Here is a 60,948-nt window from a genome sequence, read left to right as displayed (position 1 = left end):
TGAATACTGAAAATCTTTCATATTTTTAGAGAAGCAGAGTAATACATTAGGGTATGTGTTCAGCTCTTGCAGAAAATCGGAACTGCATTTTCTCTCCTTTTTATCCAATATAAAAAATGAGTTATTTTTATTCTTATTAAGGTCTTCTGGCATTCTGGGTCTCAGGCAGCTCACACTCAGCTGCTTGTACCTTAAACCTGTGGAATTGGTTCTCCTTCTATAGAAGTGGAAAGCCATTCCCATCAATATTATTACTCCCAAGTTAGGCAGCAAAAGTGAACAGAAAATCAAAACCCTTGGCTTCAAACAAATCTAACATAAAATGTGTCCCAGTCAAAATAGTATATTCTTGTGGACAAACTGCACCTGATTACATGGATATTAATTGTAAATGTCCTTATTCCAATGGGCTGTAAACTTTCTTCACATAAGCTATACCTTAAAGGAAATATGTGGCAATGTATGTGCATAATAACATTCACTTAATAGCAATCTGATTGGCAGTATTTAGTCATAATAATTATTTTAAAGCATTATTAGTTTAATGCCCCCTTCACTTCAAATGTGAGGCAGTGCAAACTTGAAAACAGACTGCAAAAAGCTTTAATAGACTTTCTTAGTAATGTCTTGTTCCTCATCTCTCAGGTTAGTACAGTAGCTCCATCCAAATCCAGCCAGTCAGAACCGTGCTACAGTACATACAGTAACAAGCACAAATTATAGACAGGAGGAAAATAAGGGCTGGTATTTTCCACTCCTTCTGTTGACATGAAATACTTTAGAACCTATATTGTCCTAGAAATAGGGCTGGTTTTTTTTCATTCTTCATGAGTGGTATATGACATTTACAGGCTAGAACCTTGTATGTTACCACCACTTACTCCCCAATAGCATATTGTTGACTGTTTTAAGGAAAGTGCCATATCCCATGTAAGACATTTTTAAAAGCTCAAACCCAGTAGTCAAATCAAACTGCATAAATAATGGGATATTCTTCAGAAAGGTTGCTATGAAAGACCCTCTTTTCATGAGGTTCTCTTTGACATCCTCAGGGCAACTAGACATTTAGGAATGTTTGAAATCTTTTGCTTAAATTGACAAAGTGTGGATATAACTGCTCTTGAATTTGGTGTGTGTTTTTTTCTTGGTTTTTTTTTTTTGTGTGTGTCTAAAGCTCAGCAAAATTATGTAAATTTTGTACTTATATGTTTATTTTTGCCAATATACACATGAGGAATGTAATGAAGTGGCGTTGTGCTGCAAGTAGCTCAGCAGATGTTGAAATCAGTTCCAGTTCCTGAAAACAACTTCTTGACAACATAGTCTTAAGCATTCACAATAACCAAAACATATGGGATTCATCTACATCATTCTTACAAATATATTCTCTTTCCCCATCTCTTCCTCTCTCTGTCTTGTGAACCCTCAACCTTACTTGCTTCCTTGTACTTTATGATCATATGTGCCTGCATGCTTATAGCCAGATACATATCCTGAATCATCCACCAGATCTTCTCGGCCAGCTTTGCCTTTTCCTTTCCCACTGGGATCAAACCTCTCTTTGTGAGAACCAGTGAATTTTGATGTATCTGTAAGGCGTGATACAGTTGGAGATGAAATGGCTTTCTGTTGGAAGAAAGAAAAGAAACAAAAAAAATCTATCAGAAATCAGTCATTCTTAATACAGATATATTTACATGCTACTGACACTTCAATCATGGCTAATGCTGGAGACTATGTAAATAACTACTCACTTCCAGCAAAAAGTATACAAAAAGTGCTTGTTTATTGCCATTACATAAAATGACAACCATATAGGCAAGAACAAAACAGGGCAAATTATGTCAAAAAACTTCTGGAAAAGACTTTCAATATGAGATACTTCTGATTAAGAATCAAGTTCTAAGCACCAAAGATATGAAGAAGTCAAGGGGAACAGCCATATTCAATCCATTACATCACAATTAAAGCATAAAAGCTGCCTCCAGCAATGTAGAAAAGGCAAACCAATACAGCTAGTATTCATGGCTTCAAAAGAAAAATTTATTCTAAACTCTAGGATTCATTACAGTGATAGGAATGCTCTGGGAAACAAATTTTTCATCACAAAGTTCATTCCCATTCTACCCATTCTCAGCTCAAATAAATGCTCATTAGTGAGACACAGGCTTTCAAAGTAACACAGCTCTCTGTCACTGTTTATACCCAACTGGCAACTAAAGAAACACCAAGCTGCTCATTCATAGGATGGGGAGGAGAATCAAAACAATGTGAAAATCACAGGATGAGATAAGTACGGTTGAATAACTAAAGTACATTATAACAATATTATTAATTACTACTTAACTACTTAAAAACGTTAAGTGAAATATGAAGATGAGAGAATCTAAAACTAAAATGGGAAAGTAAAGAAACACAATAAATAGCAGTGATGCACAACTCAATTGCTCACCACCAACTGACCAATACCCAAACCAACCCAAGCAGTGATTAGTCTCTTCCGGGTAACTGCCCCCAGTTTATATACTGGTCATGATGTGCTGTGGTATGGAATACCCCTTTGGCTAGTTTGGGTCAGGTGTCCTGTTTCTGCTCCCTCCCAGCTTCTTCTGCCCCTCCTTACTGGCAAAGCATGAGAGACTGAAAAGGTCCTTGATCAGGGTAAGCACTACTTACCAACAACTAAAACGTCAGGGTGTTATCAGCATTGTTCTCAGATTAAAACCAAATCCATGCAGTAGAAAGAAAATTAACTCTATCCCAGTTGAAACCAAGACAATCATGCATACAATGGCTTTCAGCTATTGGTTTTTCACTTCTGTAAATTTAAATTATTCACATGCTAAATTAACTCATCAGTATTAACACTTTGATGGAGATTTGCAAATATTGGTGCTAGCTATTCAGGATACAACATTGCTGTTCAAAATACCCAGTAACTCAGTAACAGTACTCCTGTGTAGAAAAGCAGCTGTGAATGCTTGCACTGCCAAAAATGGTAGTGGATGCTCAGTAGGTAAGGTGCCAGTATTACTCCTTACCAGAAGGGTATACATTTTAGCCACAGTCTTCATGGTTACACTCTGTCAACTGTAATCATCTTTCCTCAATTCCTCACTGAAACTGAATGGCTTTTTGCATTTGCTCCTTCAACCATAAAACTTTAGTATCTAATAGCATTTCTTCCTAGAAAAGGTTGCCATAGAGATTTGCTTATGTAAGAAAATGTTCTGTGAGCCTTCAGAATCAGCACCAAAATTAGCCATCTTAGTAAGGTTTTTAATATTATTTTTCTATTGCTGGTAACATCCAGGACCTTTATAAAGAATGAAATCTTTAAACTGACTATGAAATGGGGAATGAAAAAAACATTCTTAAAGGGACAGTTTTTACTTTTCTGGGATTATACCAGGACTCCATACCAAAACGATTTTATTTATTAATTTATTTTATTATTAATGGGAATATATGCACATGCATTAAGAAAACCCGCAGAAAGTCAGGCAGAAAGATCAAGCTTCAATGAAAAAATTGGATTTCATTCACATTTTTTCATTTAAGCATGAAGAGATACACAGGCACAAAAGAAAGCAATAAGCAATCCCATTTCAATACAGCCAGAAAGTAGTAAGTAACACCATTTTAATTAATCAGGGCAATGACTTTCAAAGGAGTGGTTTCCAGTAACAACACTGCAAGTCCTAACATTAAATATAATGCCTAAAATGTTCACTAACTAGTAGTCTGGCTAGAGCCACACCAAAATACTTTAAGAGGTTGCCACTTTCAGGAACAAACTGAAATTAGTAAGTTAAACCTTCCTGTGCCAGATCTAACTCCTAGTCACCTGGTTGCTGCAGCCAAGGCTGCCTCAGCTCTTACATGTTAAACCAGTTCTTCTTTTTGATTGTGAATAATAAGCCCAGAGTATCTCCTTAAATCATTCATTATATACATAAATAATTTTTTTTCAATTCATTTTATAAATGTTAGGGATCACTTGCAGTTATTTTAACTTGAGTACCAAGGCCAGAGACTACAAGGCTTTCTTTCCAACTGCCTAAACAAGGCTTTATTGGTCTCTTCATGATGAGTAGGTTTGTATTAGAAGCCTTCTATATCATCATCTTTGCTGGTCTGTGCTCTGCCACATCCCCTGCCCCAAGGCAAAGCCAGATGCAATCAAGCTAAGCCTTTACATAGATCTCAATTTCACTTCCTCATTTTCCCCGCTGTATTTTCTGAAGAGCCTCTATCCATCCATTGCAGCAACTCCAGAAGAGTTGTCTCATCATACCTCCATAATCCTAGTGAAGTCATAGCTCTGCAACTAATTTATCCTGCTTGTTACCCCTGCTTTTGTGGACAGGCATTTGAGATGGGCCCCAAGTCCTGCTGCCTCCCTTGTCGAGCCTGTCATGTAGACACACCTACTCTACCCATGTGATATTCCTTCTTCAGGTTATGGTAACCTTCCATACCCAGTTTAACACTATCCTCAGCAGATTTGCAAGCCTAGTTGCAAAGACACTCTTACTCCCCTGCATTGGATTTATTCCATCCCTGGCTCAGTAGTGCTCATTCCTCTGGTCACAGAAGACAAAGCCCTTCTGCAACACAAGCCATACAGCCATGTGTAGCCCACTTCTACACAAGCTCTCTTCCTCTCTGTAAGGATTGGGAAGGCAAGACTTGAGCTCCATGCCCTTCACTCTCACTCCAGACTTCTGAAGTTTCTCTTGATATGCTCCAGGTTACCTTTGGAGCACTACTGCTGGTACCCATGAGGAAGACAAGGACCAGGTCAATCTTAGAAGGTTGGACAAATCTTTGCAGTCCATCTGCAACAATCCCAGATCTCGCACCTGACAAACAACAAATCCTGAGGCATATGATGGGAACAAAAGATATATGCCTGGATCATCCACAGGAGGAATCTCCAGTAACTATCTGTGACTGGTACCCATTGCTCCTGACACCTGCTACAGCGCTATGGCCAGGATGTGGTGACAGTGACAGGGAAGTGTAACAGCTCACGAGATATTCTGGATGACAAAAGTCATGATCTCTCAGTGATCAGGGACTGAGCCTGTGACTGTTCACTCAACTGTTGCTCAGATTTTGGCTAACACACAGCTCGTGCTAAGGACTAATGTATGCCGGGGGGAGTGTCATTAGGTCAGAGCAAGGGCAACATGTAGGCAGGACACAATGGACAGGAAGAGATAAAGATCATTATGCATGTGCAACTTGCTGACTCCTGCAGCCAAAATTCTTGCATATTGACTGCCTGGAAGCCTCTTCAGAATCCACTAAGTTACAGAAATTGTATAGTCCAATGCCCCAGCCTGATAGGTATAAATACATCATTTTATCCAAAAGGTTTTTGAAGCTGATCCAGCATAAGGTGATGGACTGCTGAGGTTTTCACACATCCCGGTATTAAACAGGGAATGCTCACATAATGATGGAAGAGGAAAGGGGAAGCACCCTCACCCTGGGCTAGAGTATTATGACACCACTTCCATAACCATTATTCTCATGAGATTCATGTACTGACTCGTGTACTTTTTAAAGTCACCATCCAGATTATTATTCTACTGCACACTGATTACTAAGAATTGTAGCCGGTCTGCAGAGGGTCCATATGACTGAAAAGTGCAGGTAACTGCAATTTTAGGTAATCGGAAAGCTATCCCAATTGCTAGAAATTCTGTGTAACCATAAGCTATGCTGATTACTAAAGCCTTCCTACAATAAGAAAGATCTCATGATAACATCATGCAACTACTGCTATGTCTCACTGGTGCACTCTGTGAGCACTCTGTGTGCACTCTGGCTCCCTTGCTCTTTCCCTAAAAGGTGCTTTTTTGTGAGAATACAGTACTGCTCACATCACTGTCATGCTGAGCACTCATCACCCAGCTTTCATAGCACTGTCTCTGCTGTACTGCCCTGCCACCCACAACACCCTTACAGCAAATTTGACTGAACTGGGCATTGCATAATCTGATCTAGCTTTGAAGTTAATCCTCCTGTGAGCAGAAGGTTGAATGAAATCACCCTGGTTTCATTTTAAGAGACAGCAATGACCAAAGCAAGTGTTTGCTCCACAGGAGTTGCAGAAATGCATTCAACATACTTACAGCACACAGCGTTTGGTACAGGAAAAGAAAGAACTTCAGTCTTGCTCTTGTAGCTTTTGTATAGGAGTGAGGGAAACTAAAAGGCCTTAGACTTCATTTACGTGTCTGATTGTAAACTGCTAAAGATATATCACCTGTACATTCTGTTACCAGTTGACTATCAAACAAGCTAACAAAGCTATGTCTCAACTAACACCTAACACTTGCCTGTTGATTTTTCTTCCTGTGTGACCAAGGCAACCATATACCTTCTGCTGCAGATTAGAAAGCAGCCCAAAATTTCACTTGGTTTCAATGTTTGGCTGCCGAGCCTTCTCAACCACATCAACTATAAGCAGGGATTTTTGTAATTCTACAACATTCTGAAGGAGAAGAAAAAAAAAACAAACAGAAAAGCAAAAAGTAAATCTTCTATCACAACATGCACTAAAATCCTCATTATGTGATGCGAAAGTAAACTGTCCAACCATTCTGTGGAAGCTCTGGTTTCCCCAGGCTGCCATTCAGTACAGATATATCACCCTGTTCCCCTTCTTCTCCTCCCCAAAAGAGAGAGAACAAAACATAAAATGACACAAAAATTTCCAAATGCCTCTAAGGTATACTTATCCACAAGCCTCATGTAATTGTGCTTTAACTCCTTCCTTAATATGTTTAGATTAATCTGTCAGTAGTCATACTGAAGTTTTCTGGCTGAAACCTGAACCAAATCTATATGGCCTACAACAGAGCTACATAGAGCAAGGCACAGACTACATGGCATGACTGAGCTATCCTAGAACATTTTAAGAAAAGCTTCATATAACTCTACCCAGTCCAACTTAAAATTTCCAGGGCAGACTTCCCCAAGTAAACAAGGTATTAGAATGCTTGCATACAGATTTCATATTTGCATTCCCTGGATGCTGGGGCAGGAGTGGCCTTGTATTTATTTATTTTAATGCCTTTGATATTCAACTGTTTGGGTCATTTTTATCACCTGGAAACTAAACTAGCATTATAAATCAAAGTTTTTGTTCTCCCCTCAGCCTGCAATCTCCTTCCATTTAAGCTCTGCCGCCTGCCCCTTTGCCAGCAAGCAGGAGAGAATATTGTGATTCCCGTGCTCTAGTGCTATTTCTTCACTTCTCCAACTCTTCCCAGGACTGGACATACAATAGGAGTACAGGCAAGCCTCACACTTCCAAGCTCATATTCCTCCTCCATTCCCTTCCCTCTATTGCTGGAATATTTATATACCTCTAAAGCACCTACTTATGCTATCCTGCATCTGCAAAGCTCTCTCATCACCCTGTCATACACGCATAAAGATGATGTCCCTTTATTAGCAGCCATTGATTATTTTCAAGATCTGACTGCTGAAATACCAAAAAATAGAATCAAGAGTGAGCCTCAGAAGATTGTGCGCAATTCACACAGGGAATTGTTTCATAGATAAACAAGTTATTCAAATTCACTATAATGAGTGAAAGACAAAAGGGAAGGCTCATTACTGTAGTCTCTGTCACTTATTTCAAAATAAGAGTACCAGAATAATAAAGTGTTGTAAAAATCTGACAAATTGTACAACTCAAGAAATCTCCCCATTTGAGATTTCTGCTGTTCATTTGTACAGAACCAGTTTCTGGAAAGATTATTTACAATTACATTTTTATTCACAGCTCTACTGCCAAAATTCGGGAGGATCACAGACTTTAAGCAGATGAACTAACTGACAGGACTATTCAAGTTGATGTCAAACACTCTAGCATTGTCTAAACTACAGGGTAAAAGCTTGCCTAAGTTTGGCATTTAAAAGGGCAACCAAATTTATGTACACTAGGCTTTATGGCTTCCTTTTCACATAGACAGTTCAGTGCCAATATTTAAAACAAGAAAAATAAAAACCATTCTATTTCTGACATACTTGGAACAAGCAAAAAAACACAGACATGGTAATCACGCACAGATTTCCAGTGTTCTGGGATTCACATGGTGTATTAAATCTGTCTTAGGATGTCTTCAGTCTTTTTGCCTTTTCACACATCTGTTTAATGTGGTTCTAAATTTAATTCTCTTCCACAATTTTTGATTTGGATACACTGCTCTTGATGAATATTTCTACGTTCTAACCACACACAAGAGCTCACCTTGAATTTTCCCAACCGTGCTGCTAAGTGGTACTACAACTCTTAGCAGAAGCAATGACAGTGCCACAGAAGAATACACAGTAGTGCAATACTTAGCTGTTGCATAATCTTTGCTCCCAGTCAGCTTAGCACAGTTGTTGCTTTCAGGCCCATGGAGGCATGCTGCTTGGATTTGTGGATTGTAAATGCAAGCGGGTGAATTCAACAGTGCAGTAGAACAAAGGATGGCTAGAACAATGAATCCATTAGATCAGTAACATACCGTTACTCCAGATATAATTGGGGCTTTTCCTTCAATTAGTTTATATATTTCTTGAACTGCTTCCTCATCACTCTTGTCCTTAAAACGCTTCTTTGAGAGTTCTTGAAGAGCTTCCTTGAACTGCTCAAAAGTGATAGTTCTGGAAGATTTTCCCCTACAGAAACACACAGAAATTAAAACAAATTACAAGAGAGCATAACAAGCATTCCAAGAATAGCAGGATACCACAATGAATGACATAAACTGCAATGCAGTTGGAACACAGGAAGATCTATGCAGCCCGTTTATGGTGTCACATAAAACATATCCCAAGAACATCACTTTCTTCATGTACATCAGTAGAATAGTGCTTCATAAATTTCCCTTGATCAGTGTTCAGAAATAAAGATGAAATAATGGGACCTGGCCTGTGTCAGAATGCCTGCAGCTCATCAAATCAAACTTATGGTTGGATGAAGCCTTGGGTGATATGGTTTAGTGTGAGGTGTCCCTGCCCATGGCAGGGGGGTTGGAACTAGATGATCTTGATGTCCTTTCCAATCCTAACTATTCTATGATTCTATGATTTGGTTAATTGCTTGTACAGCCTCGATTCATAAAAGACAAACTGAAGCATCTTGGGTGAGTTTAGTTGTTTTTTTTTTTTTAATTCCTCTTTGAATAACTGGTAATGTCATATTATTCACTTTTCATGCATTCCCAAGTAAATTAAGACAAATGCTGTTGCGTATAGCAAACTATTGAAAAGCATCTACAAAACCTGAAATTCCTCCATTAAAGAATGAGGATTTTTAAAGTGATGCATTTAAATTCAGTTATCCATTTTCCTTTAAATGATCAACTTCATAAAACATTCACAGATTCATGGAAAACACAATATAGCAGTCCAATACACTCACATACCCTCCCCCTGCCCCCCCTGAAATTCAGAGCTGAAGACTTGCTGTTATTTTCACTAATAGCCCATATTTCCACACTAATAAATTAATTGTGTAGGTTAACTTTAGTGGAGAGGATTTTGCTATAGCTATTTTCAGTGGAAAATCTGACAAAAGAGTGGGAAATTCACATTTACAAACATGCAGTTATACAGTCACTCCTGCATATCTTTAACATCCATCAGGTCAAAGGTTTCAGTTGATAAGAAACTCAGCATTAACTACAGAGAGGTGTTTAACCAGAAGGAGAATAATGCAGGTCTGTTTTCTATAATTTTGAAAGATTCAGTTTAGGCAGGAGATAATGCAGTGGAGTACACAGTTATTTTCCCTAATATAAAACTATTTCTAGCGCTCCTCTTTTTAAAATTCAGGTACGAGGCCACAGCATCAGTGAGATTATTCATGATTTTAAAAGAAAAATTTTTATTTCTATATCACACACAAAACACACCTTTTCCTGTATTATTAAATTGAAGATTTTCTGATCTTTAGAACAAGACTTTATGCACCAAAATTTAGCCATATTTAACAAATCAAATAGAAAAAAATTCAAAAAATATTCTGATACTTATGCTGATGTAATCTTAAATAATGTACCCCCCTCCAAATAAATAAATGAACAAACCCAAACAAAACCAAACCACACAAAACCCAAACCAATCCTTACAACAGTGACAGCTGTTTCTAAAGAAATAAATGACAGATGCAAGGATAGGGAAAAGGTGCACTGGAAACAGAAATCTCAGGCTAGAAAAGTTACCCATAGAAATCTAATTTTTATTCAAGCATCACAGACAGCCATTTATCTATCACTGATTTATCTCTGACCTTTTCTCAGACATGTTAAGAGGTCTAATTCCCCTCAACTGGAGGGTAATTCCACTAATAAAAGGAGGAAGTGAGATTTCTCGGTTTTAAACAGCTATAGTTAGGAAGTTACTCCTATTTCAATTAAAGAGAAAATGAGATTTTACCCCAGGCTTTCAAAACAAGGAGAAAATGGTTATTTACAATAAAATTAATCACTAACACAACCCTTTACATACCATTCATTCCTAGTATCCCCTATTTCCTCCAACACAGCACAACATATAGCAAATCCCTACATCCGTTACACTCCCTATTTTAGCCAGAAATAAACTTTATCTGTGGTTTTCTTTTGGTTTTTCTTTTTGACCAAACCTTACTCTTTGCAACTACTTTCTGCTTTAGATGATGCATATGCTGAAGTATCCCATGGAATTAGCTAGTAAAAGAACATTGTGGAAATGAAGAATATAATCCAGTATTTCATTAATCAAAAAGACACATGGAATAAAACACAATTAACTACCTGGAATTTGTCCAGGATTCTCATTAATGAGATTAACATCCTTCTTCTGATGAAATGTATCCAAGAATTTTTAACTAGCTCAAAAGGTCAGGACTTCATTTTGTTTTGTCTCTCATTTAGAAAAAGATGGCATTAGCAATCACTGCAAAGCTTCAGCATGACACAGCACTAAGGCCCTTTTTCACTAGAGACTCACAGCCAAGTCTAAGATACAAATCTTTCAGATGCAGTTTTCTGTAGCACATTTGTTACCTGGAAGTCTCCAATCAGGATTGCTGCAGTTTATTAGTCAGGATCATCACAATGGAAAAGGAAATGACCACTTTTGGCAAAATCTGCTGAAGTTCATGTTGACTCCTTTTATATTTACAAACACGTGGAAAGTATTTTGGTTTTGAGTGTTCTTTGTTTTGTTCCTCTCCCCCGCCCGCATTAAAAGGAAAAAAAAAAAAAGCATGTATAAGGGTGCCAAAAGGAAAAAAGAACATCTCTTTTTGGTCTAAGACACAGTCATTGCTAACTCTCACATTTGGTCTTTTCCCTGTCACACTAATAAAGAAAAGCAAATGAGTGTTTTCCCCAGCATACCACAAATTGGATACACATACCATCCATGTAGGATTGCTGCTGGACCAAAAAGAAAAAGAAACATGCGTCATGGCAGATCTTTACCAGCAAAAGAAATTAATTGGACTGACATTTACAAAGGAATTTTTGGAACTATAATGCAGGTTTCCTGAATAAAGCAGCTTTAATTTTTCTATACTCCAGAAACATCCCCTTCTCCCTCAAACTATTACAATATTACCAAACCCATTTGAAAAGTATAATAATTCACTCAAAAATTCTGCAGTTGCAAAGTATGCCAAGCCTTATGGAACCCCCCCAAGAAACTGATTAAACTGATTAACTTACACATGTTCTGGTACTTTTCGTATGCCATATACAGTACATGTATGCTATGTATCATAGCATCTAAATTACTTAAGTAGCAATGTTACAGCTCATCCTGTCTCTAGAGAAAGGCTCGAAAGACCTCTGAGCAGGTGCTATCATCACTGTTACTCAGCAAGATAGCATGCTTCTACCCTTTCTTCTATCTGTAGTGTCTTGGTTTGAATGCAGAGCAGAAAACAGACTGAATACATAGAAAAGACAGAAACAAAGTCTCTACTAACTTACATAGCTTGAGTTCCACACTCAGCCATAGACTGGCCACCTCCAAGTCCACAAAAACACACTGTGAAGGATGACTTGGGGTACTGGTGGAATAAAAATTGGACATAGCCAGCAGCATGCACTTGCAGCCCAGAAAGCCAATTGTATTCCGGGCTGAAACAAGCGCAATGTGGCCAGCAAGTCTAAAGAAGCAATTCTACCCCTCTACTCTGCTCTGGTGAGATCTCACCTGGAATACTGCATCCTGCTCTGGAGTCCTCAGCACAGGAAAGACATGGACCTGTTAGAGTGGGTTCAGAAGAGGGCCACAAAAATGATCAGAGTGATGGAACACCTATGAGGAAAGGCTGACAGCTGGGCTTGTTCAGCCTTCAGAAGAGAGGGCTCTGCGGACATCTTACTGTGGCCTTTCAGTGCTCAAAAGGGCCTTACAAGAAAGATGGTGACAGACCTTTTAATACAGACTGTAGCAATAGGCCAAGTGGTAATGGTTTTAAACTCAAAGAGAATAGATTCAGACTAGATATAAGGAAGAATTTTTTTATGATAAGGGTGGTAAAACACTGGAACGGGTTACCCAGAGAGGTGGTAGAAGCCCCATCCCTGGTAGTGTTCAGGGTCAGGTTGGATGGGGCTCTGAGCAACCTGACCTAGTTGAAAGATGTTGTGTGTTGGGTGTTGGGTATGTGTGTGCGTCAACTAGATGACCTTAAAGTTCCTTCCAGCCCAAACTATGAAAAATGATAGTACTAAGAATGCTGCATGACACACAAGGCAGTTGTACCCTCAGTTTACTTCCATAATTTTTAATTCTCTGTTCCCATTCAGAAACCCCCTTCCTGACACCAGCTTTTCAGAGGTCATGAGCTAAAGAAATAAAAATAATAATAAAAAAGAGCAACACAAAACCTCCAAGCAAACCAGTTTCTTTCCATTAAGCAATTGCTACAAAGAATCAGCTTCCTTGTGTATATCTGTAACTTGTTTTTAGGAGCTCATTATAACTATCTTGTTTCCATGGGAATAACAAAACAAATATATTAACTTTCATTTTCCAAGTGTTACAAGTTCAAACAACTTGTCTACAATTAACTATGCCAAGGGTGATCTCTCAGCTATGAACAGTCTCCTCTTAGGTCTAGCACTCCAGAGAGTTAACAGAGACCTAGAAAGAAGAAAAAATATTGTACAAAGAAAAGGGGGGAGGGGAAGGAAAAAAGAAAAAAAACATTAATTAAGAGCTACAGAAATATGACACAATTGGATACCAGAAATGCAAATTAAAACTATCTGACCAGAAAATGAGACAAAATGGAAGAGAGCAACAATAATGTGACGTTGGGGGAGAAGACTTTTACAAAAACAGAAGTCACATGATTAGCCACTCCCATGAAAAGAATACATAAGCAGGACATTAATAGTGTAAATTAAAGCCCTGTACTTTATTATCACACAAATAAACCTTTGTGTTTAGGAAGGACACATTCTTACATGCTATTCTATTTTAAAATCTGCTTCTTGCAACAAACAGAATTACTCTAATGTGCCATAGTTAAGTGGAGGACACAATGTACTCATGATACACCCACGAAAGTTGCTTGTATCTATGCATACTATTTGAGCAGACTGAACACACTCAGAAGAATTTAGGAAGCTTTGCTTCCCATCAAGGGAGCTTCCTTGATGGGTCTCTCCACATGCAACCTCTATGAACAGGAAGATTCTGAACTAACGCTTGAATTCCTCGGTTTGCTCTTGAGAACTCAAGTTCACATATGTAAAAGCCTCATTTCTGAGCCTGGACACTAGCATAGTGACCAGAGTATAAAAGATCAAACACAGGCAAAACAGACTGCAATAGCAAGCAACGCAGTTTTATTTTGCAAATATTACTATTAACAATGTCCTGTGTTCACAAGATCAGAACAATGCAGTGTGAAAATGTACTGCTGCAAATTAATACTACTATGTTATTTGGACTTGAATACTATTTGTATTAAGTTGTCTACTGTTCTGGCTGAGATGAAAAGCAAAGCTGTACACTCCACATACCCAGTTCACAAATTCCTTGACCAATATTAGAAATCTTGATCTCCATAGCACTCTTACAGTTCAATGTTAATACAGCAAGGCCTCCAAAATAGTTTTCTGTCTTAATCTCCAAGCTACCAAAAGTCATCCCATACTCCCATCCCAAAAGGTCACCTTTTCTTTAAATTTTCTTAGATTGAAGAGGGAAAGAAAATGTGAAAATACTCAGAGAAACTTGTGTTCTGGGTAGTGTACCAGAGAGAATTACAGCAGGATACACTAACCAGTACTCTTTTGCTGTGGAAATGATCATCTATCCAGAAAGGTATAAGGAGTATAGACAGTCTGACAAGGGTCTGAAGATAGCATAAGTAGAGGAGGGAGCCCAACAAATGTTTTTGCATAAACCATTGTACAAAGATTTTTGTTTGTAGAGTTTTAGTCTAAATTCACCATGGACTTGGGTGCCTCAGTCACCTGAGCAGTTAAGTAAAATTCAAACACGTCATATCTTGGAAATCAGAACAAACAGGATTTGGGGTACTCCCTATATTTATTCCCTTCCCAAGGCAGTTTGATTCATTCAGGAGACAGCATGAAGGATTGCACTGGCAACATTATGCCTGTGTGGCTTATTTGTCACAGTTTCTGACTTACTGGCACAATAAGCTTAAGTGTCAGAAGAACATTGAGAACAGTCTGTAAGTCAGACATTTTACACCTATCAAAATCATATTTCCTAATGGTATTCAGACCAGATTTTGAACTTTAGCTTTTTCTACATTATCTTAACAGACAAAAGAAATGAAATGGGAAGTGTTTCTTCTAAGTCATGTTTCCTCTTTTTTTTTTTAATCTTTAACTTCAGAGAAATAATAGATAAATCCTGCTTAACTGGTCCAAAATTTTTTATTTTTTTTCCAAGAGCAATCTACCATATTAAAAGTTCAGTACAGCTGAAATGTCCTGATTTTCTTACAATAGATTTTCTAATTTACCACTTTAGAGCAGGAACATTTGGAATATTACTGTGGTATTTCCCAAAGCATTCACTGCTGTTCATCCAGTAGAACTGAAAACTATTCTTTTCTTGTTACTTGTGATAACACCCCAGATCTTCTTCATGAAGTCTACAGACGCAAAGTACATTAATAGCAATGGTCAGTGGTATTTGTACTTGTCATGGTTTAAACCAAGTCCCCCAACTCCCGGAGAGTTAGGAAGGAAAATCCAAGGAATGTAGCCCCCATGGATTGAGATAAGAACGGTTTAATAGCTAAGGCATAACACAATAATAATGATACAGCCAATAACAAGCGAAAAGAATACAACACCCCACCAGCCACCGACCCATAACTCACTCCACCCTGCCCGGCCGAGCACCGCGTGCTCCCTCCTCCATTTCCCTCCAGAGCTCCACCCCTCCAGCTCTCTCTCCCAGTTGCATCCTGGACATCACGTGCTATGGTATGGAATACCTCATTGGCTAGCCTGGGTCAGGTGTCCTGTCTCTCCTTCCTCCCGGCCTCCCCTCCTCCGCGGCAGAACACATGCCTTGAACAAAAGGCACTTGAACAAAAACAAAGGCCTTGAACAAAAACACCCTCAAAACATGCTCACCACCAAGCAACTATTCCCAGCCCAGAACTCAAAACACAGCACTGCACCAGCTACAAGAAGGAGAAAAATGACTGCCACGGTTGAACCCATGACAGTACTGTATGCATTAACAATGAAAGGGCATCACAAACAAATTCCTTGAAGGAAAAAAAAGGATTGTACTGGTCTCTGCAAAATACGCCACTCATCTAACAAACATACTCTTTTTTTCCAAGAAGAAAATGGTGCTGCAATGCTACCAGCACAAAGTTCAAGTCTGATCTGTTTAACCAAGAAGCAAATTATGCCACAGGGCTGCTAGTTTACTTTTTTCCCTTGTGTTTTATAGTCTTCACTTTCTGCTTCGTTTCTTTTCTGCTCAGCATTTTTACATTTTTACTGGCCACCATCTCCACAATCCATAGCCAAAAACCAGTATCAAATTAAAGCTAAGTCCCTAGGTAGGGTAAGCAGGCTGCTAGAACCTTGAAAGCTATTTGAAGTATTTAACATAGAATCATAGAATGGTTAGGGTTGGAAAGATCATCTAGTTCCAACCCCCCTGCCATGGGCAGGGACACTTCACACTAAACCATGTCACCCAAGGCTCTGTCCAAACTGGCCTTGAACACTGCCAGGGATGGAGCATTCACAACCTCCCTGGGCAACCCATTCCTCATCATCCTCACAGCACGGAACTTCTTCCTTATTTCTTATCTAAACTACTGTTTAAGTTTGAACTCATTACCTCTTGTCCTGTCACTACAGTCCCTAATGAAGAGTCCCTCCCCAGCATCCCTATCGGCCCCCTTCAGATACTGGAAGGCTGCTATGAGGTCTCCATGCAGCCTTCTCTTCTCCAGGCTGAACAGCCCCAACTTTCTCAGCCTGTCTTCATATGGGAGGTGCTCCAGTCCCCTGATCATCCTCGTGGCCCTCCTCTGAGCTTGTTCCAACAGTTCCATGTCCTTTTTATGTTGAGGACACCAGAACTGCACACAATACTCCAGGTGAGGTCTCACAAGAGCAGAGTAGAGGGGCAGGATCACCTCCTTTGACCTGCTTGTCACGCTCCTTTTGATGCAGCCCAGGATACAATTGGCTTTCTGGGCTGTAAGCGCACCCTGAAACCGGCTCATGTTAATTTTCTCAACAACCAACACTCCCAAGTCCTTCTCTGCAGGGCTGTTCTGAATGCCTTCTCTGCCCAACCTGTATCTGTGCCTGGGATTGCTTGAAATTATATCCTATAAAGATCTGTTTCTTCCTATATTATCAGTCAAGATTGAAACAACAAAATTTAATATACAATGCAAAAAACTAACAAACGAAAAAGAGAACAGTTTCTTGGATAAAATTGAACAATATATGACTAGCCCAAAGCAGAGGCTTTTGTAAAAATCTGACAAATATAGCTGAAGAGGGGTGGGGAGATACTGTAATACAATTCTATCAGGTTCTTTGTGCTTCACTAACAGCTCTAAAAAAGGTGGTTTTAAAAGAACCAATTAAGAAAACAAAGCTTGAGGTATCACCTTGCATCAGAGACTTCTGCCCTGTTAATGGGTAGAACTGGGATACTGAAATTAGATATCTGGATGTTCATGCAAGCAAGAGTAAATTGGAAATTGTTAGATATCCTTCCAGAAGATATCCTGAGAAAAATGATCCTAGGAAGAAGCAACAGAATTCTTCAGCTGAAATAGCTGCCAATTCTGGAACGCAAGCACCTTTGAGTGCATGGCCATTTACCAGAACTGTACTTCCTTGAAAGAAAGATTAGGACTGACAAATGAGACATAAAAGTGACCTTCTTAACTACTCCATAACTTCTAGTACCTTTGCCAAATCAGACAGAAGGAGGTGAACTAAGTGGCTTTATATACCCTCTTGACCACAAGGCAATGCCATCATCAGTTTTCTCATCATTCCAGGAGAGCAAAGCAACAAGAGAGAAGCAACGCAAATTGCAGTGCAAAATGCTCTCTGCATATTACAGCAATAGCCATGACTTGCAGAAATCTTTCTGGAGTCAAGGAGTAGGCAGCAAGGGCAGAAGAACACACTTCATTCACTCAGGAACTGAACCTAAAAGTGCCAGCTTCCCTCCAGATGCTTTATTTTTTCATTACTGAGCAAGGGTAAAACAGTGCGCATAGTTAATTCTAAGTATCTGAAACTGTGACAGCTTCCAAACTGCCGTGCTCTGAAAATCTGAACCAAGAGGACATCAGGCTTTATTTTAACCTAAATATTTAGGAATCTTTCGTGAAAACTCTCTTCTATATTTGAAGTTAACCTTTTTCTCCTCTTGACTTCATTTCTGCAGTATTTCCTTCCTATATGCTTCACCCAGAGTGAAAATTCCCTTCCATTAAAATAAAATCTGAAGTTAAAAACAACAACAATAAAAAAAAGGGCAAATGCAAAAGTTATGAGCCTATCAGATAAAACAGTATTGGGAAGGAAATAAAGAGGGGGACTGGAGAAGGAAAATGACTTGGCAAAAACATGTATTGGATAAAAGCTTCCAAAGGAGAGCAAACCCCAGAATGAGTTAAAGGTGCTGAAGAGATTAATGGTACTTAAGGATGAAAAGGGAAAGGAAAAATCCAAGCAGAAAGTAGGCCTCATGATTATATAGGACTTACAGAAAGAGATGAAATTAGCTTGTAAGAGTAGCAGAATCCACTTGTTTGGGGGTTGGTTAGTAATTTTATCACAAGTGTATTATTTTTACCCTTAGAATGGTGTCTACTTCTGTGGAAGAACCCAGTAAGGGACATGACATTTTCAGAGCATGTTTTTCAGTAACATAGAAATCTATTTTTTGGGTGCATGCACAACTGGCACTATTTGTCAGCACAACTGGTGTGGAAGTTGTGGTGTGGCAGGGTGCATGACAGCAGTAGGGAAGTTAGAGTACAGACAGATGTAAGTAATAGACAGCAAAAAAAAAGAGCCTGCAGACAGGTCTTAGACCCAACTGGCAGGGGATAAACTAGTGCTAAAGCAAGAGGATTGTGCCTCAAAATCAGGCATCTGCAGATATGCTGGTTATTTCTCCAGAGGGCTCAATTTATTTGCTGTTCTCTTTGGTTCTTGTCATCTTAAGGATATGCACTAGGCTGGGCACAAACACGTATCATAGGGGAAGGAAGCAGAAACTGTTAACCACAGTCTAACAATGTAATACAGTTCACAGCTGCCAGAGACACTGCTGAGCACATCCAAAACATGAAAATCCAAGAGGATGATGTCATAGTGCTCATTAAGTTAGCCTTACACCAATAAATGAAAGCAGTTAAGGATAGCTGAAGATCTACTAATGATTTTCAATAGCTAATAATTTCATCTGTCAGTCTTCTGTAGCCTGTGATGGGCTTACTACACAAGCTAGTGGTAAGAAGCTATTTGCTCAATTTCAAAAGCTCTTTCTGCTGTTGAAGTGCAGAGGCATATGGCAAAAGCATTACAGCAAAGAATTGGCATCACCTGTACTTTCTCTGTCAGTTAAAGCAGTGTGCATGAACCCATTGCTTGATAACCCAATGAAAGAAAAGTAGGAAACACAGATAAAGCATCCTTCCAGAGCTCACCAGCAATCCCGTATGAGCTGGCACATCCCATTCATGTCCTAGAAAAAAAAAAAACCAAAACCAAAACCCAGCAGCTAGGTTTATTTTGAGTCACTTTTCCCAGCAGTATTACAAAGACTGACTAAAAAGGAGACCAGTCTACATACAATGAAACAATTTCCAACACAAACACTATTGAAAGGAAGCTTAAGTAGAGTCACAAGCTGCCACTGTGGGTAAGGCGAATGCTTCACAGCTAAATGTCTTCTAAGCAAAAGTGATCCCAAGCAGTAAATCCATAGACACTCACAAAACTGCTCGCAAGTATGAGAAGAAAAAGATCCTGAAGGACAGCTTTCAAACTATTATTAGCTAAATTAGCTCTTAGCTAAATACAGGACGCTCAGAAATGGAGATGTAACTCAATGAACTTTCTTGCTAGCACCCAGTTCCCTCAGGCTTTTAATAGCCAGTACTTTCCTTAGAGCTTTCTCTCCACATGCAGTATCTATGTTTTGACTGTGCTAACATTCAGGGAAGACAAGTTACCTCTTTTCATGAGACCAGTTAAGAACAAGATGTGGAAAGAAAAATGAAATCTCCACAGCAGAAATCAAACAGTTACATAAGACAGTGCTGTTTTTACTAATGAGACTCAGAACAGAAAAGCTCAATACCTCACAGAGGACTAATACTGTGTGATTATCTGATAGGACAACTTACTTGATTGAGACAAAATTAAAACACAACTACAAGAGGTCAAAGAGCAATGGTATTATTAAATAGGGCTTGACATGGTAAGATCTCAAGATATTAGAGCTTAAATTATGCTTTCATTAAGAACTGAATTGGACCTTAAAAGTGAACCACTGCACAAGGAACAGAATAATAACTGAATCCAACTCATTATTACACAACAACAGTGAGGATCCAAGCTTTGTTCTAGCAACATCTTACCCAAAAGTGTTTCTCCTCTCAGTTTTTCCTCAAATTTACATTAAAAAAACTTCCAGTTTTATGTGGTGCTAACTTTCCTTGAATTTCTTTCTTTTTTCTCCTGGAATTTTGTGATGTTTCAGCAAAAAGCCTAGCTCCATATCTTTATGACGTCTAATATTATTAGGGTTTTTGAATTCCTAGGCAGAATATTTGTAGTTACTACAATGGCTATTTCAGCCACGTTGGGCCAATTCACATCAGAACAGCACAAAAACGACAATGGAAGATGGTGGCAAAAGGTGTGTATTGTGAGGCCATGTTTTTAAACCACTATGAGGCTCAAGTAAAATTGCAAGTGCAATTTGAACATTTTATTACTTGTTCCTATAGGGAAAGATGTCTGGAACACCCTGTTACACTGGTGTCTCTAACAAAACTCCCATACTAATTCAGAAGTTACACTGTTCAGTATAAAAGAAAAAAGTCACTGACTGAAGACTGGAAGAATGAAGGGAAAGGGATGGAAAAAGTAACCTTTAGTTAATGAATATAGAGCATATTCACTCTATTATTTAGGCACCGCAGCTGTTTGTTAATGACTATACTGCCAAAATACAGCACGCTTACTCATATTCTGTGGCCAAGAAATTTAGAAAGCACTAAATGATAACTGAGGTACCCAGCTCCATTCCAGCTCTACGACATTTCCCCCTAACCTCTAAGTAAACATTTCCAGTTACAGACTGGTTTGGATTTGGGATTTTTTTTTTTTTGAGAGAAGAGTATAATAGTACTTCATACTACACGTAAGAAGTGTCTTTTTATAGCTATTTCTGAAACATAATTTAAATATTGAATGACATGGATTGATGTATTTTGGGACTGTGACAGCAGTTCACTGCTTCCAAAAACGCTACTATGAAAGCCAGAGCATCAGTCTCATCCAGTCCAAAGTAGGGCTTTCCTTTAGAGTTTAATAACATCAAATTGAAAACTAACACATTTTTATCAGACTGTCCCAATAAGAAAACATCATTATTAGATGGTTACAACAGCAAAATTCCATTTTTTCAAAGTATTTCACAAGGTTGTTTTTTTCCATGTCAAATCACATATAGACACGAAAGCTATTTCTGAACCTTGTGACAGCTCAATGATAGTGAACTCTCCTGAAAGGTCAGATATATTCAGGTAAGTAAAAAAGCATGTGTATGTGGGAGGGGTTGTTTTAGTGATTCTTAAGACAGGGAGAAAACACAAATGTATGTATATCTTAAAATTTTCTGCTGGCAATATGAGAGGGTGGTAGCATTAAAAATAGACAGCTGGGGTTAACTTAAGAGCTTAACTCAGTTTATGGGACTGACCATGGAGGGAGACAGTAAGGTGTGAAATTAAGAATTAAATGCCAAGTGAAAGAATTAAAACTATGAAGGCAGTCCATATCTGGAGGTCACATGCAGAGAAACCCACAAGATATGAGTTTGTCATAACCAACAGCCAAGGACCAAATCACAACCTTCAAGAAAGGAGGCTCCAGACTGCAGTTACACAACAGCAGAAATATCACAATTTCTCTTTCAAATAAATAAGATGTATAACCTAAATGATGAAGAAACTGCACATGCCTCCCTTTCTGGAAGATGACCTTCACATATGAAAGAGAAAATTGGATGGTTACAGGAAAGCTCTAAACATGCAGACCACCTCCAATCTTCCATGCTATGTGTGCTCCTTTGCATGGGAAATTTGTATCTCTGCTAAAACTCTAACCGTCACAAAAATGTGCTGCTCCCCCTCCCTGGATTAAAGGTTTATCTTTACAGTGCTGACTCACGTGCATCTGAAACCAATCAAGAAGAAATGCAGCAAATTATGACAGTTACCACCAAAACAGATATTCTCTCATTTACATCACACTTCTCTCAATTCAAAGCACAAACTGTATTTAGAAGATCCAAACGTTTACAATAAAAGGAGATACCAACATAATTTTCTATCTTGTGGACATCACCATCATCACCACAAACCAAAATGACAAGGAACAATTGGGAAGCCTCCAAGATATTGGAATGAATAGTGAAAGCAGAGAGGAGACTATGAAAGAACAAGTGTACATTCTTTTGGAAATCTGTGACTCATTTAGATGAACAGCTACTGAAGGAAGGTATCAAACCAACGCTGGGAAAGATTCCGACAATTTTGGAGATGTCTAACATAACTTCAGTGACTGAACTAAGGAAGCAGCTAGAATTACTGAACTACTAGGGGAAATTTTTGCCAAATTTAGCCCGTATCTTACATCTGCTGCAAAATCTATCAAGGCACAAGACCCCCTGGCCTGCCAGGATGAAATTAAAGCTGCCATTAGATTAGTCCAGTTGAACAACGTTGCTGTGATCAAATACCGCTAAATAGTTAATAGCATTTAATAAGCACAAAATACTGTAGAAGCTATTCCTTTGAAAAAGCTTCTTGAAGAGAAATGCAAACTCCCTTTTGATACATCTCTTTCTTTGTCAGGTCACAACTCTAACTTTTGAATACAAACTCTTGAATTCTGCTTTGTACAAAGGGCACTTTCTGTTTCATTTCCAAACAGGAATCATTACAATTAGCAATATTAGCAGCTCTTAGTTACTTACATTTAGGAAATAAGGCTTCCCATCTTTTTTTTCCCTGAATTACTTAGTGTTGAAGCTTACAGTTTTTTCAAAGCCACTGATTTTAGCAGCTAAAACAAAAAAGTCAAGTATTGCTCCAAACTGTCATTTGCTGACAGTACGTTATTTTGGTGCAAGAAAGATATTCAATGTAGCAGTATTAATTCCCACAATGTTTGGTATAGGGGGTAAGTTTTCTAAATTGTGGCCAGTTAATGCTGCAACTAGTATTAGAATTCTGTGCTTTTACTCCAGTGCATATGTCAGAAGACTGTCTTACCTACTATATTCTTATATACCCATTTGATTGAAATATAGAATCTTCTGAATGAGGACTGCTGAGAAATTTCCACGGAAGCTAATTAAACAGCTAGTATCTCATACTCCCCTACTGCTGCCCACAGGATAGACTGCTGTTCATAAGAAAGTCAAATATATTCTCATAGCTTGTAAAGCAAAACTGCAAACTGTCTCTTGCAGAAAAACAGAATGACATAAAAACAATAGATTAAGACAATGTCATGTACATATACACTGTTAAGCTCCATGTGCTGTATAGCAGATACCATCCTGTGCAGGTCTACTGTGGAAACTCCCTTAACAAGCAACAAACATCTTTGCAGGATTACATGCTGTTCATTTCTAACCACAAAATCTCTATATTAGGTATGTTGATACACATTGTTAATTTAAAACTAGCTTAAGTACTTGATGCACGTATTTATAGTCAGCTTCTCACAATAAGAACAGCAAAACCAGGAAGAGCTCAATCGCAACTAGTTCAGACCAATGCTCTACTTTGCTTCAATTACTAAATGAAGTCTGATCAGGTAGAGCACAACCAAAGCAAGCTTTCTGCACTGCTAAACACCTTATCCTACACCTACAGCAGCCCTGTGAGACCACAACTACAAAAACAGTGCCTTTCTACCCTGCAGCAAAAGCAGGGTGTCCACCCACTTGGAGGCATCAGAAGGCAAATCCTTTCATTCTTCAAAGCTCCCAAGAGCCTCAGAGATTTTCAAATGGAACTCAACTAAGGTGACAAGCAGAAATGTTGGCTGGATTCTTCCTAATACATGCAAATCAGGCACACTTTAAGTGCTTATTTAAAAAAAAAAAACCCAGCATATGACAACAACACTGTTAAGAAGTTAGATACAATACTTTACTGTATCATCATGTATGTTGGAGAAGCTGTGCTGTTCAGCAAGTGACTTCTTCCAAGATTAAGCAATTACACTTGCAGCAAGCATGCACATGAATCTAATCAACACTTGGCATAAACTTTTTGGATAACTGTCCCCAGAAAGTACATCTTTTCATCTTCTTTATCTCAGGGCCTTGACAAATGGAGTTGAAACACTTCCAAAAATTTCAACTGTCACAGTAGATAACATCAAGTCAGTGTTCTTAACGTTACAGAAATCCAGTTCCTTATGGGTAACCCTTAAGCCTTGATAGCTTTTATGTACCTTCACTATTTACCTCAGGTGACTGTCACTTCACTGTTCATCTCCAACTACACCTTTCACAGATTAGTACTTGAAGACATAGAACTATAACTTAAGGTAGCCAAAGACTAGGCAACACTGTGTAGCATCTAAAAGGGGAATAAAAGGAACAATCTCCCAAGCATACATGAGACACTTATTGCTGGTCACAGAACATAGGACTAAATCGGACAAACTGTTAAAAATGACCCATGTTGACTGAAGCTGCAGTCAGCTGGATTCGCAAATTAAACTCAAAATCAGACAACTACATCAGCAAACACCGTTCACCTCAGGATGAAAACCAAACAGCTTCCTTAAATGTCTGCTGAGTACCCTTTCTATAGCTTTCTTCATCTGGCTAGAGAAGACCCAATAGGCCAGTCTGTTGTCTTGACAAAAGAGATTAAGTTACTTCTGTGCATTTCAGTCAAACAGCTTTCCCAGCTATGCCATCCACTTCAGCATAATAATATATATTAATATAAAGCTCTCCTATTGCTCTCATCTGAGGTGAAACAATGAAAGAAAAGCAACCTCCCTGAAAAACAAAACCACAGTTCCAGCTTTTCTGTAAAAAGAAATAATTTCTATTTATTTTTATTATAAAAGCTTAGAAAACCAATCATGCTAGTTCTGCTGTCTTAACAGGATGAGCTGCTGACAAACGGTAAATGTATTGGACCTCTCAAGGTAATACTACACTAAATACTCTTCACCGTTCATTTTACATCAGTCCTAGGATTTACTGGGAACAAAAAATATTGAATCAGATTACAGTCATTACTCTCAGATTTGCATGCAGCACTAGTAGCCACTCTACATGGGGAAGCGACTGGACAGGATGGCAAACAGTGCAGTCACCATTTTTCATCTACCCCATACCACAGAGCTTCATTCTTGCAAAAGTGAAAACACAACACCTTTTTGTGAAATACAGACTGCACGTGATGATGAGTAAGAGCTGTCTCCCTTCTCCTCTACGATCTTCTCGTCAGTAGCCTCTTGTATTTCACCCGCACTGCTCTGGGACAGATAAACTCTCCATTCTCAGCATGATCAGTTCCATTCAGAAGCTCAACAATCACCACTCCACAATGAGTAACAAACACCTCAAATATCATAAGGCAGATAAATTCAGGCTTAACTGTTACTGCACTGAGAATTACAATGAGCTTGTCTGGAGATCTTGTATAACTGAGATTCCAAACAATAAACACAAACCTGTCATTTTTGCTTGTTCTGATTTTTCAGTTATGGTGTAATGAGCTACAATCATGTTACAGTATCACTGTATATCTGCTGTTAACTGAAAGAAAAACAGCTTATCCTTGTACACACTTTTCTGATTATGTAAGAGCTATCAGTTTCGTCTTTTACAATGACAGTGAGCACAACTGCTCCTCTCATTAGCTTACTTTCATTTTTAAACAAAATTTGCAGCTAAAGGACATAGAATAAAGACCCAAGACATCTGGGCAATGAAGCAAGTGCTGTCATGTGTAATGAGAGTCACAGCCTGGTGCCAAAGATCACCACTGTTCTGCAGCTGCTGGTGCCCATGATCACAAACAGCACTAGGCGGTACAATGCTCTGCTATATCAGCAAAGACAAACAGATGAACAGGTCTACAACATAAAATCCTTCTCACCAGATGATGGTGGCTTATCCTTTTCTTTAGAGTCTTGTACTTTTCTGTCTGCTGAAGGAGCACTCCAGAAAGCTTTTTGCCTAAGTATCCTATAAAGCTTGTGCCACAATTGTGAAAAAAGGGTAACAGTTTGAGACTAAAAGGTTCCCCAAACTTTCAGGGCTCTTCCTTCCAGAATAAAGTCAAGGGGAAAAAAGAAGAAAAACAATTCAGTGGTGCTTAGGTCATGTTCTTCATTTGGGCCTCTGGGCCCCCACACAAGAGGGACCTGAGCGTGTCCAGAGGAGGCCACAAAGATGCTCCAAGGGCTGGAGAACCTCTCCTGTGAAGACAGGCTGAGAGAGTTGGGCTTGTTCAGCCTGGAGAAGAGAAGGCTCTGGGGAGACCTTACAATAGTCTTCCAGTACCTAAAGGGGGGCTACAATAGAGAGAGGGACTTTTTACAAGGGTATGTAGTGACAGGACAAGGGGCAATGGCTTCAAACTGGAAGAGGGGAGATTTACATGAGATGTGAGGAAGAAGTTCTTCCCTGTGAGGGTGGTGAGGCCCTGGCACAGGTTGCCCAGAGAAGCTGTGGCTTCCCCATCCTTGGAAGTGTTCAAGGCCAGGTTGGATGAGGCTATGAACAACCTGGTCTAGTGAAAAGTGGCTCTGCCCATGGCAACCAGATCAGTGCAGCACTACACAGCTGTAGCTGCATTGCATCTATTTCTGCAGCTAGCATAGTTTGTGGCAAGCTCTCACTAGCCATGCAGCTTTGCAAAGAACATGGCACCATTCCCAAAAATGATCTCCAAAACCCATTATAGGGAACTAAACATAGCAAGAAAAACTACTAGACTTCAGGAATATCATATATCTAAACAGACATGATGTGAAATGTTTTTTGACAATGAATTCTTGTCTCCACTGAAACAGCTCACCTGAAGATACTTTCCACTGCTTTTCACCACTGAGAAAGATTTAGGTTTAATTTAAAGCTGTTCCACAGCTTAAGCAGAAACTTGCTTGATGCAAAACACTGCAGTACAGTTTGCCTTTGAATTATGAATGTGCAAATAGTACAGGAACATTCCCTCTCTGCTATAGGTATCATGTCTTTTAGCAGCTACTGGATCAAATGAAGTAGGAGGTGGCAACCATTACCTAACACACGGTAACTAACCATTACATCTAACCACTTCAAGGGATTCTTTATCTTCCTTTACTATGGATACTGCTTCAAACCCACAGGCTCTGCTAGCAGACTCAAGGACCTGGGAATCCTGAAGGCACACCCTACTGGTTGCAAATGGAGGCAAAAGAAGGTGCTGAATATCTCTGCCATTTCTACTTGTCACTAGATTGCTTGCCACACCGAGCAGCTGGCTCACACTTTTGCTCCTTCACTCCCCTTGTAAGTTTCAACTCCAGCTGACCTTTGGCTTTCCTCACTCTGTTCCTTCATACATGGGCTATATTCCTCTCACATAGTCTCTCCCTGCTTTCACCTCCTGTGTACTCCTTTTTCATATCTGAGCTCAGTCAGAAGCTCCATGCTCATCCATACTGTCCTCTTGCCAAGCTTGCTTGACTTCCTGCACATGGGAATGGACCATTCTTGTGATCAGAGAGAGCTATCCTAAAGATTAACTAGCTCTCCCGGGACCCTCTGCCACCCAGGGCAGTTTCCGGTGGGAAACTGAACAGGCAGAGATCTTCCCTTCTGAAGTCCAGGTTTGTAATTCTGTTACTCATCTTGCTCACTTCTCTCAAAATCTTACAACTTTACAGTCACCTGGTTGCTGCAGACAAGGCTGTCTCAACTTTTACATCTTCAACGAGTTCTTCTATTTGATTGTGAATAACAAGTCCAGAGTATCTCCTTAAATCATTCATCATACACAAAAGACTTTTTTTTTTAATTCAGTTTAGAAATCTCATGGATCACTTCCAGTCATTTTAGCTTGGTTAATGCCACTAGTGAGTATCAAGGCCTGGGACTGTGACCAAAAATCAGTGTGCTTCACTCTCACTCCAGACTTCTGAAGTTTCTCTTTATATGCTCCAGGTTACCTTTGGAGCACTACTGCTGGTACCCATGAGGAAGACAAGGACCAGGTCAATCTTAGAAGGTTGGACAAATCTTTGCAGTCCATCTGCAACAATCCCAGATCTCGCACCTGACAAATAACAAAACTCCTGAGGCATATGATGGGAGCAAAAGATATATGCCTGGATCATCCACAGGAGGAATCTCCAGTAACTATCTGTGACTGGTACCCATTGCTCCTGACACCTGCTACAGCGCTGTGGCCAGGATGTGGTGACAGTGACAGGGAAGTGTAACAGCACATGAGATATTCTGGATGACAAAAGTCATGATCTCTCAGTGATCTGAGAGAACTGTTCACTCAACTGTTGCTCAGATTTTGACTAACACACAGCTCGTGCTAAGGACTAATGTATGCTGGGGGAGTGCCATTAGGTCAGCGCAAGGGCAACATGTAGGCAGGACACAATGGACAGGAAGAGATAAAGATCATTATGCACGTGCAGCTTGCTGACTCCTGCAGCCAAAATTCTTGCATATTGATTGCCTGGAAGCCTCTTCAGAATCCACTAAGTTACAGAAATTGTATAGTCCAAACCCCTCTGTAGGTGGAACAGATCATGACTCCTTGTTACCAGAAGTCACAAACTTCCAGCCTTCTCCAGCTTGACAGTCACTGTTCACTTGATCTCCAGCTGTTGCCTCTTCCTCACCTTGTACAGCTTGGGTTTTCCACAAATACCATGCCAGTGTCATCTTCATCTTCTCCTTTAAAATCTGGAGCCTCAGGGCCTTGACCACAGCACATATTCCACAGGAGAGGCCACCACTGCCCTGACCTCCAAAGAGAGGCAGGAGCACTCTGTAAACAGGACCTGGATCCTTTATATCTTAATCAACTTCTACTTCAACCCATGAAAACTGAGAGACAAGGTCTATTTTGACGTATAACAGTCTAGAAAATACTTGCTTCCTAATCAGTTAAACTAACATAGATTTCACATAGCAGCTGTTATAAATTAAAATAAGACAATATTTTATGATGGTAAAATTTGAAGAAATTAGGCTCACTAAAAAAAAAATAAGAAAAAAAAAGACACAAGACAAGATCTCATACCAGAATTCTACTTCTACTGCTGTATAGTAGTGCTCTATAGTACTGTATATAGTAACATGCAGCATTCTGTATCAGCTGAGCAATGAATCACCCACCACTGCATCTGTAGGCTTTGTGTCTACTGTGATGTCTCCTGAGACAAAAAAAGGCATTTTTTAAAAAATCGTAATAAGCATACATCATTATGGGTACAGGACTTACATGCTTTGTATGCGCAAAACAAGCCTACGTATCTGCAAATGAATCAACATCCATCTTCTTGTAAGTGATCACCGTTTTACTTCTAGAATTTATGCCTCTTGGTAAAAGGGGGAAAATAGTTGTTTTTGGTTTTTTAAATAAAAAGCTTTTCAAGAATAAAGTGCAAAAGGCAACATTAAATTTGGCATTCTCAGGCAAGAAATGAAATTGGATCTTAATTTCAATTAACATACAGAAACTGTGGTAAACACCACTTTCTGTTGTAATGGAGTTTTATCTGTAACTGCACTACTACTTCACAGTTTGCCTAGGAGAGATTTATTAGCACAGATTATGCTTTGCATATAATTCTATATCCACTTAAAACTCACTTCCTGATGCAGACATACTAAAGTACACAAGTTAACTGTTATCTCTACTTCATGCAAAAAGTAGGATTACACAAATCAGATTCTGTGCCACTATTAAAAGAATCTCTCCAGTAGAGGAGTAAAACACAACTTAAAACTACTATGTGCTTCATTCATATAAAGAGCACTTCATACCTATTTACATACAAAAAAAATTTAGAGAGGCTTCAGGAAAATCTTTTAAATACAAATTACTTCAGAGAAACCTAATGGAGAGATACTTGTTTTGAATGAGTGCAGATGTCAAAGTACTACTCCTTTCAAATATATTAAGAAAACAAGAAGTATCTAATTGTTCAATACAAAGAAAAGGCAACAATTATACTTGACAAATGGGGAAACCATGTACTTATTCTTGCCAAGAGCTATCCTGTCAGCTGCTTAGAGCAAACATTATCCATTTTAATTCTTTCACAGTCTTGGTGAACTACTGCTGAATCAAAATCCAGCTGATCTCAGGTGGAAGCACTCCTGTAGAGACCTGACTGATCTTAACTGTGGGAACTAGGCTAAACAGCTGACTGTGCAAGATATACTAAGGATAGAGTATGGGTGGGACAGCTCAAAGTCAGGGCACAATAAAGTGTGTTGTGAAGATTCTCCATGGGAACAAAACCTTTCTTTCTCAGAAAGATGGAGGAGAGTTTCTGGCCTTTAGAACACATGGCTTCCTCAGCAACAAGAAAACATGTCAAAGCAACATAAGAAACTATTACTGGAATTCGAGAGGACAATTATGCTTTCACTTGATCTTTTACCAAAAATATTTTAGAGGGCAGGGAGTAAGGTATATTTACAAAGCTTCTGTAGATTAACTAGTCCTCAATAACAATCCAGTATAGAACCACAAAAATTTGTTTAAAATTTAACACATAGTAACATCAAAACAAACAAATGTTTCCATGGAGACAACTACCTAAATAAATGCTCACAATGGATCCAAGGCATGACGTCACCCAAGCCTGCCTGCAACCATAGTAACATGCCAGTGTAAACAGAAATATTTTTATTTTTCTATCTAATAATGTCATAGAATTAGCAGTTTTATGGCAGTGCTTAAACCATATTCTTGCAGTGCTGAGTGGTAACACTTCTAAAATAAGATCAGAAGTATTTATATCAGAGCTATTACTATTACCATATTAACTACATACAGCAAGTGGAGTATGCATATGGCATAGCTAACATATCAGATTTCCCAGAGCAGTTGTTGACCCCCGTAAACAAAGAAATGCAAGTTCCTAAGGCAACATGCCGGAATGCTGGTCAGAGATCAGTAACATCTATTTTTCTTGGGTATTCTGCTTTCGTTAATACAAAAACTCTCAAGTTCTGATGCTGTTGTGTCTCACTGTCTTGCTGAATTAAGAAGAATGCAGCCACATGTTGCTTTTCAGAACACTTCTAAGCCCTTCTCCTGTGTCACCAATGAGCTTGCTTTCTCCAAGGCAACAAGATTCACTAGATCTATATTTGCACTCTGCAAGCATAACACAAGACATACAGCCTACAAACTTTTGCAGCTCTGGAAGAGTGACAGAAACAGTTCATGAGGAAAATTTGCAAGGCAAGTAATTGTTTCAGCTACTAAAAAGATACTATGGAATTCCCATTCTCATAAAATGCCTCAATTTTCAAATGCTATTGCATATCTGCACGTTGTATGTCTCTAAATTCAGTAGACCCCACCGTCCAACCACAGTGTTACTGCTGTATGCAGTCCAAAGAGCATAAGAAAAGAGCCCTAAGTTTTGACTGTGAAAGTATAAAATACAGTAAGGAAAGCTTACTACCTAATTGTATTTATACATACACATACTTTTGTTAGTTTTGCTAAATTTTAAATAATTTCATCCCATAGATATTTTAAAGTTTTGTGATCACTTTTCACAATTCCTTCTGCTTTTCCAGCTGCAATATGCATAGAAAGATAGTATCATGTGAGATGTCTTTATTGCATGTTTTTATAACCTAAAAAGAAAAAAAAAAAAAAGAAATGACAGTCTATCCCAAGTGTATTAATGCAATCCAAATATTTGGCATAAATGTAGGTGGCTTTTCTCTGATCTCTAAGGATGCAAATTATAAATATTCATACACATGGCTACTCTCAGAAGTGGGCTTTGGCTTTTCATTTCAAGTAATTCCATTGCACGATTCACTGCTTCTTAATTTCTTGTATATTTCCGAGCTGACAATAGGAAGTTTTTAAAATAGAAAAGGTCAGAAAAAGACATCTATTAAATCAGCTTTAAACACACAACAACTTCTATAACAATCCACCAAACTGGAAGGATTTGCAAGACTCTTATGAACATAAAAATCATGGCTGAACAAAAATAGCTGGGGGGGGGGGGGAGCGAGGGAGAGGGGTATGTGTATGTGAGATCACTCAATTTACATCTTTTCTTGCCAAACAATGCAATTCTAGCAATTCTTCTTTCGTGTCTACTACTCTGCATTCTTTGCATTAGACCATTCCTTCTTCTTATCCTAAAGTAGAGTCAAATGTTGTGCTTACATGAAGGCTTTCAGTGGACCTTTTATGCAAGATAAATAGACAAATTAAACTTCAGACTGAACTGACATCTTCATGCAGAAGAAAAACAGCACTCTACACTTATTTTCTTATTTGTATCAAAGGTTCAGAAGAATTTCCTCAACCTTTATAACAACATAAACTTAACCTCAAATGAACTAATCTCTGAAAGACAGACACATAGTCACAGCTTTGAGAAAGTATTACAGACTGTTCAAGACTTTCAGGAGTTTTGTTCACTTGGTTTGGTAGAGGAAGGTAAGAGAGTCTTTATTACTTCTCAGGACTGAACTGATAAAATCTCTCCTGTGGTACAGAAAGCTACCAATCACAGAATAAAACCCTATCTTTCAGTAGCTCTTAGGTAAACATATCTGTTACTAATTTCCCTGTTACCCTATTAGCAACACTCAGTTCCTACCTATTTTGCTAGTATCTGTAGCAGAACAATAAATGAAGCCTGTGAAAGTTAGCAGGATGACAAATATGGGCTTTATACATAGTAATTCATAATTCCAAAGAACAATTCTGCTAGATTAATTATTTTCTGGTGTCTGAACAACATGTGCTGTTGTCGTAAACTGTAAGTATAGCTGACTAAAAAAAAAAACCTTGCTAAACACAGTGGCTCCCCAGTAATATACCCAACAGAAAACCTGTTTGGAAGTTTCACAATGCTAGATGGCAGGTGCAGTTGGATATGATAAACAATTTTTCTTATCTCTGCATACGTTCCCAGTACTACAACTGCCAAGACCCACCAGCTCCATCCCACTGAACCACTATGGCTGACCACAAGAATCCCAGGCCAAAGTCCATCTTTTGAAACAGAGTCTAGCTGAAAAACCTAAAATCAACAGTGAAGTACAGAGCCTTCTGATACTCATAAGCATAACTCAATTACTGAGCCATGGAAGCAGTACTCTGCACTTTCTGGGGAGCGAGAGATTCTTTTACAGTGTTTAATGTTTTTAATTCAAAATAGAACAGGAAAAATTTGGGTTGTCAAAAACCCTTAGTGCTCTGCTGGGAAAAAGCTGCTCGTAAAATGGAAATGAGTATGGGCTTATTTTGTGATTATGCCTGTTTTGATGCATTACCAAATCTATTATTATCCTCTAGTTTAGGGTTAAATGTGAGGCAAAAGAGAAAGCAAGAAAAGCAGTTGTTTAAACACGCTCAAGAAACCCTGTGTACTTAGCCTATGCATAAGCCTCCTAAGTTAGAACATATTACTAACAGTTGAGTAACTGCAGCCATTATATCTTCCCTTGTTAATACTTAAAATACTGTATGTGAACAAATGGGATCCAGACTAAAAAGAATTGCTGACATATGCTCTCAAGAATAAATATATATATAAAAACCCCAAACAAAACCCCACACTTAAGAAAATGTGGAAGTATACCTATCGAAAGCATGCACATGAAAAAACAGACCTTCCTAGTAAAGACAGGAAATCTCATCTAAGTTTCCCCATCTGCCACTTAAGCATTATTAAGTTAAAAATAAAACCATTTTAAAAGAGAAAAGTTTATAAAATGCATGTTATATGTACATGTGCAGGTGAGGAATGAGCAAGTAATATGTATATATGTATATACTATGTATAAACAAGATAAAAATACTTTTTCATTTGATACAGCTATCTTCTGAACTAGAGAGGAAAAGACGGTGTTCAAGGCCAGGCTGGACAGAGCCTTGGGTGACATGGTTTAGTGTGAGGTGTCCCTGCCCATGGCAGGGGGGTTGGAACTAGATGATCTTAAGGTCCTTTCCAACCCTAACTATTCTGTGATTCTATGGTGCACTTTGTCCAAGAGAAATGACAGCATTTCACAGTGGTAATGGGAGGAATGTCTGAGAAACTGCTGAACAGGCACCCCCCCATAGAGAGCTGAGCTGACTGCTGAACAACCACAAGGGTATATGCTGACATTCCCTTTGAGCTTCAGGTCCTCACCATCTCACAACTTATTCCTGTAGAATAGGTCCAAATTCCTTCCACCCCAGCAGGCACCAAAACTGATACTTCTTTATATCTGCTAATGTTACATAATTGTTTATGCCATATCATTGGGTTGTCCTATCACTAACTTGCCTAGATACTGTAATGAGAAAGTAGTGCTAAGACTTATTATCTCCTATGATGACAGACGCAGAGAAATTTAAGATGATAAAACCCAAATAAAAGTTGAAATTAAATGCCAGCACTGTCTATGATAACAAGAAATAAACAACGGTACAGCATAAACATCAATTTCAACAAGCTAGTTCACTGATAGTTTACCTAACTCTGGCAACACCACTTCCAAAAAATACAGCTAGGGACTCAAAGAGAAAGTGGACTGATACAAGAACAAAAGGATTGAAACATGCATATATGGTGTTCTTAGTTGCCTAGGTAAGATCCCTGAGGAGAAAAGAAAGAAAGAAATCAAACAAATAATGTCATTTTAATTATGCATGTTAACACTAGACAGCCTTTCAAGATCAAGGGCCTTCTCTGCCTTTGTATACTTTGATGCACTCCACAGGATCAGTGCTTGTAGGAAGTTTTTCCAACTACCCTTGTAAGCCACTTAGTTTGCATGTCCTCCCCAGCATTACACCACAGTAGCTGGGAGCACAAGCCAAATAAATGTTCCTACAAGCTACTAGCACAATTAAGGGCCCTTCTTCAAACATGTCCCTCAACACACGGAGGTGTGAAACAATTTAAACAATTGCTGTGGTAATAAAAACCATAATAAACAAGGCTATTATATCATACACCAGGGGAACAGGGAAGGTGAAAATAATCCAATTCTACACATAAAGCAAGACCAACGAATTATCTGGAGTTTCATACAGAATATGTCAGAATAGTTGAATGTCTTCCTTTGGATTTGACAAGTTTCTGGATCAAGCCTGCCTAGGTTTTCAATTTCTGGAGGAAGTTTCACTAAAGCTCTAATCTGCTTACAAGCATAAACTAGGATCACTGAAATAATCCTAACCAATTAATCATAACCATGGATATGCATCACAAATCCACCACCAGTTTGATGTGGCCGTACCCTTTAAACTTGAGTAGATATTATGCTAGACATCAGGACTGTTGTTAGAATAATGTCTTTTAGTAATATCCCACCTTAGCCTTTGAGGCTGTTCTGGCAAGATGTAAAACTACATCCTGACTTCATTCAGATATCCTTCAGGAAACATTCACATCATTTACTGCGGTCAAAAAAATAACATTTCTTGTAATAACCTGCATTTGTCTTGTTCATATCATATGTCTTTGTACAGTGCAACATCCGTGACACTGAAGTCAGTTTAAGATAGAAGAACAGAAGCTGAAAGTTTTATTTCAGACAAAGCAATACAGTTTGATAAAGGAACAAGAAAGAGATTGTGACAAATAGTGTCTCAACATCTGTACGTAACATATTCATGATATTTACAAAACATGTTGGGGAGACAAGGAAACATTGGCAGAAATGAACTTACTTGATCTTACTGAAGACAATGTCAACATCTGTGATTGTCACGTTCTTCCCATCTATCACATGACAGTCCTTACATAGCTTTGACCAGTTCTTCCCATGCATTTCTTTTCCTGTGGCTCTTGTATCACCATGGATAGCAAATTTTCTAAAGGCCTCTTCCAAAGCACTTAATTCTCCTGCTATGGCTCCCTCATGGGAGCTGTTTGAATCATACGATAATCGTTTTGCTGCTCGGTCCTTTGCTGGATCTGAAGGAGACTTTGGAGGAGTCTTATTCACAGGTTTGGTTGATTTCGCTTTATTGTCAGCCATTGTGCTACAAAGAAGAGGAGGGTAAACTCATCACATCAAATTGCAGTAACTTAATTTTTAAGCTACAGGCTACAATTCATGTCACAACGTATGAAGAATAAGAGATTTATTTATAAGTTAGTATGAACTCAGTGCCCTCCACCATCAATCAACAGTCTATATACATAGAACTGTTTAACATTCTGCACACCTAGAACAAAAAAAAAAAAAAGAAAAAGCCAACATATAAAAAAAAAGGCAGAGAAAGAACATTTCAAAATGAGCACAAACCTAATTTCATCATCATTACAACAGCCAACAAGAGAACACTTACTGTTTCTTTGGTTTTAAATAGCAATCACCAGTCATTCTACTGATTTGGACGAAAATATGCCCTCTACATTGTAAGCACTCCTCTCTGGTTTTATTTCTGAAGGTAAAATCATAGAATCAACTAGGTTGGAAAAGACCTTTAAGATCACCAAGTCCAACCATTACTCCACCACTGCCAAGACCATCACTAAACCATATTGCTGAGGGCCTCGTCTATACAGTTTTTGAACACTTCCAGGGATGGTGATTCCATGCACTTCCATGTTGCAATATCTGATTACCCTCTCTGTGAAGAATTTTTTCCTAATATCCAATCTAAATGCCCGCTGGTGCAGCTTGAGGACATTTCCTCTTGTCCTATCGCTTGTTACTTGGGGAAGAGACCAACCCCCACCTCACTACCACCTCCTTTCTGGTAGTTGTAGAGAGCGATAAGGTTCCCCTGAGCCTTCACTTCTCAGAGTAAACAACCCCAGGTCCCTCAGCTGCTCCTTAAGACTTATTCTCCAGATCCTTCACCAGCTTCACTGCCCCTCTCTGGACCTGATACAGCATCTCAGTGTCTTTCTTTTATAGACATTGTAGTGAGGGGTCCAGAACTGAACAGAGTATTTGAGGTGTGGCCTCACCAGTGCCAACTACAGGGGACGATCACTTCCCTGACCCTGCTGACTACACTATTTCTGATGCAGGCCAGGATGCCATTGGTCTTCTTTGCTGCCAGGGCACAAGCTGGCTCATGTTCAGCAGCTTTCCAGCCACTTTTCCCCAAACCTGGAGCATTGCATGGGGTTGTGGCACAAAGGCAGGACCTGGCACTTTGCCTTGTTGAACCTCATACCACTAGCCACAGCCCATCAATCCAACCTGTAATAAACAGCCATTTATTTTTTAGATTGTGGCTTTTTCATTATTAATTGAAAAATTAAATACCTTGAATGTGTAGCAAAAAAGAAAAAAAACCCACCCTAACAAGCCAGAAGCATATCATAGAAGTCTTTGCCTTCTGCCCATACATCTTAGCTTAGCAAAAATAAGAGGCACTGAAAAGCCTAGGGATAGGGTGCACTGTTCCTGTCCAAACACCTACAGGAAGACTGTTGCCCAGACTCACAGCTGTGATTCTCCTACAAATTTTAACCCATAAAGGTATGCCTCAGGTATCAGAAGTTTGGCAAATACTAGAAAAGGGCTGGAAAGTTCACTATACTTACCTCATCCATTCTTCTAAAGCCACAGCTGTACATGTATGTAAAAAACACATGCAAAGATGGGTATTTATTTCTAATTAATGTCTTTTTCTGCATCAGACAAAAAGTTCTTTGTCTTATATACTGTACTTCAATGCAAACTCCTCAGCAATGGAAACAAGCCTAAAATTTTACCTCTTCTGATACTGCTTAGCCTCTGTCACTTCAACAGTCAAGGCATACCCTTTCCTGCACACTGAAACAGAATTAAGCATAACTACCTGTAATACAGCAGCTATTTTTAAGATTCATAATCAGAAACAAACTTTCAATAAAAACTATAGTGAAAGTCCTTTGTCCTTTACAGATGCAGCATAACCAAAGCATTACTATCAATTTTGAAAACATTCCAATAAATGCTTAAAAACCTTGCTGTAGCATGAGCTTGGGTATCCTTCTATTTTGTTTACACTGTCAGTATAAGTTTTGGCCAACAAACCAAAATGCTAAATTAAAATTAATACGACAATAATTTGCTAACTGTAGCCTAAGAGTTATATGTGCACCTGTGAAATAAAAGGAAAAGCACAAAGAGGGGGAGAGAAAAGAGTTTGAAAATGTAAAGTTCATTAAAAAGTTAAAAAAGTAATCAATTCAATTTCCAATTCTGTTTCCTGTTCTCCCTGCCTGCTCTCCAAAGGTCAGCAATTCTACCTCAATAAACTTTTCTGAAAGTCGCCCAACACAAATACCAAGCAATAAGCACCCACAGTAAACTGTAAGGTCCAAGTACTACAGATGTATAGTTTTTTTTCCAAAATAGATTGGTCTAAACTGTCTAATTCATCAGGCTACACACATTCTTTTCTACCACAAGAGTGGTGAGAGAAAACAAGAAGAAAACAAAAACACTGATGACACAATCTATGCAAAAGAGAATTACATTAAGATCTATGATTCATCTTCAAGGAAGCTTGACTTCCAAAAGCAGAAGCATTTTCCAAGGTTACACCATTTAAAATTCACTGGAGCTGGAAACTAGAACCAGAAATTTTCTAGGATAACACTAACTGGCAAGAGGGAGAATGAGGAAGGGCACACATCAGCAAAAAGTTGTATAGGATACAAAAAACCAGTTACATCTGTAAGCAAGTAACAAGACAAAAGAAGGTAGAGATCTGCTAAGTAAGGTATGTATATCTCTTATCATTTTGCAGTTTTATCTTGTGCCAAATAAACCTTCCAAGACATTTTCAGGTATAACACCCTCTTACTCCTAGCAATTCTGTCAAGAAGCTATGCTCAGTGTGAAAATCGTTGAAAGATTCAACAATTGCACAATTTACAAACTATAAAAATAAAACATCTATTCCACTGTCTTATCTGAAATTCGAAAAAATAACAACATGCCTACATTTAAGTATCTTCTGAAGAAAAAGCTTTCTTTAGCCAGTATCAGTACTTTGCTTTGCCTAATCCCATGTCACCCATAACCATAACTCAACTATGCACATCACAGCAGAAATGTGTGTTAAAAAGCAACTTGTGGTTTCAAATCATGAGCTCAAACCCACATTGGTTGCCAAAAATTGTCATGGATGCTCGTTCTCTTGATGAACCATAATTACAGTTTACTTGTTAAAATCCCACCTGAGAGCATGAAATTTACTAAAAAGATACCTGGTTTATGAAAATATTGACCTAGTCTCATCTTAAAATTCGTTTCTTAACACTAGAAAGAACACACTCTGAAGAGAAATATGTACACTAATATACTGTATTAGAAGGTAAAGAATTAGAAGGTAAAGAATTACACAACACAGGATATGAAATCAAATGTTTAATGGGGTCAGCTCCCTTAACCTATTTTAGCGATTATTGATGAGGAAGGAGATCATGTCATGTTGAAGAAATGATCCCTCAAAGAGAAACAAAGAATAACCTTTTTGCCAAAAATTCAAGATCAAATGCAATTTTGAGTCTCATCCACTTTTTCCTGGACAAAGGGATTATGTGTTTGCTAGCTTCTGCTAGAAGATTAGCAGCAATTTGGGGAGAGGCCACAGTAGGGTGGTAGGTGGAAGTGACAAAAAAGTGGCTATGCTAAAATGCCAATTCTAAAATTCTGTAAATCAAAATTAAGACACTGTTCAACAGCATGGGCTGTGTAGATGCAGACTATAACAATTACAGATAACCAAAGAAACACCTTTCATCACCATCCCAAAAGTCTAATTTGCACTCAGATAACACTACCTTTCCAGAGCCAGCAGAGGGAACAAAGGCAGGAATATAGCAGTCAATCCCATCCTCTCTATCTACTGCTGACTCCAACCTAGCAGGTTCACATCACCAAAAGCAGCCATATACGACATTAAGAAAAGGGTATAAGCAGATGCCAGAGTTCAGAAGGCTTTATGAAAGAACAACTGTCACAAAAAAGGGAGGTCCAGAAACCAACAGAGTATTTAGACAACTAGGTGTTGGGTTATGAACTGCGATAGCCTGTGTCATGTAATACTGCTTTGGTATCACGAAAAAAACCCCAATAGTTCTCATGCCTTCTCTCACTCTAAAATAGGTAAATATACAGCACATTATACAGAGATATCTATACAGACAGATTAAGCTAGGGATCAAACTGACTGAAGTCATGACTAATTCGTGCTAAAATAGACTGAAAGTGCAGATCCATGCTCTCAGCACATGCCTAACCCATTAGAAAAAGTCTTCTCATATAAACTTCCTTCCAGCCAGAGACTACAATGCATACTCATCTGCAGACAGATAGCTGGGAGAACTCCTCTAGATAAAAGTCGCGTATTAACATGGATTCTTCCAAGACTGAAGGGACATGCAGTTACTGTTTCTGTGAATTTCAGTTGTCAATTTTCTATAGCTCCATGAATACCAGGAACACATAAATAAGCACAAAGACTCAGTACTGACCAGCTCTCAGCTCTAGTTAAATATTTATACTCATTTACACTCTTTTACTTACCCACATCCTTTCCAGGTGCCAACATACCGCAGGAATTCTGGTATGGCTTTGATTTAGATTTGGGAGAACTGCTCTTTGAAGTAACCCACCTCTCAGCACCAACGAGGAAGACCTGAAACCTTACTAAAACTCAGAGTACTTTTGCCAGCAATTTTAGAAGCTTATGCAACTCTACGGAACATGCATGTAACCCTGATGGTCAGAATTCGCTGCAGTATCATACCTGCCCTGTCCCTGAGAACTAACGCATGACTAATCTGCTCAGGAAGCACAGACAGCTTGTATTTGTAACAGAAGTTATCACCACTGCCATGTCACAGAGGAACCAAAGAACCAAAGCAGAGGGGTAAAGAAAAATGTCTGTCCTGCTGCCAGAGTTCAGAACATAATGATGACCATAGGACCCATACTCTACACTGCTTTAATTATCAGGCCACAGATTGTAGGTAGAGGATTGCATGGAATGCTCTGAACAACCAGCATCCTGCTCCATCCCTGGCAGTGTTCAAGACCAGGTTGGATGAAACCTTGGGTGATATGGTTTAGTGTGAGGTGTCCCTGCCCATGGCAGGGGGGTTGGAACTAGATGATCTTGAGGTCCTTTCCAATCCTAACTATTCTATGATTCTATGACAGAGCACTGGAACGGGTTGCCCAGGGGCGTTGTGGAGTCTCCTACGTTGGAGATATTCAAGGCCCGCTGGACAAGTTCCTGTGTGATGTACTCTAGGTTTCCCTGCTCTTGCAGGGGGGTTGGACTAGATGATCTTTCGAGGTCCCTTCCAGCCCTTGGGATTCTGTGATTCTCTGACTCTGTGAAGGAAATACAAGCATAGTCTCACTAACTGCAAATGTATAAACCCAGTTTATGATCTCCACACTAAAAAAATGCTTTTCCCACAACAACAAAATAGTCAACAGGAAACTATCAAAGGTGTGACTACCTATCTTTTTAGGCTCTGCCACGTACTTTCTAATCTGCTTTGTCCAGCTTGCTCCTAGCACGCTAGTAGTATTCTGTCCCGGTATAAGTTAAATTGCTTTAATTTGCAGCAAGTATTACAAAACCAGTTTTTAATGGAAGTCCTGCAGCATTAACTGCCATGGAAATGAGTAAGGCTGTATTTGTCTAAGACAGTACAAAAGACTAGAACACTAGTTACTTATTACAGCATTAGACACAACCCAGTTAATAGGAAAGGCACCTTATTTTGAAACCATTTGTTCTTTAAAATATTTATTAACCAAGAATTGGCTAAAATGAGGTCAAGAGTCCTGTGAACTAAAGAAAACTTTCAATGCAAGCTATTTAACAGCAGAAAGCATTCAAGTATCAAGCAGACCTCAGTTCAGGCAACTGCTAAGATTGATGATATGTCTCACACAAATAAGCCACAAAAATCTACAAGTTCTGTCCTCAATTTACTTTTGTTCTGCAAATCCTTTTGCTGTTGCTTTTATGTAAAGTGCAAGGTCTTGCTTTGCTTACAGTCACATCATAGGGCTTTGGCCAAAACGCAGAGTGGAGATGGTACCCTAAATGGACCCTAAATATCTACCAAGACATAGTCCAAACCAGAGATTCCCCAGACAGTCTTTCTGCAGCCTCCTTGCCACCCAGCAATTCTGTTGTACATTTTGTCTCCATAATCTGTTAAGTGAGAAGGGAAGGTAATCAACAGCTCAAACCCTAGACTAATAAGCAAAGATACTGTTCTACTACCTGCAAAATGTCACCAGCAGGTAAAAAAACATAATCTTTCAAGCATTCTATTCCATTTTTGCTAGTCCTCAAGACAAGTATGAATATGTAGGCTTTGCAACACTCTTTCTCTTTGTAACGGGTATTCAGACCAAAAAATTCCCTAGCTCATGGATGAATTTTATCCAACTGGTCTTCTTCGCATCCTCAACTTCCAAAGGAGGGAAAATACAATAGATTAATCAGCAAAACCATCCATATATGTATTTAGTTGGCCAAGAAAAGAAAAATATTCTACATTCAGTCACATAGCATCTCTCATGCATGTGATCACATCATACATTTCAATGAATGCTTAAGGAAATAGTACCCAGGTATCTACTGATTTTATGGAGAACTAAAAATAAAGTAGGGCGAAAGTAGAAAAATGGTGGACCCCTTTCAACGCAGTTAACACAGCCACCAAGTCAATGTAAGTCTGTTAACACATAAAGATCTGAAGAACTATATGTTGTTAACATTCTGGTTTAACCTCACTATAAGCTTCCTATTTCTGCACCATTCTCCTATAAGTGTATCAGCCTCAACCTCTCCACACTCATGTCCTCAGCTCCTTAACCTAGCTAAACTTCCAGCCTTCCTAAAGATATTTCTTAGCAGGTCTTAAACCTGAAAGGTCATTGTTTTTTAGAAAAAAAGGCATACTACAAAGAATTCTGCTCACAGGCACATAACCTAGTAATTTTATGTTGTTACCTGTTTTTACCTTCCATTCTCCTGCTTCTCCTTCCTGCACACCAAGTGCTGGTAAGCATACAAGTGCTTAAGTTGTAATTCTTATCAGAATCTGTTTACGTACAGTTGGTAAAACTTATCCACTGCACCACAAATAATTGTAATCTAAAATTTCTCAAGACCTTCCAGCACAAATTTTCAATGAGGGTGAGAGATGCTATTTTTATGAGTGAAATGGATTCATAATATTATCAATTTGTGTAAGGCATTTGAATTTTTCTGACTGCATCTGTTTTATTTTAGTATTTGATCTATCTTTCCCTTGTTTTAAAAATATTACAGAATTGCAGTTAAAATGAATTCTCATTTATTTTCTGTCTGTAATAATTTATGCCAAATAAAAACACCACAGACAAAGTACAGCAGATGGAATCTTTATACCACAATTTCACATAAACATCCAAGCTGAAGGAAGGGATAAACAGCTGGAGAAATGCAACATTCTCCTAATAAAATGCAATGCTTTAGACAATGCTCTTAAAGCTTCCCTTAAGCTTCCTTCACAGCTATCTGTAGGAATCAGAATTAAGGCATTTCTCTTCTGAGTTCTGCTCTGGGTATATTTCTCCACATCTGAGTTCAACTGGATGAGAGCCACCCATTTTCCCTATCATATAACACAGAAGGAAAATGAGCAGGGGATACTGCAGACCAAGCAAAGTTAACACATCTCTATCTACGTTCAAACCCACCTTTAAAGAAAATTAAATCCTTTCACAGGCTTTATGAAGAAGTGCATGATTAAACCTTGAGTTCTCTTAACAATATACATGTATCCATGGACAAGACTGGTTATTTCACACAGCTATGTTAAGACACACAGCTACATTAAGACCTACATTAACACACACAGAGTAACAAAAAGGTGGTTACTCATGTAGTCCAGTATTCCTCCTTAGCAAAACAGTATGTCAGACTGTGATGAAGGGATATATGCCATTAAAGGAACAACCTTAGGAAACACATTATCAAGCACAGAGATTATTTACTGCTGACAAATGACTGTTACTGATCTATTTCCAAAAACAATTGTTACTCATCTACATAGTTACTTCTACAATATCACTTATATACAAAATTAAGTTTAATTCTTAGTAAATTATATTCTTCTATTGCAAAGAAACACTTCATAAAATATCACTTCTTCACATATGCATAAACAAAGCACTTATATAGTCACACACACCTTTATCAGCAGTTGTTCTGTTAGAACTTTTTTCTTTTAAAAGATGCATGTTCACCTGATAATACTTGGAACTACACAACAACTATCTAACTAAATAACTCTTATCTAGCTCTACAATGTACTATAATACCCCTGTATCACATACACAAGGTCTTGAAAGCACTGTAAGATTTAACAGTCACACAGCATCACCTCCAATCAAAGAATTACAGATGGTATGAGAGCTACAAAGTCATGAGACAAGATGTTTTACTGCAAAAGACAGAATTCCACCAGTGGAATCTGTCAGGTGGTTGAAGTCACTTCAGTGAGGTATCCAAATACCTTTGTAGAGAAATTGTATCACATATGAAATGTCTCTTTACTGTCTAAGATATCAAAAAACTCAGCTGAAAATTCAGGCTATGCCAATACAGATTAGAAATAAGACTTTCTTAGGGAGAGACAATCAACCATTGGAAACACTAATAAGAACAGCTGAAAATATTTCACATCCTGACATCTGCACATTAGGCTCCATTTAACACAGAAGATACACTGCCATCTCTGGCAGATTTCCATCAAATGTACATTACTCGTCGCAGGTAACTAGTTAAAAGTAACTAGTATGTGAGTCAGATTAGATTGTCTGAAGATCCCTTATGGACTTACAAGTTTGCTGCTTCAGTTTTGTCTGAACCCAAAAAAATAAATTCATCTTTAAGTACAGTTTTTTTAAACTACCCATAGCTCAGTACAAAATAGGAGAGTACTTCCCTTTCTAAATCATCAATAAATTCTTTCACACCTATGAGGTCCTGTAGGATGAACTGCTTGAGTAATGGCCATGGTTTCTGATAGTGAAATTGGATGAGACAGGCAGATATAGATTTGGTTTTATTTTAAAAATAAGCAGAGTCACCAACAATGAAAAAATACTTTTGTGAGCAAGACCTCTAAGCATTTGAATTTCCACTGCAAGAGTTTCCTTTGCACTGACCCAACAGAACTGCTCTCAACAGGAACCTCAAATGTGCATTTAAGAACTTCTTTGAACTAGGACTGCATCCCTCAGAGATCCAAGCTAAAACTGTTACATCCTTAATTATATGTATTTTTTTTAAGTTTCTCCATGCTCATTTTGATGGTTGCTCCAGTATATGAACACTGACAAACAAGCATATTCTCAAGTTTAGCCAAGCTGGGAAATAATTAACTTTGTAACATTATTTAAAACAGTTGAACTGCAGATTTATTTTTGTCTTTTCATCTGCCACATAGTGCACTGAAGCTTTGCTCTGTATACTCCTGGTTTCTAGCTCTTGGTTTTCTATCCAGGACAAGGTGAGTTCATATCACACACTCAGGTCGATATGAGGGAGGGGAAAGATAAGGAGGAAAAGAAAAAGAAGAGGGAACCTGAAGGCAACTGGCAAGAGTAAGAACCTAATCTTCTCCACATCAGTCTTTGAGTCCTGACACAGTTAAGATTCCCTTTTAGCAGAAGCAAACTGAACTGCCCACCCACTACACGTAACAACAATATAGAAAAACTTCATCTGTTTTGATGGATATACCACTGTGAGCCAAGAAAAATGACCAGCACAAAACCTTTTCTGCTCAGTCAGCACTTGAGATAAATACCCAGTCAGAAAACGTGTCCTGAAACGTAAACAGGCTATGTGTACTTGTCCTGTACCACATGTACAAGCCCTGTTACTGAATGACAATCTTTTTATTGGTGTATATTACCAATAATATCCACTCAGTGCACAGCTACTTTCACTACTATTTTCAAGTATTTGAATAACCAGACTACACTGCAATGGGAAATCCTTGCAGTACTTTTATGTATGGGTAATTTGGGATGGACAGGTTGGTACACTCACTAAAAAATTTCTTTCTGCTGAAGGTGTATTTCTTTTGGCTTGTGACACATGAAGGAGATGAAGCAAATAAAGAGCTGAAGAAGCTCTTTATTTATAGGAAACACTGGGGAAAAGGCAAAACAATGTGGTTTTTCCTGTACAACACTTTGATTTTAAAATAAAAGATCAGTCTCAAAAATTAAAAGAATTACCTGAAATTTAAAGAATATTAAAAACTAAGTAGCCTGAATATAAAATGTTTCATATTGGGTCAGTGTAGGGTTTTTTTATTTCAACTTTCAGCATTTAATCAAGTTAAAAAAAATCCCCCAAAATCAAACCATTATTCACAGGTCCCAGGTCCCAAGAGTACCCTTTGATACCAGAACTTCCCTCAGAGAACTATGTGAGTCTTACATGAGGTTCTACAATTCCCTTTGGTCTAACAGACAAGGAAAATAAAATACATAGCCGGATAATGCACACGCATACCATTGTATCCTTTTTAACAGCTGCTTTTGTTCTTTTTTGTACCATTTACAGTGTCTTGCTTTTTATTTTGGTTCATAACACTTTGGGGTTCAGGCCCAAAATCTTGTTCCATGGTTATATTGCACCTAACATGCTAGTTAAGGACCCTGATCACAGCTCCCAGACACCATGGCAATACAAACAGTAAGCAAAATATTTCTTCTCAACTGACAGAGGCACCTAGAAGCACTTATGCCCATGCCAGTCATGCCAGCAAGGCAGAGAGAAACCTAGTGGTAAAACTTCTGTATCTGCATTTGATTTCAGTTATACATAGCATAAAAATGGGTTTTGGAGGAAGAAGAAAATCCCAGTTTGTTGCTTGCTGGAAAGAGTTCATTTCACTGCTGCAAGCAGTATGCATGTACAAATAGAAATTACATGACATCATTGAGTGATGATACCACAGGAAAGACTGTTCTTGTTATAAGTTTTTCTTCATACAGTGATACAGGCTTGCGAATAAGTCACATTCTCACACTGAAGACTTACATAAATCAATGTATGCAAAGCAAGAAAAATACCTGATACTATTTTAATTTACATTTTATTTTATAATCTGGAGCAAGGTATCAAGTTTAAACATTGTTTGGTTTATTCTCTAAAGCATGCTGAGATATATGAAGTGTAATTAATTGTCTCTATCTACAATCAGAATACACTAATTTCACTAATCTTAACATAAACTGACATAATTACCTACCCCTCCCTCCTGTAAAGAGCCTTTTTTTCCTTTAAAGCTTTCTTTTTTTTTCCCCCAAATTAAGCTCAAGGTACAAAAAGTAAATTAACCTCTATTATACAGCTGAGTGTATCTATTATAAAAATTAAATACATTATTCTGCACCACAGTCAATCCACAGCTTAAATCTGGCACAGAAAGAACTACCTGCTGGATGTATATTTCCATTTATAAACATATTTTCTTACATTTATGAGGGTCAAGTGCAAGCACTGCAGGAGATTCCTATGTGAACTTTATCTGCAATTTGATCCTTGCATGGCATGCTGTCTAAGCATTACACTGTACTATGATTTAATACTGGGCATACACTTCAGCAGTTACAGATGATAGACTATTTAAAGGAATATGGCTGTGACCCAGAGATGTACAAAAGCATACAGAACAACATTTTATTTTAGATTTGGGAGGGGTGAGATTGAGTTGGAGGTAGGCCTGTAAAAACCATAATTTGAAAAAGAAGTGCCTTATCACTAAAGGATCAGGAAAATGGCCATTAGTATCTTAAAAATAACTGTATACACTCAGTAAACAGGGGTGGTATTTTAAGCTTGAGACTATGAAAGTGTATGGTATTTCTCCATTTCCCCCTAAGTTTTCACACCACTAGAGGAATAAAATAATAAATTTTATGTTTCATTATCACGCTAATGCTTGCCAACCTCCTAAAGCATGCTATTTAATGATACTGGTTGACAAAGCAGCATGAAGTCCCAGGCAGTGAAAACAGTCTCCTATCACGTGTTTCATTTCAGGCTGGGGGTTGGTTTTGCCCCTCCTTTTCTTTTTAAATAAACATAAGCAGTTATGCAATTCTCTATAAAATCTGTAAGAATTTCTCCTGTGGACCATGCAAAACGCGAATAGGGAAATTGCTCATCAGCATCTATTGCAAGATTCAAAGCTACTGATGTTTAAGACACACGCTTTACATGTGTGTTCAACACCTTACCCGTGGAAGGATTTTACCCAGGTACTTTTCCACAGAACTGAAGAAATACGTGCAACCACTGCTTATTTGTGTATGCGTGTGGATTTGCTTTCAGACTAGCTAGCCGGGGTCGCAGATTAATTCACAGGATTCTGTCTCATCCTGTTTTTCACCCTGGAGTACTGGACTCGGCTTTCTACGTGAGGGTGTTACACTGCAGTCCATCAACAGTCTCCCTCATCTGATGCTGGCTTTCTTGGAGAACGCCATATAGGAGCGGCTGGCAGAGACAAAGCCCCTTCAGCTAACATTTGGGCATTAAAAAGTAAAAAAAAATGAAAGACAAATCGTCTTTACCCATTAATCTCCGCAAAAGGGGACCGCCTGCTCTGCACGACAAGCAGCAGCTGCAGCGGTTGAGGCTTTGTCATTTCTCAACAACAGCTAACAGCAGAACGTGTGCGCGCAAGGTGGATCTTTCCCGCAGCTCCTCCGGGAGCCGCCCGCAGGCACAGACCGGGCTTGCCAACGACCAGCATCACCCATCCACGCTCGGATCAAACAGTTCCTGTCAAACAGCCTCCTCTCGCCCCGCAGAGGTGGCGGCCGCGCATTCCGTCCCCGATGACGGAGAGATGCGCCTGCCGAGGCCCGTTCCGATGGGCAGGAACAGGACTGCCCTTCTCCCCACCGATTCCTTCCCTCGATCTCCCGCAGGAGGGATGCAGAAGAATGAGGGGAGGCAGCGAGAGGGTTAATGCTGGTGCGGGGAAGCTGCTGCTGCCGCCGCCGCCGTGCCCGCAGCCCCCCGCGGATGTTACATAACTGCAGCGCGCAGCAGGGCAGGGCTCCCTGCGCCCCTCGGAGCTGTGCAGGCGGTGAATGGTAGGGAGCAGCCAGTCGCGGCGCGACACCAGGGGCCGCCAGCCCGGGGCAGCTCCGCCAACGTGCCCGCACCCTCCTCTTGTGTCTTCACTAACCTAACAGAAATCAATCAACCAGGGTGCTGGAGGGAGAGAGCAAGAGAAGCACATACACCCCACACACACCCCAAAGAGAGAGTCTTGCCTTGCCCGCCCCGCAGGAGGTGCCCGCTTACCACCGGCTCTCGAGGGGTGGCAGGTCCCGCCAGCCCAACCTTACACTCGCCCAGGCTCCGCCGCTATCGGCAGCCCGTGTGAAGCCGGCGCGGTGGCTCCGGCAGGCACCGCCCCCGCTGCCCAGGCATTGGCGAGAGCCCGGCACCGCCTGCCCGCCCTTCCGCCGCTCGCCTCCATAGGCAGGGCGGGCTGTCTGCGGGCGGTCGCTCCCGCCCCCCGCAGAACCTGAGGTAATGAATTAGCGCAGGGGTAGCTGCTGCCTTTGCTGCCTTAAATGGTTGGTTACGGCTGGCGGCGCCGCTGCCCTCTCCTCCCTGCTTGCTGCCCGATGCTCGGCAGCAAGTGGGCAAGGGCAGGTGCAGGGGAACCCGGCAGACGCTGGTTCACTCATATTTCCCATCGCCAGGCGCTGGAGGCGACGAGGGGCTGGGCAGCGGCTACCCCACCCCGGCGGCGCCAGGTCCAGCAGCTTCTGCCATGTCGAGCATCCTGTTGCCCCTTCCCGGGAGAGCAGAGACCAAGTGGCGCGACAGTCCTACCCAGGCTGTGGTAGGTTTGGGCCAGATTGCTGCTCGGCTGTGGTTGTTGATGTAAAGTAAATAAAAATCATGTAAAAGACTGGGCCGTGCAGTGCAGTAGGCGTTCCATAAAGCCTCGTGTTCCCTCAGCTTGCCAATTGCCTAGAAGCAAGCCTAGGGTTGGCACAGCGAGGAGATGCAGACACTAACCTAATCCGCAGCAATGCTATTCAAAATCTGAGAGTACAGAGACACTTCAGGAGTCAGCAAAAATGTGACAAACTGTTTTGCATTCCTATTCATGAATTTATAACCAATCTCCAGTGACCCGGCAGAACTTGGTGAACCATAACATGACAGCTGCTGTGCTGGAATCAAGTTAAAACAATTTACCTGCAGAGATGAGGAAGAACAGCAAAATGATCCAGTTAATGTGCAATGGAGTCTCAATTTTTCAAATGCAAGATAGATACATGGCTAAATGTTTTAAATAGTCATATACCTATCCTTGCCTTAAGATGCACAACAATAGTTCATAAACTATTATAAACCTACTTTATAAACTCTTATTTCAGTATCTTGTGAGGTAGGCTGATGCCAATCTTACAAAGTTTAACCATGAAAAGTGAAAGATCCTACATCTGGGTTGAAGCAAACCCAGGCACAGCTACAGGTTGGGCAGAGAAGAGATTCAGAGCACCCTTGTGGAGAAGGAGCTGGGGGTGTTGGTTGATGAGAAACTGAACACGAGCCGGCTTCAGTGTGCATTCACAGCCCAGAAAGCCAACTGTATTCTGGGCTGCATCAAAAGGAGCGTGACCAGCAGGTCAAAGGAGGTGATCCTGCCCCTCTACTCTGCTCTTGTGAGACCTCACTTGGAGTATTGTGTGCAGTTCTGGTGTCCTCAACATAAAAAGGACATGGAACTGTTGGAACAAGTCCAGGGAAGGGCCACGAGGATGACCAGGGGACTGGAGCACCTCCCATATGAAGACAGGCTGAGAAAGTTGGGGCTGTTCATCCTGGAGAAGAGAAGGCTGCATGGAGACCTCATAGCAGCCTTCCAGTATCTGAAGGGGGCCGATAGGGATGCTGGGGAGGGACTCTTCATTAGGGACTGTAGTGATAGGACAATGTGTTAAAACTGAAACAGGGGAAATTTAGATTGGAAATAAGCAGGAAGTTCTTTACTGTAAGGGTGGTGAGGCACTGGAATGAGTTGCCCAAGGAAGTTGTGAATGCTCCATCTCTGGCAGTGTTCAAGGCCAGTTTGGACAGAGCCTTGGGTGACATGGTTTAGTATGAGGTGTCCCTGCCCGTGGTGGTGGGGGGGCTGGAATTTGATGATCTTAAGGTCTTTTCCAACCCTAACCTATGATTTGATGATTCTGTCTTAAGGCAATTATTGAAATGACCTAGAATGTCATAAATGCTTTAAGGCCCCTTCGCGTTAGGGCTGAATTTGGCTGCACTACTGCTGAAGGTTTTGTGGTAGAGTATGGTAGATGCACTTGTGATCTCTCTTGAGAGCACAACCCAAAATCTTCTTTCATTTTGTTTCCAAGTTTTTTCATTCAGCAGGCACACACAAGAAGCCTACCTTTCATGAAGCCTGAACTGGCTTAATTTTTAAGAAGAATCCCTACCATACAGCTGAAAACCAGGTTAAGGCAGGTAGCTTTAAACTGGAGCATAGTTTTGAAGGCAAAAATGAATGCAATATGGATTAACATAAACCAAGGTATGGTAAATAACCCAGTGGAGACTATTCTCCTAGTATTTATTATGGAGTTAGTCCTATATTATTGTCAATTCCTTCCACCACCCCACACAGTTCAGAATAGAATTTTCTGTTTCCCTAATAGAATTTTCTGCCACAATCCAGACCATCAATGTAAGCAAAAAAACCATGCAGAATGGGAATTTTCCAAATCTGATTTTATGATGGGATTCAGACAAATTTCACAATTTGTCTTCCTTAATAAAAAAAAAAAACCCTCAAACCAAAAGAAACTGACAATGGCCCTCAGTTCTCTTTTGTAAGAGTCCTGAGGGCCACTAGGGCATAGAATCTGTTTCTCTGAGTTCCCCATAGGGATAGAGGTTCCACTGCTTGCCATTGTTACTCTGTGCTACATTTAGTGTGCAGAGATGACTTTTTTTCCACATAGCAACTCTTAATTTCTGGTCACACTTTTAAGACCCCCTGTCCTCAAATAGAGAAGGATTTAGAGGTTTAATTTAGCAATTTAATTAACTAAATTTATTAATTTAGTTCCTAGTCCTGAATACTGTTGACAGTATTCCAGCATCCAGTTTTAGTAAACACAAATAAGTCACAAAAAGAAATCCAGGATACCTTAGGGCAAGCATGTTCTGCCAATCTAATCATTGCTGGCCTTCATTCCATCCTTGGTTTCACAGTCTGCCAGGTAGCTCACCCTCCAGGGGCCAGGGTGTGGATAAGAAAGAAAATGTTAGGTTCTTTATTTCATTCTTCAGCTGTTTGTTTTTCAAGATTCTTGTCTTTTACACCTCCCAAACTGATTTTACTAAAACTGTAGTATAAAATCACAAGCCCCCATTTTAGGGTTGTCTGTATTGAGTTTATGTGGCAAGGTTTTGTAGCAGAGGGTCTACAGAGGCTTCTGTGAGAAGATTCCAGAAGCTGCCCTCATATGAGACAGAGTCAGTTCCAGCTGGCTCCAGGACAGACCCAACACTGGCCAAAGCTGAATCCAATGGTAGCACGCTGTGGCAGTGTATTTAAGAAAGGGGGAAAATGGTGTAGAACAGCAACAGCCAGAAGAGTAGAGTGAGAAGATGTGAGGCAGACAACTCTGCAGATACCCATGTCTATGAAAAAAGAGAGGGAGGAGCTGCTTCATGTGCCAAAGCAGAGATTTTCCTGCAGCCTGTGAAGACCATGGTGATGCATGTCATCCTCCTGCAGCACATGGAGGTCCATGGTGGAGCAGATATCAACCCTGTAGCCTGTGGAGGACCCCACTCTGGAGCAGGCAGATGGTCTTTGAAGGAGGCTGTGACCCTGCACTGGAGCAGGCTCCTGGCACGACGTACGACCCTGTGGAGAAGAGCCCAGGCTGGAGTAGGTTTTCTGACAGGACCTGTGACCCAGGGAATACATGCTAGAGCAGTCTGTTCCTAAAGGACTGCGCCCCATGGAAGAGACCCATGCTGGCACAGTTAGTGAAGAACTGCAGCCCATGGCAAGGACCCATATTAATGAAGTTTTTGAAGGACTGTCTCCTATAGGAAGGAGCCCACACTGGAGCAGGGGAAGAATGTGAGGAAAAATGAGCAGCAGAGATAAAGAATTATGAATTGACCTGAACCCCATTCCCCATCCACCCGCACTGTACTGGGGGAGGAGGCAGAGAAGTCAGAAGTAAGTTGAGTCCAGGAAAAAGAAAGATGTGGAGGGAAGGGTTTTTTAGGTTTGTTCTTATTTCTTACTACCCTACTTTGTTTCACTGGTAATAAATTTTTTTCCCGAGTTTAGTCTATTTTGCCCTAGTTGTGAGTGATCCTTGAGCCTTTTGTCTTACCTCCTGTTGAAGAAAGGGAGTGATAGAGTGGCTTGGAGGGCACCTGGCAGCTAGCCAGTATCAACCCATCTTATCATCACACTACATTAATAAAGTAATAAAACTTTGGATTCATTGTAATCCTGTGTGCAAATTAATTCCTTCTATATTTTGAGGCAGGAGATTGGGCAGTTCTTTGTCTGCATTCATTTTCATTTTTAACTCAAGAATGCTATCATGGAGTGCTATGTGTGCCTGGGACATTTGTTTGAGAAATGAAATAATATGAATAGCAACGTGCATCTATGTGGTGGATTTCTGCAGCGCTCAATACACTTACTTTACGTAGTACAATTACACTCTTACAATGAATTCCCTAGAGCTCCCAGAAGCCTCCTTTTATCCCTGCACAATGAATTATTTTATTTTCTCAGTCCAGAAAATAATCTGCTCAGTTTTACATTGATAAGATAATAATGCTCTGCTACAGAACAGGGAGGAGCAGGGAGCAAGCAGTCCAGCCCTTGATTAGCTCGATCTCCTCTGGAAGTTCATTCACTCACAGGAAGAAAAGACCCTTGACCATGACCTTTAATATCTCAATATCTTATCCTAAGATTAGCTGCATTTCCCCAGGAGGGTTGTACAGCTGTGTTTGTAGGCTGTAACTGTGACTGAAGGATACTGTCTTTTCTTCTAGGCACAGGCCACTGTGTAAGTTTGCATGTGACCTGAACCTGATGATTGTCAGTGTGCCCTAGCATTTTAAATGCTTTTTTGGTCTTCTAAAGAAACATTTGAAAATATGGTTGATCAAATGTCATCCTCTCTGAAACACTCTTTTTAGACATTCCCAAGCCACTGCAGCAGAAATATGTTTCCTTAAAATCCAGGACTGGAGCAGAGTGTAGGCATTGTCCATAACCTGAGTCCTGCAGGGACTTTCAGAATGCAAAATTCCTACAAGCCTAAGGATGGTCTTTCTTGCCTCTGGGCTGATGGCAACAGAATAGAAAAACTGGCCCTGGTTTCCCCTCTCAGAGCCTGACAATAAGAAAAGCACAAACAGATTTCCTGCTGAATTCCAGAGTGTTACTGATTTTAATTAACACTACGAGAAGTACATAGATCCATTCAAAATGAAACTGTACAGATTTCCCTATTTCATTCTCCCCATCAACTAACATGCCAGTTTGTCTTTCATTTCAAGACAAAGTCTTCTGGGAGGGATGCAGATCTGCTTCCTTCAATTGATAAGGCTCCTTTTCAAGTTCCCACACTTACTGCCCATCCCTGCTATTTCTATAATGTTTATCTTCATTATAATTCCATTCAAAGTTTTTGTTACTTAATTTTTTTTTCTTCTCTAGTTCTCTACAAGATAGGGAATTCTTTGCTGCTTAGGCATCTCCTTTGCTAATACATGAGGGCAGTTCCACCAGAGCTGGAAAACTTTGTGGCCAGCATCAGTTGCCAGACTGACTTAATGATAGATTACATGAACAATGGGTGTTCAGTGAATCAGCAATTATATTGTATTTTGAGCCAGAACTATTAAACAGTAAATAAAAGATTTTTTTAAGTCATCTGGCCTTGGTAGGAAAATCTTCCACCAAGATTGCATTCTTATTATAAAAGCCAACTTTAGTTTGCTTGTGATTTTCATACATCATAAGTTTTAATCAGAATATTTGTGTGAATCAAAGAGTATTAATTTAGTTGAAACTTCTGTCAAAATGATGGAATAATTTTTAAATGTCAGCTAGTCACTCCATTTAGAAAAATAGAGCTTTTTCTGTTGTTGTTGCTTTTTTTAACCACTTCTTGGAATAGAAAGTAAAAATCAATCAAGTCTCCTCCAGTCTTTTATCTGGTGAAAGCCAAGCACAATTTTCCAAGTTATAGTCATAAATATATTATCATTTGTATATTTACATGCAACATTCATATTGCCAGTATGTTATACAATGTTACACACAGTTGATTTATGTAGAGCTATGTGTATACTCTCAGACACAGGAGGCCAAAACTAGCTACCTGCCAGATCCCCACTAGCAGTACATTTTTCATGTATAAAATTGCAAACAATATTTAATTGTCTAAACAATGTGGCAGAATTTCATTAGATAAACAAGCATAAAGGGCCATTCTCATGCACAGGAAGTTTCACTTAGGATGTTCTGTATTTTGCAATGTGATGTTCTGTAACTTTGAATAAAAACTAATCTCATTATTTTTATGGAATTGATGCCGCACATCAATTTTACTGAAATATAAATTAATAATAAAATAATGCAAATATGGAAGCCAGAGATCAGGAGATGTGCACATGTATCAATGAAATAATTTCATCTCATTAACAGTACAGTGCAAATTCCTGACCATGACTAAATTCGTTATTTATTTTTATTTGCCAGAGCTCCCATCCAAAAAAAAAAAAAAGTTAATGAAAACTTGAGCCTGAATCACAGCACATATTGAGAAGCTATAAAGTTAAAACCAGCTTATCTCACTCTCCTTGGTTGCACACAGGCCCATTTTGAAAGTCCATTATCACATGCTCTTTCTTTCAAGTGGAATGCTATTCTAATCCATATTATATTCTCTTCCCAATCCCCTATGAAAAACTGAAAAAGAACAAAAAGTAGGACAATGCTTTAGAACAGGATACAATTCTGCAGTAGATCCAGTAATTTGGATCAAGATTCAGGAAAGTGTGGTAGTGTTTCCAGTACTGTAGTAGATTATCAGTAGTGTTTTGTACAGGCTTTCCATTGAGTAGCTAGCAATATGCATAGTCTCCCTCTGCATGTGTTTTGCTGGTGTAATTTGAGGATAATCCATTTTGCAGTAAAGGATATCTGAGAGGCGTAGATATATTGTAGCACAAAGCCATTACTGAAAAGGAAAAAACCCAGTGATGTGAAAGTTATGAAAAGAGGCAGTTCTTTTTTTTTAAAAAAAAAAAAAACAAACCAAAAACCTTTTTAAGGCACGTCCTTCATTCACTGAATATCTTAGCCCTATGTGAAGTGACCTTGTAGTTAAAGTCACCGACTTTATAGTTAAATATGGCATACTCAAAAGCCCACTGCACTGAAACACTTCTAAATACCTATGTTCTCTATGATTTCATACAATAGACAAAGACTAAAATAGTTGCTGCAGCTTTACTAATTTTCTGATTTCTTTTTCCCTCATTTGATTGTTGAAAAACATTTTGTTGTCCCTTTTTGGTAGTTTATTCATTTTATCATATATAGTCCTAACTCCACTCTATCTTTGTTAGCTCATCAATTATTCAGAGATCTAAAATACTCTTAGGAGGAGATATAAATCACACTTTTCTTTTTGGCAGGAGCAGAAATGGCCACGAAGTGAACCTCATAACTGCAGAGATGGTAGGAATCAGTGGAGTCTAATACCACAGATTCAGCATTGCAGTTGAGACAGTAAACAAATCTGATGTCATTTGTGTGGGAATGGCTACACCAAAATTTTTTGTTAGTGCAAGACTTTTTCAACAGTGTTTTGCCTGTGGTGACCTACATTCTCAAAAGTTTCAGGGAGCCGTGGGGAAGTCAAAATAAAAAATAAAAAGCTTACCAAGTCTACCCACAGAACAGAAGCAGCCCTTCAGGTACTCACAGCAATTTGAGAAGCTGGGTACTCTTTTGTTCAGTTTAGCTGAAGTTATTTTGTGTCAGCAGATGTGAAAACATATGAAGCATTTCTTAAACTCACTCCTTTGTTCAGCTCAATGTTAACCACTGTGCCTGGCACTAAATTCCACATTATTTTGTGTAAAAGTAAGAATTCTTTTACTATGACAATTTATAACAGACTACTGTTAACAAGCATTCATTGATTAGGAAACAAAGTGATATGTAGGTTTGTGTTAAAACTGATTGTTATCCAAGCAGGTACCACATGTCATCTTTTTCTTGGATAGAGACACTACGAGAAGCCTATCCAAAAGTCTGTAGCTGTGATACTTTATTTTCTAGTAGTGTTAAAACAAACAGAGCTTTGTCAGGCCTCATCCCATCAGTGTGAATATATGCTGGTACCACATATGGATTTACTGTAATCCAGCCTAGAATCAACATGTGAAGTTCTAGCTCCACTGAGAGTTTTACTACTAACATAAAAGGAATTAGCATTTGATTTACAATTGCTTTACTTTCTCATGTACTGTTACTAAATAAAGCCATAAAAGGTCAGTTTAAAAGAAAGCAAAATAAAAGAAAGCAAAACTGAATGTGTTCTGTACTGCTTAAGGAGCATATGTTCAAAATGACAAAAAACAAATGGCCAAATACAATAAAGGTTCTCATATTCTGTGTTGTTGATTTAGGTCTAATGTCATATTTGGCCACCTGTGCTTATTTGAATACCTGAATCCTGCTCTTAATTTAGGCCTTCATCTATTACAAACAAAAGCCAAACAATTACAAAATATGAAGAAAACTGTCAACTAGAGTAAAATCTAAGCATTTTCTGGTCAATAATAAGAGCTAATACAGGAATCCTTTTTGCTATTCAATGGAGGTGAAGAATGATCTTTTCACAGTAAAAGGCACAGACATACCCTCTGTCAAACTTTGGTGAAGCTGCTCAAAATATCCTTGTCTTCAGGTGTTTATATTAGGCTTCTCCCAGAGCTCATTCTGTCCATAAATAAGACAAACACCAAGAATACCTCAGCTTCCTTCCAGACACCTATTTGGTCTCCAGCCTCCGTCCCACTGGTTAGGACAGTTGGAGCAGGAGGCTGGGGTCAGTACATTATCATTTTAATTTTCTTTTTCTGCTGCTTGTTTCTTAGTCAGATGCACCAGTGTGGGCTCCTCCAACAGTCACAGGACTTTCTGAGTCATACCTCCTCCTGGGTCTCCTCTCTGTCTGTTATTTTGGCCATGCCTGATCTCCTCCTGAACGGGCCACCCCTGCAGCCCTACTGCTACCAAAACCTTGACAGTCATACTCAGTGGAGGGAACCATGTATAGCCAAGAATATCTGAACAGTCGAATTTAAGTTACTGTTTTTCTGCTAGCATCTATTAAGTAGGTACAGTGACACAAGAAGGGGTGAAGAGCAAAAGAGCTTTGTTTAAAATTTCCCATTTAAAATAGTTTCCAAAAGCTGGTTTTAGGACCTACCTCTCAGTGAGAACACTTGTTTTCTTGTAGCATTCCCTTTCTCTTCCCCTAAGTGAATGAATGCCCCTGCCTTTATCACGACCCAACCTCAGCACCAAAGTTTATAGGACTGTGCTGGCAGCAATTTACTAATCTAAACTTTTGTGTTCCTTCATGCTCTTAGGAGTTTGTTTCTGACCCCTGAATCAAAAGAGAAGTCCATACATACATAACCCATCACACTGCAGAAAAACTGTAAGTGATCTCTGGAAGCTTCAATTCTGCCCAGGTTGCATTGACTTTCTACTACTTTCATCTCTATATTCAAGGCAGTTAAACTCTCCTGTCCCACAGCACAAGGGTGCCAATGAAAAAAGGGGAGGGAGAACTGATAAATCTCCATATGCTGTCAATTAACACATCAGGATTCCAAGCCACCGGAGGGAGGCCAGTTAAGCCCCTGTAGCACATGAATGTCTTCCAGTGTTGTGTTTCAAGCTTTAGCAAGACTTCTGAACATGTAGAAACAGATGCCTCATCACTGGGCATTGCCTTCTAGCATGAACAAAACATATTACTCTACTATCTGGAAACTTCCCCTTCTTTTCCATTTCCCAAGACAACAAAGTACTGATTAATGCAGTCTTCCAAAGGCAAAAACCTATAGAATGTGTAACATGGGCAAGTGATCCTCTCTCCTCTAAATGGTGTGTCATGGTTTGAGCATGTTTTGAGGGTGTTTTTGTTCAAGGTTTTTTTCCAGCCAGGTGGAGGAGGGGAGTCCGGGAGGAAGGAGAGACAGGGCACATGGTGGAAGAACCAAATTCTTTCCCCAGGTTCTCCCTGTGAAGGATTTTTATTAGTGGCTGAAATACGTCTCATGCAAGATTTCAGTCCAAATTATTGCAAAGTCACAAGCTACTGAAAATTTATTGTTTTGAAAAGCACTGTACAGTTCATGGTTGCTGCTTATTACAACCAAAGCACATGTTAACTTCTTCACAGTCATAAAATGGCACACCTTTGGGCACAGTCCCATAAAAGAAAAAGTAAGAATGTGAAAATAAGATTTATTGTTTTTATTAATAATACAAGATTAGATAATTCTCTCCTTTTGATTTCGTTAGCTGTCCACACATGTGCAGTAGGCTATGTTTTTCTTCATATCACAGTTAAATGCAGGTCCTTCCATTAGATATTTATATATGATACTAGATACAAACATACGACAAACAGGGGGGTAGTTTGCCTCTTACTGTTTCCATCCCAATTCATTCTTGTGAAACAAAGACCCTACACAGGAAACTAAAAATCTTCACCCAGCAAAGACCAGCAGAGAACTTCTTGCAAATGAAGAATAACAAGCAAATAAATCATAAAAGAAAAAGATGGTGAGAAAATTAAGAAATATTTAGGGGTTAAATTGCACTATTTGAGAAATAATATTGTATTACATTCTATTTGTAGCAGACAAAAATAGATTTATCCTGATAATCCTGGTAACCTGCTAAGCAAGAGACTATTTTGCATGTGTCTAGAACAGACCTGATGATGTAGTTGCCTTATGTAAGCCACTATGAGTGAGATCCTCAAAAGCTTTTAGTAATTTTTCACAGAATTTTGTATGCATATCCTGTATGTCTCTGGCCACCCAGTTAACCATTACAGATTAAAACCAAACGCTGATTCAAAATGGCCAAAGTCTATGGAAAAATTCCCAGATTTAGATGAGCCAGTTCTGAGCATACAAAACAACAATACTTTGTACAGTCTCCAAGAAATTCAGTTGCTTTGAAGAAACTAAATAATTGCATTTTCCTCTTTCTATTTCTGTATGGTTATCCTTCAAATTCTTCAGCAGAGTAGTACAAATTAAAACTGGTGCAAAGCTTTGAGTTTTTACTTTCTTCATCTCATTCTTTTATTTGTTACAGCTTTTTTTAAAATAGTCCATTTTTCCAAAAGGCTAAATACTAGAATTATGGAAAGTTGGATTAAGGAAATAATTATATTTAAATTCTAATTAATTTTAAAGAGCTAAAATAAAAATTTATTATGCTTGCTTTTTTTTTTCATTAAATACCAAAAAAACAAGGCAATTATAAATAATGCCAGCAAAAAAAACATTGTATTTAGAACAGACTGTGGAATATCAAAACCTGTACCTTGAAGATGGAATTTAAAATTTGAAAAGAACTAATACATAAATGGTAAGGTGAATGAATGTTTTTGGATATATTGTTTAAAAGTACTGGACTGAAAATTTGTACTCAGTTTCAATACATGTTACGTTTTGTTTGGGAATATTACTAACAGCAAACAAACAGATCATAAATATTGTCAAACAGTTCCAGC

General features: G+C 39.2%; 1 protein-coding gene across 1 annotated transcript; it reads right to left on the bottom strand.

Annotated features, from left to right (window-relative positions):
- Positions 1-824: 824 nt before the first annotated feature.
- On the bottom strand, positions 825-49,465 carry TPPP (tubulin polymerization promoting protein). The gene is made up of 4 exons (XM_005149849.3): positions 49,385-49,465; positions 35,738-36,052; positions 8,538-8,691; positions 825-1,626 (listed from the first exon to the last, which is right to left on the bottom strand). Exons 2-4 carry the CDS (start codon positions 36,046-36,048, stop codon positions 1,432-1,434), a joined length of 660 nt encoding a protein of 219 aa, XP_005149906.1. The 5' UTR covers positions 36,049-36,052; positions 49,385-49,465; the 3' UTR covers positions 825-1,431.
- Between the last annotated feature and the right edge of the window lie 11,483 nt (positions 49,466-60,948).

The sequence above is a fragment of the Melopsittacus undulatus genome, chromosome 1, assembly GCF_012275295.1.
Source record: "Melopsittacus undulatus isolate bMelUnd1 chromosome 1, bMelUnd1.mat.Z, whole genome shotgun sequence".
Taxonomy (NCBI): Eukaryota; Metazoa; Chordata; class Aves; order Psittaciformes; family Psittaculidae; genus Melopsittacus; species Melopsittacus undulatus.
The sequence above is the reverse complement of the archived record's forward strand: the minus strand, read 5'-3'. Positions and strand labels throughout refer to the sequence as shown.

Coding starts and splice junctions, on each gene's coding strand:
- TPPP (XM_005149849.3), bottom strand. CDS start 36,048: ATGGCTGACAATAAAGCGAAATCAACCAAACCTGTGAATAAGACTCCT. Junction 8,692..35,737: donor ATTGTCTTCAGTAAGATCAA/GTAAGTTCATTT, acceptor GTGTTTCTGTAG/GGGAAAATCTTCCAGAACTA. Junction 1,627..8,537: donor CAATTATATCTGGAGTAACG/GTATGTTACTGA, acceptor TTCTTCCAACAG/AAAGCCATTTCATCTCCAAC.